This window comes from Bombina bombina, chromosome 6 (genome assembly GCF_027579735.1).
Source record: "Bombina bombina isolate aBomBom1 chromosome 6, aBomBom1.pri, whole genome shotgun sequence".
In the NCBI taxonomy this organism is placed as follows: domain Eukaryota; kingdom Metazoa; phylum Chordata; class Amphibia; order Anura; family Bombinatoridae; genus Bombina; species Bombina bombina.
This window is the reverse complement of record NC_069504.1, coordinates 200,562,837-200,634,925: the sequence shown is the minus strand read 5'-3', so window position 1 is coordinate 200,634,925 and position 72,089 is coordinate 200,562,837.

Below are 72,089 nucleotides of genomic sequence, written 5' to 3'. Positions count from 1 at the left end.
TGGGGGGGGGTATTGTATGTTTTTTTTTACAGGCAAAAGAGCTGAAATTCTTGGGGCATGCCCCGCAAAGGGCCCTGTTCAGGGCTGGTAAGGTAAAAGAGCTTGTAATATTTGTATTTTAGAATAGGGTAGGGAATTTTTTATTTTGGGGGGCTTTGTTATTTTATTAGGGGGCTTAGAGTAGGTGTAATTAGTTTAAAATTGTTGTAATATTTTTATTATGTTTGTAAATATTTTATTATTTTCTGTAACTTAGTTCTTTTTTATTTTTTGTACTTTAGATAGTTTATTTAATTTTATTTATTTGTAGCAATTGTGTTTAATTAATTTATTGATAGTGTAGTGTTAGGTTAATTGTAGGTAATTGTAGGTAGTTTATTTAATTATTTTATTGATAGGGTAGTGTTAGGTTTAATTATATCTTAGGTTATGATTTATTTTACAGGTAAATTTGTTATTATTTTAACTAGGTAACTATTAAATAGTTCTTAACTATTTAATAGCTATTGTACCTGGTTAAAATAATTACAAAGTTGCCTGTAAAATAAATATTAATCCTAAAATAGCTATAATATAATTATAATTTATATTGTAGCTATATTAGGATTTATTTTACAGGTAAGTATTTAGCTTTAAATAGGAATCATTTATTTAATAAGAGTTAATTTATTTTGTTAGATAAAAATTATATTTAACTTAGGGGGGTGTTAGTGTTAGGGTTAGACTTAGCTTTAGGGGTTAATCCATTTATTAGAATAGCGGTGAGCTCCGGTCGGCAGATTAGGGGTTAATAATTGAAGGTAGGTGTCGGCGATGTTAGGGAGGGCAGATTAGGGGTTAATACTATTTATGATAGGGTTAGTGAGGCGGATTAGGGGTTAATAACTTTATTATAGTAGCGCTCAGGTCCGCTCGGCAGATTAGGGGTTAATAAGTGTAGGCAGGTGTCGGCGACGATGTGGGGGGCAGATTAGGGGTTAATAAATATAACATAGGGGTCGGCGATGTTAGGGCAGCAGATTAGGGGTACATAGGGATAACGTAGGTGGCGGCGGTTTACGGAGCGGCAGATTAGGGGTTAAAAGTGTAATGCAGGGGTCAGCGATAGCGGGGGCGGCAGATTAGGAGTTAATAAGTGTAAGGTTAGGGGTGTTTAGACTCGGGGTACATGTTAGGGTGTTAGGTGCAGACTTAGGAGGTGTTTCCCCATAGGAAACAATGGGGCTGCGTTAGGAGCTGAACGCTGCTTTTTTGCAGGTGTTAGGTTTTTTTTCAGCTCAAACAGCCCCATTGTTTCCTATGGGAGAATCGTGCACGAGCACGTTTTTGATGCCGGCCGCGTCCGTAAGCAACTCTGGTATCGAGAGTTGCATTTGCGGTAAAAATGCTCTACGCTCCTTTTTTGGAGCCTAACGCAGCATTTGTTTGAACTCTCGATACCAGAGTTAAATTTATGGTGCGGCCAGAAAAAAACCCGCGGAGCGTTAACAGCCCTTTTACCGCCGAACTCTAAATCTAGGCCATAGTGTTTTAAGTCGCGGCTGCTTATTAGATCTTACTAATAGTATATATTAGTCAACATACTATATTATCTAATACTGTATATATATTTTTTTTTTCTAACCAAATTCAATAATAGTGTAGCCACTTTTGAATGAAGTATCACCCTTCTTTTATTAGGTATAGGTAACAATGCTTACACGCATAATAGAGAGAACTTTTGATTGACCTAGTTATTAATAATAGTGTAGTCATTTGGGAATGGAGTATTATACTTCTGTAACTAGGTAATGATGTTATACATGTATATTGGAGAGTAATCTGTTAGACCGGGATATCTAAATGGCATGCGATCCTCTAACACCGGCAATCATTAGTGAGATGTCAAGATAGAATTAGAGACTTCACATCTAAATAAAGAGTCAAATAGGATGTATGGTAGTAATACATCGCCTTCCAATGGATAAGCTTTATACAGTGATTTGATGTAGGTTTGGGTGAGAATTTGATGTTTGGTTGCGGTTCGTTGTTATTCTATCTCAAAAGCTGAGGTTAAGATACATTTTCAATTACAGCAGTATGGATGGTAATGAATTTATCAAAGACATTGCAGAAATGTTTTTTCTGTATTATTTTCTTTTATGTATGCAAATGGGGAAACGTTCACCATAAGAACAAATCATGTTGTCATAGTAACCCTTTAACTACAACTAATTATCTGCACATGGAGTGGGAGGGTTTATGAGGGGAATGTATAGTTTAAAAGGCATTAGCTTCCATTAGTCCAACAGATGCCTGAGGAAACAGCCTGTTGGCTGAGAAACGTGTTGCAACTGTTTTTAACATTTGTTTTTATGCACTGGGGTATTACTGTTTTTATCCCTTGATTTTTTAACAATTGGACAATAAATTGTTATTTTTTATGGAAGCCTAAGCCTGTTTATTGGATACACTGGTTAACAACATCCTGCTGCACTATCAGTGTAGCTGGGTCACAGTGATTCCCCAGCTTGTCTCAATCAGCACATATGTGCTGCTTTCTTTGTGAGTATATTATTTTCACATTTGATTAATTGTGCCATTTATCTTGCAAAATTGCACTAGGAGGCGCTCTTTTTTTGTGAATCATTCTCGCAGATTTTTTATTTGGATACATTGGATTTCATCATCCTGCTACAGGATCAGTGTAGCTGGGTCACTGCGATTCCCTAGCTTTTCCCAATCAGCACATAGGTGCTGCTTCTTTTGTGAGTATTCAATCTTCACCTTTTTCTATCTGTGCCATTTATCTTGCAATATTGCACTAGGAGGCGCCCTCTCTTTTGTGATTTATCTTCACAGACCGTTTGTTGCTTTGTTTGGTGTAAGAGGAGCTGCCCACCAAGTTGGATCACCTAACCATCAATTACATTGGATATTTTAAACAGGATTTTACAGAAGATCTCAGGACTTAAATGAATATTGGCTTAAGCTACCTTGCCTAGGTCAAGGACTCAGTTAAGTTGCCATCTGTAAGAGTCATATGTTTGTATATTACTTGTCATTTGTTTTATACTAATTATTACTAATTTACTAATTTTTTTCTATAATAGCGCCCCCTATAGTTGGATACCTAGGTATCATCAACTGTTTTTTGTGAAATTCCCAATTGAACCTGGTAGCTATCGGACCATTTATTTGATAAATACGGACGCAAAGATCTACTCCAAAATCTGAGCGAATAGAATTAGCAAACATCTACCTCATCTTATACATGTAGATCAGGCAGGCTTTGTTCTGGTCGGGAGGCCAGGAACAATACAATCAGAACCCTTCATCTGATTGATTACACAATAACTTCAAATCTGGAGATGGTCCTAGTCTGAACCAACACGGAGAAAGCTTTTGACAGGATGAATTGGGTGTACCTGCAAGCTACTTTGAAAGGGTTCGGTTTGGTTTAAAAATGATAAACAGAATTCTCAATCTATACAATCACCCAACTGCTAAGATTAGGGTAAATGGTATGTTTTCAGAATCCCTCCATATATGTAATGAAACCCAACAGGGATGCCCACTTTCCCCTTCCCTTTTTGCTATAGCGATGGAGCCACTTGCAGCCCATATTAGACTAAATCATAATATCACAGGAGTCCCCATCAGACCTAACAATTATAAAGTAAGTCTATATGCAGATTATGTTTTGCTGACTATTACTGACCCTACCACATCTCTTTCAGCTGTGCTAGCTCAGTTTCAGCAGTTTGGAGACCCATCACACTTCCTGATCAATAATCAGAAATCTAATATCTTAAATTTTATTATCAACCCACAAAGGTTTGCTGAACTTGCCCAAGTTTGCCCAGATCAATTGAACAGCGACCAAATTAGATACCTGGGTGTGAATATTACCCCCAAAAATTCATTCCTTTTTAAAGCTAATTGCACCCCGCTTCTTCAGGATATCTTGAGAGGTTGTCAATCTTGGCAGCCCAAAACCTTCTCTTGGTGGGGTAAAATTCAAGTTGTAAAAATGTTTATTTTACCTTGTATACATTTGCAATCATTGTAGCAATGTTCTTAATTGCTAGGTTTTGGAAATCAACTTTAAAGGGATACTAAACCCACATTTTTTCGTTCATGATCCAGAAAGAGTAAGCAATTTTAAGCAACTTTCTGATTTACTCCTATTATCATTTTTTTGTTCTCTTGCTATCTTTATTTAAAAAGCAGGAATTTAAAATGTAGGAGCTGGCCCATTTTAGGTTCAGCACCATGGATAGTGCTTGCTTATTGGTGGCTGACATTTATCTACCAATAAACAAACATAACCCAGGTTCTGAAATAAAAATGAGCCAGCTCCTACAGTTTACATTCCTGCTTTTTAAATAAAGATAGCAAGAGAACAAATACAATTTGATAAAAGGAGAACATTAGAAACTTGCTTAAAATTGCATGCTCTATCTGAATCCTTAAATAAAACATGTGGATTTAGTATCCCTTTAACCCCCTCTAAACAATTATGGATGTCAAGAACAGATGAATTTTTACTTCTAGAAGGCTATGGATTTTATAGAAAACAAAAAAAAAACATGTTTCTCAACATTTATTGGGAACTATTTAAACATTCTCATAACTAAATCAGTCTGAGCATTAGGGGTCTCTGTCTACTCGTATTCACATACTTCATTTTTTTTTTTTGTCTTGATTCTCTCATTTTTCCTCCTTGAATGAACCATATAGGTAAAGGACCTAATATTCCTCACCAATCTGCATGACAAAAACAAAGATATGATAAGCAAACAGACCATGACAATCGATATTCTGTTTTTATATTTTGTCTAGCTGTATCATTGTTTATTTGTTGAAGGGAGGAAATAGGGAGGAAATAGCTAAACTTCAAGCTAAGGTAAGTAACATACCTGTTACCTCTACAAAGCTGCCTCAGAAAGAAGCCCCTCTACCCCAGAGATCAGCAAGGAGAGGCAGATGGATCACTGTAGGCTCTGGAAGAATTAGAACAGTAGACCAGAAGCATTGCCCACAACCTCTGCCATTGCAAAACTCCTATGCTGCTCTTGCCGAATACACTTGTGATGAGGAGATTGCTGTTTCTGAGCCCTCTGAAGCTGTAACAGGTAATTTAAATCTATTGGCACCTGATTCTCCAGGTAACATAACACAGGATAGAACTGCAGATGTGTTTTTGAGAAAAAGACTGTTAGTGGGTGACTCTATTTTGAGGAATGTGTATTTAGGTGAAAGTAAAGGAGAAACAAGGGAGGTTAGATGTCTTCCAGGAGCTACTGCTCACAGGGATAAGAATCGTATTTTGAGAATTGTTAAGGCAGCAGGAAAGGAAAGTGAGTTAGATGTGATTGTACATTTAGGAACAAATGATCTGGCTAGTAATCATGTTGCTGCTGTTCAGAAAGAGTTTTGTGACCTAGGTAATCATTTAGAGACTGTGGCATCAACTCTATCATTTTCTGCTATTTTACCTGTGTATGACCAGGAAGCAGGAAAGATGGAGCGGATAACAACATTTAATTCTTGGTTAGATAAGTGGTGCAGGGAACGAGGATTTGGTTTTATTGGCCATTATAGCTCTGTTTGGAAAGATACTAGGTTATTTAGGAGAGATGGCTTGCATTTGGATGCTAAAGGAACAGAGTATCTGGGAGAGGAGTTCAAATACTTTATTAGAAATCATTTAAACTAATAAAGGGGGGTAGCATTAATATATCCACCTGCCCCCCACAGCATGCCAAAACTGTTAGTCCAAGTAACAATTCTAGAAATTCTAGTAGAAAAATTCTTCATGCCATGAGCACAAATGCTCGCAGCTTAGGAAATAAATTACCTGAACTCATTTCAATAATGACTAGGGACAACTTGGATTTAGTAGCTATAACAGAAACATGGTACAATGATTTGCATGACTGGGACATAGTCATACCTGGATACAGGTTATTTAAAAAGAACAGAGTAGGAAAGAAAGGTGGAGGAGTTGCTTTGTATGTAAATGAAAATATAAAGGTTACTGAAATTGTATGAACAAATGATGAGGTGGAAAGTATTTGGGTGACTTTGGAAATTGGAGATAAAAATGTTTTTAGAATAGGGGTTGTATATAGGCCTCCATTGCAGGATGAAAAACTGGACAATCTGTTATTAGATGAAATAACCAAAATGACCATGAAGGGTAAGGTTATAGTACTGGGGGACTTTAATTTGCCAGATATAGACTGGAAGATTCCTTCTGCTAGATCGGCTAGAAGCAGGTATATTCTTGAATCTCTGCTAGGGGAATCACTTGAACAATTAGTCAAGGAACCAACTCGTAAGGAAGCTATATTAGATCTAATACTTACAAACAGTGATACAGTTTCAGATGTGTCTGTAGGTGAGAACTTAGGATCCAGTGATCATCAATCTGTTTGGTTTAGTATTCATGTTCAGGAACTGTCCACCCAGACAAAAACAAAAGTTTTAGACTTTAGGACGGCAGATTTTTCATTAATGGGAGAATACCTAAAAAACTATTTAAAGGGGAAAACTCTTATTACAGGGGTTCAAGAACAGTGGGAATTTGTGAAAGGTGCCATTTTAGATGCAACCGCAAACTGTATTAGACATGTCTGTAAAAGTAAAAGAAAGCGGAAACCAATTTGGTTTTCCAAAGAAGTAGCACATGCTGTAAAGACAAAAAAGATAGCTTATAAAAATTACAGACACACACAAGCAGATGATGATATGAAAATATGGAGACTCCAACAAAAAAAGACTAAGCAGTTAATTAGGAAGGTTAAAGCTCATGCAGAAGAGAAGATAGCACAGTCAGTAAAACATGGGGACAAAACATTCTTTAGATATATCAGTGAAAGAAGAAAAAATAAGGTAGGAATAGTAAAATTGAAATCAGTTGATGGTAGAATAATAGAAGGAGATAAGCAGATTGCAGACTGTCTCAATGATTACTTCTGTTCTGTTTTCACTAAAGATTGTGAAGATACAATGTCTACATTAAGGGATGCTACGCAAAATAGAAACAAGCTTAACAGTAATCTTTTTACAGAGGATGAGGTTTTGTTAGCATTATCAAAAATAAATGTTACAAAGGCAGTGGGTCCTGATAATATTCATCCAAGGGTTTTAAAAGAACTTCGATCAGTGCTAACTGTCCCATTAACTGATCTGTTTAATCAGTCACTATTAACAGGAGCTGTCCCAGATGATTGGAGAATAGCAAATGTAATACCCCTTCATAAAAAGGGCAGTAGAGAAGAATCTGGCAACTACAGGCCAGTTAGTTTAACTTCAGTAGTAGGGAAATTAATGGAAAACCTCTTAAAAGAAAGAATTATGACTTACATAAAGACAAACAATTTAGAGGACCAAAATCAGCATGGTTTTACTTCAGGGAGATCATGTCAGACTAATCTAATTGACTTCTTTGATTATGTAACAAAAGTATTAGACAAGGGAGGAGCAGTTGATGTAGCATATCTAGATTTCAGCAAAGCATTTGACACCGTCCCACACAATAAACTTATTCACAAACTATATCTCCTTGGTCTAGATTCAAAAATTGTGAACTGGGTGAAATGCTGGCTTAAGGACAGAAAACAAAGTGTCTTAGTAAATGGAGTTCATTCAGCACAGGGGGCTGTTACTAGTGGTGTTCCTCAGGGGTCAGTTCTGGGGCCTGTTTTGTTTAACATATTTATCTGTGATATCAGCAAAGGGCTACAGGGGAAAGTATGTCTCTTTGCAGATGATACAAAAATTTGCAACAGAGTGGATGTTCCAGGGGGGGTAGACAAAATGAGAAGTGATATACAACAATTGGAGGATTGGACAAACGACTGGGATCTAAAGTTTAACACAGCAAAGTGTAAAATAATGCATTTAGGGAAGAAAAATCCAAATGTTAATTACAGACTCAATGACACTTTACTGACTGTTACAGACGAGGAACAGGACTTGGGAATTACTATTTCAGATGATTTAAAACTTAGTAAACAATGTAGTAATGCAGCGAGTAAGGCTAGCAGAATGCTTGGATGTATTGGTAGAGGTATTTGCAGCAGAAATAGTAAAGTTCTTATGCCACTTTATAGATCATTAGTTAGGCCTCATCTTAAGTATTGTGTGCAGTTCTGGAGACCATATCTTCAGAAGGATATTAACAAACTTGAATCTGTGCAAAGGAGGGCTACCAAAATGGTACATGGTCTAAAAAATAAAACTTACCAGGATAGGCTCAATGACCTAAATATGTATAGCTTAGAGGAGAGAAGGGAAAGAGGTGATATGATAGCAACTGTCAAGTACATTAAAGGGTTTAGTAAAACTGAGGCTGTGGGTATTTTACATAAAATGGAAAATTCAAGAACAAGGGGTCATGAGCTCAAGCTAAAGGGTAGTAGATTCAGGAGTAATTTGAGGAAGCACTTCTTTACAGAAAGAGTGATTGATTTATGGAATAAACTTCCTCAAGAGGTAGTAGCAACAAACACTGTGGAGGACTTTAAAAATGCATGGGATAAGCATAGGGCTATCCTACGAACTAGATAAGTTTATACTGTTAGGTAAGGTCGGGCAGACTTGCTGGGCCTATGGCTCTTATCTGCCGTCAATATCTATGTTTCTATGTTTCTAAATCTAATAAAAAGAATGTAAACTACACTGTGTGCAGAATTATTAGGCAAATGAGTATTTTGACCACATCATCCTCTTTATGCATGTTGTCTTACTCCAAGCTGTATAGGCTCGAAAGCATACTACCAATTAAGCATATTAGGTGATGTGCATCTCTGTAATGAGAAGGGGTGTGGTCTAATGACATCAACACCCTATATCAGGTGTGCATAATTATTAGGCAACTTCCTTTCCTTTGGCAAAATAGGTCAAAAGAAGGATTTGACAGGCTCAGAAAAGTCAAAAATAGTGAGATATCTTGCAGAGGGATGCAGCACTCTTTCATTCAAAATAGTCAACAGGGTCGCAAGAAGCGTGTGGAAAAACCAAGGCGCAAAATAACTTCCCATGAACTGAGAAAAGTCAAGCGTGCAGCTGCCAAGATGCCACTTGCCACCAGTTTGGCCATATTTCAGAGCTGCAACATCACTGGAGTGCCCAAAAGCACAAGGTGTGCAATACTCAGAGACATGGCCAAGGTAAGAAAGGCTGAAAGACGACCACCACTGAACAAGACACACAAGCGGAAACATCAAGACTGGGCCAAGAAATATCTCAAGACTGATTTTTCTAAGGTTTTATGGACTGATGAAATGAGAGTGAGTCTTGATGGGCCAGATGGATGGGCCCATAGCTGGATTGGTAAAGGGCAGAGAGCTCCAGTCCGACTCAGACGCCAGCAAGGTGGAGGTGGAGTACTGGTTTGGGCTGGTATCATCAAAGATGAGCTTGTGGGGCCTTTTCAGGTTGAGGATGGAGTCAAGCTCAACTCCCAGTCCTACTGCCAGTTTCTGGAAGACACCTTCTTCAAGCAGTGGTACAGGAAGAAGTCTGCATCCTTCAAGAAAAACATGATTTTCATGCAGGAAAATGCTCCATCACACGCGTCCAAGTACTCCACAGCGTGGCTGGCAAGAAAGGGTATAAAAGAAGAAAATCTAATGACATGGACTCCTTGTTCACCTGATCTGAACCCCATTGAGAACCTGTGGTCCATCATCAAATGTGAGATTTACAAGGAGGGAAAACAGTACACCTCTCTGAACAGTGTCTGGGAGGCTGTGGTTGCTGCTGCATGCAATGTTGATGGTGAACAGATCAAAACACTGACAGAATCCATGGATCGCAGGCTTTTGAGTGTCCTTGCAAAGAAAGGTGGCTATATTGGTCACTGATTTGTTTTTGTTTTGTTTTTGAATGTCAGAAATGTATATTTGTGAATGTTGAGATGTTATATTGGTTTCACTGGTAAAAATAAATAATTGAAATGGGTATATATTTGTTTTTTGTTAAGTTGCCTTATAATTATGCACAGTAATAGTCACCTGCACACACAAATATCCCCCTAAAATAACTATAACTAAAAACAAACTAAAAACTACTTCCAAAACTATTCAGCTTTGATATTAATGAGTTTTTTGGGTTCATTGAGAACATGGTTGTTGTTCAATAATAAAATTAATCCTCAAAAATACATCTTGCCTAATAATTCTGCACTCCCTGTAAAATAAAAATGTATAATCACTCATTTTGCATGAAAACAAGTAAGCTGTTTGCTATTTCTTTTTATGTTTACTTCGATTTAACTTTGATTTTACTATGATAGCACTGTTTTATATCCCTATAAGCATAATCACACTCTTATTTTAAGGCTGTTGAAATAAAAAAAAAAAAAAAAAATGATAATGTGATTTAAATGCATAGCTCTTGTAACTGGTTGGAACAGACTGAAATATGTTTTTTTTTTCTAATATTTACAAGCTTAAAGGAACAGTCAACACCAGAATTTTTGTTGTTTAAAAAGAAGGATAATACCTTTATTACCCATTCCCCAGTTTTGCATAACTAACACAGTTCTAATAATACATATTTTACCTCTGTAATTACCTTGTATCTAAGCCTCTGCAGACTGCCTCCTTATTTCAGTTCTTTTGACAGACTTGCATTTTAGCCAATCAGTGCTCACTCCTCGGTAAATTCACGTGCATGAGCTCAATGTTATCTATATGAAACACATGAAGTAACGCCCTCTAGTGGTGAAAACACATTCTGATTAGAGGCAGCTTTCAAGGTCTAAGAAATTAGCATAAAAACCTTCTAGGTTTATCTTTCAACTAATAATACAAAAGAACAAAGCAAAATTGGTGATAAAAGTAAATTGGAAAGTTGTTTAAAATTACATGCTCTATCTGAATCATGAAAGTTATTTTTGGACTTGACTGTCAATAATACTAAAACAAATGTTATTACTTTACAGAATCAAAGCTCATATGGGATAATTATTTAAATAGTTTTATGACAGTTCAAATAAAATATTTCAAGAAAGATGTAAGTTTAAAAGTAAATTAGTTGCCTTTCAAAAAGACTTGCAACATATTATTTGCCAACCAAATTACATTCTTATTTTTTTTATCATAACCTAATATATTGTGTGTGCATATATATACAGTATATATATATATATATATATATATATATATATATATATATATATATATATATATATATATATCTGTGTGTGTTTATTTCATTTTTTGCTGAAAAGCAAACTATTTTCAAAGGTTGTTTAGTTGTTTTTTTAGATGAAAAATCAACTAGAGGCTATTATAAATTTGGTAAATAATCTTAATATGGGCATGAAAAAAACATTAAATATATCAATACTGTAATAAAATAACATGACCTTGTCATTAGCAGTGCCTTATTAACTCATTTTATTTACATCTGAAAATCAATAAGCAGTTAGTAACTGCTCTGAGATATCATGTCAGGTACCACCTCTTGTCTAACCCCAGTCAGAAACATTACATGAAAAGTTCTTTTCACCATTGGTTCAATGTTTTCCTTAGATTTCCTATTCCGTAGTAATACGGCAACTTAGTAACACAGTACATTTAAAATTCACAGATCTTCTTTAAGCCAATAATTAAAATAAAACTGACAGTAATAAATTTAACAAACCTACCCAGCATTATGGGAGACTACATCTCCCATAATGCTTTTTCAGCCATAATGCTGGCAACGAATCAAGGGAGATGTAGTCCATAACATCTGGAGGGCCGCTAATTGCCCTCTCCTGCACTTGAGCATTATCTGTGCTAGCAGTAAGCTTTCTGAGCTTGTCAGGTTGCACTCATATCTTTTTATAATGCGTACAGGACTGGTGATAGGATTTTAGGCTAAACAGGTGAATATATATTTTGCTGCCCCTGCCAAACAAATTACATAACAGTGCAGCTTCTTCACAAAATGTTGTAAGAATGTGATAAAACAGACACAGATAACTATTTTATCAATTATTTTAAAATTATATACATCCCATTACCCCCCAAAAAATCATTGTCTGTTAAAAAGTTGAGTGTATAATGGAGCACATACCTATATGTACACAATAACACAGACATGCATACACAAATATAAAGAGCATGTATATAAATCTACATATAAGGAAGCATATACTACAAAATGCTACTATAATACAATAGCTGAAGATACTAGGTAGAAATTTACTATGTGCCTATTTTCCCCAGGCAAGGGGGAAACTACAGAGAAGGACAAGGAAAACAAGACCCAAAAAGACACTGTGGCAGAGAATGGGACATAAATAGTCAATGGATCGCACAGATGTGAACAGGAACATAAATGGATATACATAGGAAAGGGACATGGGGACAACCATGATAGGGTGGGGTCTGAAGGACACAAGGACTGGCACAGAGATATAGACAGGAACAGAAATGGAGAGAGAGAAACAGGAACAGGGAAGAAAGACAGAGGGGCAGAATATAGAAAAAAAGACACATATATAAGCAAAAATAAAGGAACATTTAGCTAGTCATGAAGACATCAAGCTATTTAAAATTGTACATGAATGTGAAAACAGCATGTGGGAGACAAATGACCCGTCACAGGAACACACAGATACACAGGTATGCATGTAAGCACAGACTGCTAGGAAGGGTAGGTTTCAATAAACAAAATGGCAGCAGAGTTTAACTGTAACTTCTGGAGGGAGCTGCTATATTATACATTCTAACAGTCATAATGTTTCATTTTACAAACACACAGTGCTCCCTGTTTGTTATATTGCTATCCATGTGATTAATCACAAGTTAAGAAAATGTTCTGTATGTTAAAAACATGCAGAGCCCTGCCATTACCCAGTTGGTTTTGCTTCAGAGAGCTATATGGAGAGCCCAAGCCCGCTGCAACATAAGTAAAGAAATGTCATCTTCTGCGTTGTGCCCAATAAAGTGAATCTCAAAACATCAAATACATGTCTGACTTCTCCATTATTCTTGCCATATGTAAAGTAACTTACTTTAGACCTGGTACCTGAATGTTCTCTACTCACATCCTATTGCCTGTGAGATGCACCCTCTGTCAGCGACCTGCAGTCATTGTATATTGCAATGTTTTTGTTATGCAATCCTTATTGTGGCTTGCCCCTGGGCTGTGCTTAAACTTTGTACTCATACAGCCCAGCCCCATCACACACACTGCCCCCAGTCAAGTTTATGTTTTTGATTGTCATCACAGCTTCACTTAAAGGGACAATCTAGTCAAAATTAAACTTTCATCATTCAGACAGGGCATGCAATTGTAAACAACTTTCCAATTTATTTTTCTCAACAAATTTGCTTTGTTCCCTATTTGCTTTGTTCCCTTGGTGGTATTTCTGAAAAGCTAAACCTAGGTAGCCTCAAACTGATTTCTAAACTGCTGAAAACTAGCTCAGAACATTTTTAAAGTTTTTCACAGTTAGACAGTATTAGTTCATGTGTGTCATATAGATAACATTGTGCTCACTCCCGTTGAGTTATTTAGGAGTATGCACTGGTTGTCTAAACTGCCTGCCTGTCAAAAGCACTGAGAAAGGGGGGCAGTCTGCAGAGGCTTAGATACAAGGTAATCACATAGGTAAAAAGTATATAAATGTCTTGGTTATGCAAAACTGGGGAATGGGTAATAAAGGGATTATTTCTATTTTTAAACAATACATATTCTGGTGTAGACTGTCCCTTTAAACATGAAGCCGCTGGATTTAACCCATTTTATACCTCCACACTTATACAGTACTTGTCCACCTAACTCACCCCTCCCCTACTGAAACAAGTGGATTGCACCCTTTGCAGGATCCAGCCTTATCTACACGTCCTGGGCTGAGCTTACATCCTGATTCTCATAGAATAAGATAAACCCCACTCACATATGCAGCCGATGGGATTAGCCTTCTCTCTGCATTCATATTCCTGCACTCTTTATTCATGTGCCAGCCCAGCACCACTCACTGGCCTCTGCACTCTGCCCACCCCTAGACCCACGCTCTCCCCTCCTACCTCTTTAGTGTGCACTTCAGTACCGGTCCGGGGTGGGCGCACTCATGTGTCTCCTTCACTTAGAGATGAGTCTCATTCAAGCGGGGCCAGGCATAATGCTTACAATTTCCCTCTCAGAAAGCAGCGAGTGATATGCATAAAGTGTTTTTATGCATATATTATTATTATTATCAGGCATTTGGAGAGCGCCAGCAGGTTCCTCAGCACTATAAACATAGGCTACATACAAGAGATGTATGATTGCAAATACATAGATACACATATAAATACATAAATATATATATGTACACATATATATAGTATATAGTAAAGATCCGTTTTGGAGCAACAATGCCCCTTCTTCAGACCAACCAAATCAAGTAAAAAAACAAACAAAATATACCTTCATAAGCCCCACCCTCAACACAAAATTGCACCAAAAATGTTTGCCATGGTGATGGTGTATATTCAAAAAATCATCAGTAGCATAATGTGCAACATGTGACTTATATAAATATATAAAAAAATTGAAAATAATAAAACTGACAGTAATAAGCAATGTGCTCATATAGTTCATTACACTGACTGCTACATACAGCAGGCCTAAGGCTCATTTGAGCCAAAGCTCTCTGATTCTAAGTGGCTCTGTTAAAAGTGGCAGAGTTATTCAGTGGGTCAATATCCACAACGTTTCTAATCCTACTTCATCTCATCTCTCTACAGGTATGTCTTCCTGCTTCTGCCTCCCTGACTTCTTTTAAACACCCCTTTAATTTCTGCTAGAATCCTCTGGTAACCATTTCCTCTGTCTCCATTTGTCTACCTGTATGTCTTCCTGGTTCTGCCTCCCTGACTGCTTTTAAATGCCCCTTTAATTTCTGCTAGAATCCTCTGGTATGTCTTCCTTCTTGTCTATTTTGCATGCATACTGCCACCCCCAACGCCCTCTAATTTGCAAGTGTGTAACTCCTGGCTAGCTAGACTGCTTAAAACATCTGCACACTGGAGTTAGAAACTGCAGGCCCACTAACAGGTAAACTAAATAACTATACTCTCTGTCTGCCCTTTTCCTAAACTCACTGCATGTCCCTATAACAACAATCCCCATACTATCCATATCTCAACCTCCCTTCTCTCATCCCCTATGCTATGCTCTCATGAACTACTCTGTTTCCTTAGAAACCCTTCCCCCTCTAACTCTCCTGTATCTAGTCATACGCGCTCCCACAAATCTCACTTTCACCTTCTGTCACTGTCACTGCTACTACTGCTTGCTGCTGGTGAAGGTGATGTCTCTTCTAACCCTGCCCCTGCAGCAATCACCACACTTTTACACTTTCGCTCTGTCTCCCACTGCAAAAATTCTAGGTCACGCAATACCAACAATCTTATCTCCATTATCCCACAATGCCTATTCCCTCCCTTTTTTTTGTCCTCTGGAATGCTTGCTCTGTCTGTAACAAACTTACAACTGTTCACAACCTGTTTGTTTTCAACCTTTTAGCAATCACGGAAACCTGGCTATCTTCCTCTGACACTGCTTCCATTGCTGCTCTCACCCACGGTGGTTTCCACTTTAGCCACACACCTAGGCCAGGTGAGAGACATGGTGGTGGTGTTGGCATCTTACTCTCCCCCTCCTGCTCCTATCAGTACTTATCTCCATTTCCATCTCTCTCCTTTTCTTCCTTTGAAGTCCACTGCATTTGCCTGTTCTCCCCTCTCTCTCTCTCTCTCTCTCTCTCTCTCTCTCTCTCTCAGAGTGGCAGTTATCTATCGCCCCCCTGGACCAACCACCCAATTCCTTGACAACTTTGCTGCCTGGCATCCTTACTTTCTCTATACAAAATACACCTACTCTAATTCTGGGGGACTTCAACATCCCCATTGATAACCCATCTGCCCCTTCTGCCTCTAAACTTATTTTGCTTATTAACTCCTTCGGCCTCTCACAATCCACCCTTTTCCCTACCCACCATGATTGACACTCTATTGATCTGGTATTCTCTTATCTCTGCTCTCTCTCTGAGGTTGCCTGTCACCCAATTACCATCTCGGACCACTATCTGCTCACCTTTAATCTTAATATACAGGCTAAACCTACTTCCCTCCCTCACCCCCGCACCTGTAGAAATCTGCACACTGATCCTCCCCAACTCTCCAACCTTTTTCAAATATGCCTCCCCCACACTTCCACAATATCCTGCCCTTACCTTGCTATAACTCACTATAACAATACCCTCTCCTCTGCACTTGACACTCTCGCTCTGCCCCAACTTCTTAAAGCCCCATGTCGTCAGCTCCAGCCCTGGCACTCCCAGCAAACACGTCACCTGCAAAAATGCTTCCACACTGCTGAATGTGCCTGGAGAAAATCCCGCTCTGAATCTGATTTCATGCCCTATAAGTTCATTCTTCACTCTTACACCTTTGTCCTTCACCTAGCTAAACAAACCTACTACGCCTATATCCATGCACTCCTCGAACCCTAAAAGACTTTTCTCCATTTTCAAATCTCTCCTCTACTCACCTGCACAACCTGCATCATCTGAATTTAGTGCTCAAGACCTGGCTGACTATGTTTTCAATAAAACACTTACCATCCGAAGAAACATCCTAACACAAGCCTGCAATCTTCCAACTTCGCTCCCAGTCACCCCCTCTGTCCCTCTCTGCACCCTCCTCCCAACTACTGAGAGTGAAGTGGCTTCCCTATTGTCTTCATATGGGTATCGGAGGGAGCGCTTAAAGCTTAATAGGAAGTATAAGAGAAAGGCATATAACTATGATGATTAAAAAATACTTTAGTTAAAATTTAATACAACCAATAGCAATTTAAACAGTTAAAAGTAGCATGGATCCATGGTACATACAAATATACAGAGTTAGATATACTAAAAACAAAAAACAAATGACGTCTCACTGTAGCAGTGTATAGATCTGAAACAATTTCAGCAAAAGGTGGCAGTAGCGGTAAACAGTGAACAACAAGTGCAATGTGGTGCAATGTAAATGTCTATGCCACGAATAGGTACCTATATATCCAAAAACTCCAAAACGTTGGTCCAAATGTGAATCCAAAATGAAAAAACTGTGAATCCAAAAGAAAGTGTGTGATAGTGAGTCTCAAAAATGTCTCTCAAATCAAGTCTCTAAAATGATCCAATCCTCAAATAAACGGGTGTTCAAAATTCAAAAAATATGTAGCAATCAAATAGTGACAAATGTCGTGGTGAAAGGTTTCAAAAAGGATATATATTCTGTGTATCCAAACAAAAAATGTATCCAGTGGAAAAAATGTGAAAATCAACCTAAAATGGTGTCAATGGCTAAAATCCAATAGGACCAATATAAAAGTTCTTGACCTGTAAAAGAAAACAAACAAACAATGGTGCAATAAGTTTTTACACTTATCTAACAATAGGAAATAAGCTTACCAGTATGTCTGTCTACGCGTTTCGGCCTATATCAAGGCCTTTCTCAAGACAAGAGAAGTTAGTCTTGAGAAAGGCCTTGATATAGGCCGAAACGCGTAGACAGACATACTGGTAAGCTTATTTCCTATTGTTATTTTTTGTTTTTAGTATATCTAACTCTGTATATTTGTATGTACCATGGATCCATGCTACTTTTAACTGCTTAAATTGCTATTGGTTGTATTAAATTTTAACTAAAGTATTTTTTAATCATCATAGTTATATGCCTTTCTCTTATACTTCCTATTAAGCTTTAAGCGCTCCCTCCGATACCCATATTTTCACTTCTCCAAGCCCGCTAGGGGACTTTTTAGGAGGAGAGCTTTAGGACTCTATAGCACTCAGTTTACCACACCCCACTCATTCCCTATTGTCTTCCTCACACCTCACTACCTGCCCACTTGACCCTATTCCTTCACATCTAATACCTTCTCTGTCTCCCAACCTCACTCCAGCTCTTACACATATATTCAACCTATCGCTTTCTACCGGCTCATTCCCTGTCTCCTTCAAACATGCAAAGGTCACCCCATCCTCACAAAAACCTCCATTGACCCTAACTCTCCTGCAAACTACCGCCCCATATCATTGCTCCTGCTAGCTTCAAAAATACTTGAAAAACTAGCTTTTGATCGCCTAACCCACTTCCTCAAACTCATTGCTCGATCCCCTGCAATCTGACTTCCGTCCCCAACACTCAACTGAGACTGCCCTCACCATGGTTACTAATGATCTACTTTCTTCTAAAAACAAAGGCTACTACTCTATACTCATCTTACTTGACCTCTCTGCTGCCATTGACACTGTTGACCATCCCCTTCTCCTACAGACTCACTGCTCTCTTGGGCTCTATGACACTGACCTCTCCTGGATTCACTCTTATCTCTCTAACAGATCCTTCTCCATCTCTTTTGCTGGTGACTCCTCCTCTCCATTGCCTCTGTCTGTTGGAGTACATCAAGGCTCTGTCCTGGGTCCTCTACTCTTCTCTTTTTACACTTCTTCACTGGGTAAACTCATCAACAGCTATGGCTTCAACTATCACCTCTATGCGGATGACACCCAGATCTAGCTTTCTACCCCTGAAATCTCTCCTTCTGTCAATTCTCACATCAGTGACTGCTTAGCTGGCATTTCCTCCTGGGTGGCCTCTCACCACCTAAAAATAAACATGTCCAAGATAGAACTACTTCTAATCCCCCCCCCCCCCTCTAACTCTACTCCAGGTTCTACTTTTTCCATCACTGTTGGCAGCACCACTATCTCCCCATCACCGAGTCCCATGCCTCAGAGTCACACTTGACTCAAATTTGTCCTTCATTCCCCAAATCCAATTGCTCTCTTTATCCTGCCTCAACCACCTACGCAATATCTCCAAAATTGGTCCATTTCTGAGTGCTGAAACTACTAAACAGCTCATCCACTCCCTGGTAATTTCCCGACTTGACTACTGTAATAACTTACTATCTGGCTTCCCTCTCTCCCGCCTCTCTCCCCTTCAATCCATCCTAAATGCATCTGCAAGGCTAATCCACCTATCTCAACGCTCTGTTTCTGCTGCACCTCTCTGCGAGTCCCTTCACTGGCTCCCCATTCACAGCAGAATTAAATTCAAAATTCTCACCCTGACCTACAAAGCCCTCACCAATGCTGCCCCACCCTACCTGTCCTCACTCATCAACAAATATACTTTAGCCCACCCCCTAATATCCAACAATGACCTGCTACTTGTGTCCTCTACCATCACCTCCTCTCATGCTAGACTACAGGACTTCTCTTGTGTGGCACCAACCCTCTTGAATGCACTTCCTTGAGCTGTCAGACTTTCCCCTAACCTCTCCTCCTTTAAACGTTCCCTAAAGACCTTTTTGTTCAGGAAAGCTTATCACACGACTCAATAACAAATTAACTTCACTTATTCAACAGTTGCCCTCATCTATCTCCTCACTAAGATCATTCTCACCTTTGCAGTCCCCACCTCCTGTTTCCCATCCTCCCATCCATCTAGATTGTAAGTTCCCACGGGAATAGGGCCCTCAATTGCCATTTATCTGTAAAATTTTGTCTCTTATGGCATTGTTTCTCCGTTGTACTTTTAATCCTTGTAGCCATGGGCAGCGCTGTGGAATCTGTTGGTGCTTTATAAATAAAGAAGAATAATAATATAGCAAAAACATGTGCATTATAAAACACCTAAAACGTATCCTTTAAAAAGATATGCATTATCTAGATTTAAAACACAGTACTGTGTAGCATATATATATATTGTATGTAAATATTCATGTTCATAATGTCAGATAATAGATTACAAATCACCACAGACAGGACCATACCCCATGAAAGTAAAATAGATATACAGTTGCAATTATCAAACATCATAATCAAGTAAACAAACATATAATGACCATTGGAAAGTGCAGCAAACACAGAACCATAGCAGTATCATCAATTCAGGGCTAAAAATGGAAAAGTATTGCAAGTATTTTCTTACCTACATAGCTTAGAAATGAGTGCACCAAAACCCAGCATAGCAGCAGCAAGCAGCAGAGAGTCATTCACTCACCACTGTGTCAACAAACATAAAGTAATAATGCTGACTTTTACCATATTGCACCTGTGTATTGTGCAGAGTGAAATATAAATCTACAATATCTCACCAACTCCAGAGAGTAGGACTGCTTATATAACACATAAAGAGGACTAGTGAAGAAAAAAAAAAAAAAAGGACAGAAACAGAACAAAAATACAGTCAGGTTGCAAAGAACAAAATTCTGTACAATTAAACCAATATATAATCCAGCATATAACCGCAGTGCTAAGGGATGTGCTATCCCCAAAAAATAGGATCAATAGGAGTTTGACTTTTTATCTGCATCTTGATCACTGTACAAAGTATGTCATGTTGCATATCCCCATATACCCTAATATTTATTTGTTCCACATAATCTGCGTTAATCACTGTATCTGGGAACCAAGTTCCTAAAATAAGGCTCATAATATTGCCTATCCTATCATGCCCCAGTTCTCTAAACCATATGAATAAACAGGTCACTTTACATGAACCTATGTAAATAAGCTCATTATAGTATACAGTATAATTGATCTAAAGCATGGGGGTATACAGCCCTACAAGTACTGAAATAGATCCCGGGACCTCATTCTAGTATAATAACGTAACATTTGTATCATTCTAAGAGCACATCATAGGAAACAGTGCCAGTCATTATTTATATTCAAACCATTTGGAGCTACCATATTGAGCTCATGGCCTCTAGTTATCAAGCTCCGTAAGGAGCTTGATGGCCTCTGTTTCTGGCGAGTCTTCAGACTCGCAAGAAACAGCAGTTATGAAGCAGCAGTCACAAAGACCGCTGCTCCATAACCTGCCCTCCTGCTCTAAGCAGGCGGGCAGTCATTGCCGGAAATCAACCCGATCAAGTTCGATTGGGTTGATTGACACCCCCTGCTGGCGGCCTATTGGCTGCGAGTCTGCAGGGGGCGGCGTTGCACCAGCAGCTCTTGTGAGCAGCTGGTGCAATGCCGAATACGGCAAGCGTATTGCTCGCCGTATTTAGCGATGTCTGTCAGACCTGATCCGCTCTGTCGGCTCAGGTCCGACAGACATTGATAACTATAGGCCCATAGATCCATCTGGATTCACATTGTAGCAACATTCTAGCCCTGTTACCCCCTCTCCTAAGTGGGGGGACATTGTCAATTAGTCAGAATTAGTGATGTCGCGAACCAAAAACGGCAAACGCAAACTTCCGCAACTATTCGCGAACGGGCGAACTGGGCGAACCACCATAGACTTCAATAGGCAGACAAATTTTAAACCCCACAGGGACTCTTTCTGGCCACAATAGTGATGGAAAAGTTGTTTCAAGGGTACTAACACCTGGACTGTGGCATGCCAGAGGGGTATCCATGGCAACACTCCCATGGAAAATTACATAGTTGATGCAGAGTCTGGTTTTAAGCCATAAAGGGCATAAATCACCTAACATTCCTAAATTGTTTGGAATAACGTGCTTTAAAACATCAGGTATGATGTTGTATCGATCAGGTAGTGTAAGGGTTACGCCCGCTTTACAGTGACAGACCAAACTCCCCGTTTAAAGGGACAGTCTACACCAGAATTTTTATTATTTTAAAAGATAGATAACCCCTTTATGAACCATTTCCCAGTTTTGCATAACTAACACATTTTTAATAATATACATTTAAACTCTGTGATTATCTTGTATCTAAGCCTCTGCAAACTGCCCCTTTTTTCAGTTCTTTTGACAGACTTGCAGTCTAGCCAATCAGTGCCTGCTCCCAGATAACTTCTCATGCACAAGCACAGTGTTATCTATATGAAATACGTGAACTAACACCCTCTAGTGGTGAAAAACTGTTAAAATGCAATCTGAAAGAGGTGGGCTTCAAGGTCTAAGAAATTAGCATATGAACCTCCTAGGTTAAGCTTTCAACTAAGAATACCAAGAGAACAAAGCAAAATTGGTGATAAAAGTAAATTGGAAAATTGTTTAAAATTACATGCTCTATCTGAATCATGAAAGTTTATTTTGGCCTAGACTGTCCCTTTAACATACCGCAAACAACCGCAAACAGTCCATTTGCACAACCGCAAACTCCCCATTTGCACAAGGTTGGATACCAAGCTAGCCATGTCCCGTTCCTTGTCCTCACTGATGTCATTGAAGGTCTCTTCCTCCACCCAGCCACGTACAACACCAAGGGTCCCCGAAAGGTGACAACAAGCCACCTGTGACGCCTGCTGTGTTTGGTCTTCCACCTCCTCAAAGCCACCTTCCTCCTCTGACTCCTCTTCTTCAGACTCCTCTCTCTGCGTTGTCTCTCTCTGCGTTATTATAAGGTGTGTTAAGCAGTACTATTCCTATCAGTTTAATCCCTGTTACGTCCCCTATCAGGGGACGTGTATATGGCATGGATTTTAGGAACTGGGAGATGGAAAAAGATGTTTGGTCGGTCCTCCTACTTCAAATTTGGGGCACTGCGCGTGCAATCCACTGTGCCACCAGATATGAGAGGTGTGTTAAGTAGTACTATTCTTATCAGTTTAATCCCTGTTACGTCCCCTATCAGGAGACATGTATATGGCATGGATTTTAGGAACCGGAAGATGGAAAAAAATGCTTGGTCGGTCCTCCTACTTCAAATTTGGGGTACTGCGTGTGCAATCTAATGTGCCACCAGATAGGAGTGGTGTGTTAAGTAGTTCTATTCTTATCAGTTTAATCCCTGTTATGTCCCCTATCAGGGGACGTGTATATGGCATCGATTTTAGGAACTGGGAGATAGAAAAAGATGATTAGTCGGTCCTCCTACTTCAAATTTGGGGCACTGCGTGTGCAATCTAATATGCCACCAGATAGGAGTGGTGTGTTAAGTAGTACTATTCTTATCAGTTTAATTCCTGTTATGTCCCCTTTCAAGGGACGTGTATATGGCATCGGTTTTAGGAACCAGGAGATAGAAAAAGATGCTTTGTTGGTCCTCCTACTTCAAATTTGGGGCACTGCGCGTGCAATTTAATGTGCCACCGGATAGGAGTGGTGTGTTAATTAGTACTATTCCTATCAGTTTAATCCCTGTTATGTGCCTTTTTTTGGTTTGGTTTGGTTTTTGAAGCCACAGTGCAGCACCAGAGGCCAGAAAAATTAGGTATGTACACATGCCTGAAAAATTAGGTATTACCAGCAGCCAGAAAAATTGATGTTTGTTTCCCAGGCAGAAAGTGCCCTAAAACATTGCGGCTTGAACCCTAGTTGGTGGCAGATAAGTCACGCAAGTCATCCGGCATTCAGAGATAAAATACATCAGCGTGTGGACCATTCTTAGCCCAAGGCAGCTCATCTCATCAGGCCTTTTTTAGTCGAATGTATCGCCCACTGTCAGTCCCTTCGGGATCCATCCTTCATTCATCTTAATAAAGGTGAGGTAATCTAGACTTTTTTGACCTAGGCGACTTCTCTAATCAGTGACAATACCTCCTTGCTGCACTGAAGGTCCTTTCTGACAGGACACTTGAAGCGGGGCAGGCCAGAAGTTCTATCGCAAATTGGGATAGCTTAGGCCACAGGTCAAGCCTGCACACCCAGTAGTCAAGGGGTTCATCGCTCCTCAGAGTGTCGATATCTGCAGTTAAGGCGAGGTAGTCTGCTACCTGATGGTCGTTCTCTGAGGGTGGACCACGAAGGGCTGTGGTGATTAGTAGGACTTAAAAAGCTCTGCATGTCCTCCATCAACAACACGTCTGTACAGCGTCCTGTCCTTGCCGGCGTGGTCGTGGGAGGAGGAGGATTACTTTCACCTCTTCTCCTGTTAGAATCCCGTTGTGCTGTGGCATCACCCTTATACACTGTGTAAAGCATACATTTTAATTTATTTTGGAACTGCTGCATCCTTTCCGACTTGCGGTAATTCAGTAACATTTCAGGCACTTTATGCTTATACCGGTGGTCTAGTAGCATGGATACCCAGTACAGGTCGTTCTCTTTTAGCCTTTTTATAAGAGGGTCCCTCAACAGGCACGACAGCATGAAAGACCCCATTTTCACAAGGTTGGATGCTGAGCTACTCATGTCCCGTTCCTCATTCTCAGTGATCTCACTGAAGGTATGTTCTTCCCCCCAGCCACGTACAACACCATGGGTACCAGATAGGTGAAAATGAGCACCCTGGGATGCCTGTTGTGGTTGGTCTTCCTCCTCCTCCTCAAAACCATATTCCTCGTCTGACTCCTCTTCCTCACATTCCTCTTCCAGCGTTGTCGCAGGTCCAGAAAGCGATGCTGATAAGGCTGTTTCTGGTGGTGATGGTGACCACAACTCTTCCTCTTCACGCTCATCTACGGCCTGATCCAGCACTCTTCGCAGGGCACGCTTCAGGAAGAAAACAAATGGTATGATGTCGCTGATGGTGCCTTTGGTGCGACTGACTAGGTTTGTCACCTCCTCAAAAGGACGCATGAGCCTACAGGCATTGCGCATGAGCGTCCAGTAACGTGGCAAAAAAATTCCCAGCTCCACAGAGGCTGTCCTAGCACCCCGGTCATACAAATAGTCGCTAACGGCTTTTTCTTGTTGGATCAGGCGGTCGAACATTAGGAGTGTTGAATTCCAACGTGTCGGGCTGTCGCAAATCAAGCGCCTCACTGGCATGTTGTTTCGCCGCTGGATATCTGAAAAGTGCGCCATGGCTGTGTAGGAACGCCTGAAATGGCCACACACCTTCCTGGCCTGCTGCAGGACATCCTGTAAGCCTGGGTACTTATGCACAAAGCGTTGTATAATCAGATTACACACATGTGCCATGCACGGCACATGTGTAAACTTGCCCAAATTCAATGCCAACACCAAATTTCTTCCATTGTCACTAACCACTTTGCCGATCTCCAGTTGGTGCAGAGTCAGCCACTGATCCATCTGTGCGTTCAGGGCGGACAGGAGTGCTGGTCCAGTGTGAGTCTCTGCTTTCAGACAAGTCAACCCCAAGACGGCGTGACACTGCCGTATCCGGGATGTGGAATAGTACCTGGGGAGCAGGAGGGGTGCCGTTGATGTGGAGCAAGATGCAGCAGCAGAAGAGGACTGAGCCGAGGAGCTTATGGAAGAGGATGGAGTAGGAAGAGTAGAGTAGGTGGCAGCAGGCCTGCCTGCAAGTCATGGCTGTGTTACCAACTCCTCTGCAGAGCCACGCATTCCATGCTTGGCAGCCGTCACCAGGTTTACCCAATGCACAGTGTAGGTGATATACCTTTGCAGACCAGGTATCAGTGGTCAGATAGACCCCTGCCCCAACACTGTGTGCCAGACATGCCATTACTTCCTTTTGCACAATCGAGTACAGGTTGGGGAATGCCTTTTGTGCAAAGAAATTTTGGCTGGGTACCTTCCACTGCGGTGTCCCAATAGCTACAAATTTTTTGAACGCCTTAGACTCCACCAGCTTGTATGGTAAAAGATGGCGGGCTAAGAGTTCAGTCAAGCCAGCTGTCAGATACCAGGCAAGGGGGTGACTTTGTGACATTGGCTACTTACGCTCAAACATGTCCTTGACAGACACCTGACTGTGGGCAGATGAGCAGGAACTGCTCAAGGCGAGACACGGAGTGGTGGATGATTGAGAGGGGGCAAGGATGACAGCAGTGGTTGATGTGGCTGAAGATGCTGGACCAGGAGGAGGATGGCAGCTTTGAGTTTGTGTGCTGCTTGTACTCATGTGTTGATCCCATAGGCGTTTGTGATGTGCGATCATGTGCCTTCGCAAAGCAGTTGTACCTAGGTGTGTGTTGGACTTCTCACGACTCAGTTTCTTTTGGCACAGGTTGCAAATGGCATCTTTGTTGTCAGAGGCAGACACACAAAAAAAAATGCCACACTGCTGAGCTCTGCGATGACGGCATTCTGGTGGTGGCAAAAGCATGCGTTGATTGGCGTGCTGTCTGGCTGACCCCGGGTGCCGATGCATGCTGTTTGACTGTGCCACTAGCTCCTTACGACGACCTCCCCCTCCTTCCAACTTGTCTCCTCCTCCTCTCTGTCTCCCAATCTGAACTTTCCCCCTCTTCTTCTTCTCTTCTAGCGGGCACCCACGTGACATCCATAGACGCATCATCATTATCAACCGCTTCACTTGTATCTGACAACTCAACAAAGGAAGCAGCAGCGGGTACAACATCATCATCATCATCACACCGTACATCCATGTGTGTAATGCTGCCTGACTGAGACATATCCCTATTATCTACATCCTCTGCCAATAATGGTTGCGCATCACTATCACTCATTTCTTCCAACTGATGTGTAAATAACTCCTCTGACAGATCAAGTGAAGCGGCTATGGTGCTAGTGTTGGTGGTGGCAGCAGGCGGGCGAGTGGTAACTTGAGAGGTGCCCGAAGCTAAGCTGGAGGAGGTTGGTGCATCAAGGTTCTGAGCGGAAGCTGTAGAAGATTGGATGTCCTGTGTTAGCCAGTCAACTATGTCCTCAGAACTGTTCGAGCTCGGGGTACGTGGCCTCTGAACACTGGGCATTATTCTAGGGCCAAAGGGAATCACAGCATCATGAACATGACGGCCCCTGTGGGGTGGCCTGCCTCTGCCTGTAATTTTTTTTTTTTGATTAGTGGTACTATGAGTGCAAGCTACTGTGACAACAGATATGAGTGGCACTGTGCACTGGCAGAAGTTGGCAGAGTAGACGCTGTAGGCCTGACACACACGCTTGCAGATAACTAACTGCTATTCAATCTATTACAGTCAAAATTGTATTTTTTTTTAAATGTACATTACTGTTACACCATATATGAGTTGCACTGGTGTGACACTGTGCCCTGGCAGGCACTGAAATGCACACTTGTGAAGGAAACTGACTGCTATTATTTCACAGTCAAAAAAGTGTTTTTTTTTTTTAAATCTACACTACTGTTACACCAGATATGAGTTGCACTGGGGTGACACTGTGCCCTGGCAGGCAGGCACTGAAACGCACACGTGTGAAGGAAACTGACTGCTATTATTTCACAGTCAAAAAAGTGTTGTTGTTTTTTTAAATCTACACTACTGTTACACCAGATATGAGTTGCACTGGGGTGACACTGTGCCCTGGCAGGCACTGAAACACACATGTGCAAAGGAAACTGACTGCTATTATTTCACAGTCAAAAAAGTGTTGTTTTTTTTTTAAATGTACACTAATGTTACACCAGATATGAGTTGCACTGGGGTGACACTGTGCCCTGGCAGGCAGGCAGGCACTGAAATGCACAGTGTGAAAGAAACTGACTGCTATTATTTAACACAGTCAAAAAAGTGTTTTTTTTTTTTAAATCTACACTACTGTTACACCAGATATGAGTTGCACTGAGGTGACACTGTGCCCTGGCAGACAGGCACTGAAATGCACACGTGTGAAGGAAACTGACTGCTATTATTTAACACAGTCAAAAAAGTGTTGTTTTTTTAAAATCTACACTACTGTTACACCAGATATGAGTTGCACTGGGATGAGACTGTGCCCTGGCAGGCAGGCACTGAAACGCACACATGTGAAGGGAACTGACTGCTATTATTTCACAGTCATAAAAGTGTTGTTTTTTTTTTAAATCTACACTACTGTTACACCAGATATGAGTTGCACTGGGGTGACACTGTGCCCTGGCAGGCACTGAAACGCACACGTGCGAAGGAAACTGACTGCTATTATTTCACAGTCAAAAAAGTGTTGTTTTTTTTAAATGTACACTACTGTTACACCAGATATAAGTTGCACTGGGGTGACACTGTGCCCTGGCAGGCAGGCACTGAAATGCACACATGTGAAATAAACTGACTGCTATTATTTAACACAGTCAAAAAAGTGTTGTTTTTTTTTTAAATCTACACTACTGTTACACCAGATATGAGTTGCACTGGGGTGACACTGTGCCCTGGCAGGCAGGCACTGAAACGCACACGTGTGAAGGAAACTGACTGCTATTATTTAACACAGTCAAAAAAGTGTTGTTTTTTTAACTCTACACTACTGTTACACCACATATAAGTTGCACTGGGGTGACACTGTGCCCTGGCAGGCAGGCACTGAAACGCACACATGTGAAGGAAACTGACTGCTATTATTTAACACATTCAAAAAAGTGTTGCTTTTTTAAATCTACACTACTGTTACACCAGATATGACTTACACTGGGGTGACACTGTGCCCTAGCAGGCAGGCACTGAAACGCACACGTGTGAAGGAAACTGACTGCTATTATTTAACACAGTCAAAAAAGTGTTGTTTTTTTAAATCTACACTACTGTTACACCAGATATGAGTTGCACTGGGGTGACACTGTGCCCTGGCAGGCAGGCACTGAAATGCACACGTGTGAAGGACACTGACTGCTATTATTTTTTAAAAAAACGTTTAAATCATTTTGCTAGTGTAATCTTATTTCATTTTCTATCAGGCCTGCGTGTTCCTGGCTTACACAGCATACTGTGGTTAATTGCTGTCCTAGCAGCAGCCAGCCACCACTTATATCTGCTTAACATTATTTTAAATTTTTCAAAAAAAAGTTTAAATCATTTTGCTAGTGTAATCTAATTTCATTTTCTATCAGGCCTGTGTGTATCTGGCTTACACAGCATACTGTGGTTAATTTCTGCCCTACCTAGCAGCCACGACTCATATCTGCTTAACATTATTTTAAATTTAAAAAAAAATGTTTAAATCATTTTGCTAGTGTAATCTAATTTCATTTTCTATTAGGCCTGTGTGTTCCTGGCTTACACAGCATACTGTGGTTAATTGCTGTCCTAGCAGCAGCCAGCCACCACTTATATCTGCTTAACATTATTTTAAATTTTTCAAAAAAAAGTTTAAATCATTTTGCTAGTGTAATCTAATTTCATTTTCTATCAGGCCTGTGTATATCTGGCTTACACAGCATACTCTGGTTAATTGCTGCCCTACCTAGCAGCCACGACTCATATCTGCTTAACATTATTTTAAATTAAAAAAAAAAATGTTTAAATCATTTTGCTAGTGTAATCTAATTTCATTTTCTATCAGGCCTGTGTGTTTCTGGCTTACACAGCATACTGTGGTTAATTGCTGTCCTAGCAGCAACGACTCATATCTGCTTAACATTATTTTAAATTTAAAAAAAAATCTTTTAAATCATTTTGCTAGTGTAATCTAATTTCATTTTCTATCAGGCCTGTGTGTTTCTGGCTTACACAGCATACTGTGGTTAATTGCTGTCCTAGCAGCAGCCAGCGACCACTCATATCTGCTTAACATTATTTGAAATTTAAAAAAAAAACTTTTAAATCATTTTGCTAGTGTAATCTAATTTCATGTTCTATCAGGCCTGTGTGTTTCTGGCTTACACAGCATACTGTGTTTAATTGTTGCCCTAGCAGCCATGACTCATATCTGCTTAACATTATTTTAAATTTAAAAAAAATCCTTTGAAATCATTTTGCTAGTGTAATCTAATTTCATTTTCCATCAGGCCTGTGTGTTTCTGGCCCACGTCATATAGTGTGATTAATAGCTCTTTTTTTTCACCACTTATATCTGATGTAACATTAGTGTAAAAATTGTTTTTATTTTTTTTACGTCAGTCTGCTATTGTTATATAATTTTAGTTGCCAGGCCAGCCTGGCTGCCATTAGTGCCAGCCTGTGTGTCAGGCTGCCAGCATATACTGTGCCTACTTCCATCCTCAGTGCCAGTCCACCACTCCTATCTGGTGTAACATTAGTTTAAATTTTGTAAAAGAAAAACTTTTACATCAGTCTTCTAGTGTTATTTAATTTTAGTTTACAGGCCAGCCTGCCACCACTAGTGCCAACCTGTGTGTCAGCCTGCCAGCACATACTGTGCCTAGTTCTATCCTGAGTGCCATCACTCCTATCTGTTGTAACATTATTGTAACTTTTTTAAAAACAAACTGTTACATCAGTCTGCTATTGTTATTTAATTGCAGTTGCCTGTCTGCCAGCGTGCGTGCCAGGCCCACTTTCCAACTAGTGCCACAAATCATATTTGTTATAACAGTAGTGTAAATATTTTAAATAAAAACTTTTTTTGACTGTGAATCATCAGTCTGCTAGTGCAATTGAATTGCAGATGCCTGCCTGTCAGCGTGTGTGCCAGGCCCACTTGCCAACTAGTGCCACCAATCATATTTGTTATAACAGTAGTGTAAATATTAAAAAAATATATATTTTTTGACTGTGAAAGATCAGTCTGCTAGTGTAATCTAATTGCAGTTGCCTGCCTGCCAGCGTGTTTGCCAGGCCCACTTGCTGCCAACTAATGCCACCAATCATATTTGTGGTAACAGTATTGAAAATATTTTAAATCAAAACTTTTTTGACAGAGAATCATCAGTCTGCTACTAGTGCCATTGAATTGCAGTTGCCTACCTGCCAGAGTGTGTGCCAGGCCCACTTACCAACTAGTTACACCAATCATATTTGTTCTAACAGTATTGTAAATATTTAAAATAAAAAAATCTTAGATTGTGAATCATCAGTCTGCTAGTGCAATTGAATTGCAGTTTCCTGCCTGCCAGCGTGTGTGCCAGGCCCACTAGCCAACTAGTGCCACCAATCATATTTGTTGAAACAGTATTGAAAATATTTTAAATAAAAACTTTTTTGACTGTGAATCATCAGTCTGCTAGTGTTACTAGTGCCATTGAATTGCAGTTGCCTGCCTGCCAGCGTGTGTGCCAAGCCCACTTGCCAACTAGTTACACCAATCATATTTATTCTAACAGTATTGTAAATATTTAAAATAAAAAATTCTTAGACTGTGATTCATCAGTCTGCTAGTGCAATTGAATTGCAGTTTCCTGCCTGCCAGCGTGTGTGCCAGGCCCACTAGCAAACTAGTGCCACCAATCATATTTGTTGTAACAGTATTGAAAATATTTTAAATCAAAACTTTTTTGACTGTGAATCATCAGTCTGCTAGTGCCATTGAATTGCAGTTGCCTGCCTGCCAGCGTGTGTGCCAGGCCCACTTTCCAACTAGTTACACCAATCATATTTGTTCTAACAGTATTGTAAATTTTTAAAATAAAAAATTTCTTGACTGTGAAACATCAGTCATCTAGTGTAATCTAATTGCAGTTGCCTTCCTCCCAGCGTGTGTGCCAGGCCCACTTGCCAAGCCAACTAGTGCCACCAATCATATTTGTTCTAACAGGTTTGAAAATATTTAAACTAAAAACTTTTTTAACTGTGAATCATCAGTCTGCTAGTGCCATTGAATTGCATTTGCCTGCCTGCCAGCGTGTGTGCCAGGCCAACTTGCCGTTTCCAACTAGTGCCACCAATCATATTTGTTCTAACAGTATTGTCAATTGTTTTTTTAAAAAAAAATTTGGACTGTGTGTCAGGCTGCCAGCACATACTGTGCCTAGTTCTATCCTGAGTGCCATCACTCCTATCTATTGTAACATTATTGTCACTTTTTTAAAAAACAAACTGTTACATCAGTCTGCTATTGTTATTTAATTGCAGTTGCCTGTCTGCCAGCGTGTGTGCCAGGCCCACTTTCCAACTAGTGCCACAAATCATATTTGTTATAACAGTAGTGTAAATATTTTAAATAAAAAAATTTTTGACTGTGAATCATCAGTCTGCTAGTGCAATTGAATTGCAGATGCCTGCCTCTCAGCGTGTGTGCCAGGCTCACTTGCCAACTAGTGCCACCAATCATATTTGTTATAACAGTAGTGTAAATATTAAAAAGAAAATATTTTTTGACTGTGAAAGATCAGTCTGCTAGTGTAATCTAATTGCAGTTGCCTTCCTCCCAGCATGTGTGCCAGCCAGTCCCACTTGCCAACTAGTGCCACCAATCATATTTGTACTTTTAATATTTAAAAAATAAACATTTTTGACTTTGAAACATCAGTCTTTTTTTTTGTTGTCAGGCTCACAGCGTATACTGTGCCTACTTGCCCAGTGCCACCACTCATAATTTGTTTAATAGTATTGTAAGTGTACATTTTAAAAAAAATGACAGGCAGAGGCAGGCCACCCTGCAGGTGCAGTCATGGTCGTGGTCCTGTGATTCCTTTAGACCCTACAAATATGCACATTGTTCAGACGCCAGGTGCCAGGGGGGACGCGAAAAGTTCTGAGGAGGACCTAGTTGAATGGCTAACACAGGACACCCATACTTCTACAGCTTCCGCTCCTAGTCCTCCTAACCTTGTCACACCATCCACGTCCAGCTGTGCTTTGGGCACCTCTCAAGTGACCAGTGACACTCGCCCGCCTGTCACCACCACCAACACTAGCACCACAGACGCTTCACTTGATCTGTCAGAGGAGTTATTGACACGATGTAGATAACAGTGATATGTCTCAGTCAGGCAGCATTACAGACATGGAGGTACGGTGTGATGATAATGATGATGATGTTGTACCCGCTGCTGTTTCCTTTGTTGATGTGTCAGATACAAGTGAAGCGGTTGATGATGATGTGTCGTTGGATGTCACGTGGGTGCCTGCTAGAAGAGAAGAAGAAGAGGCAGAAAGTTCAGATGGGGAGACAGAGAGGAGGAGGAGGAGACAAGTTGGAAGCAGGGGGAGGTCGTCTCAAGGAGCTAGTGGCACAGTCAGACAGCATGCATCGGCACCCAGGGTCAGCCAGACAGCACGCCGACCCCAATCAACGCATGCTGTTGCCACCACCAGAATGCCATCATTGCAGAGCTCAGCAGTGTGGCATTTTTTTTTGTGTGTCTGCCTCTGACAACAGTGATGCCATTTGCAAACTGTGCCAAAAGAAACTGAGTCATGGGAAGTCCAACACCCACCTAGGTACAACTGCTTTGCGAAGGCACATGGTCTCACATCACAAATGCCGATGGGAAGAACACATGAGTAGAAGCAGCACACAAACTCAAAGCCGCCCTCCTCCTCCTGCTCCAGCATCTTCAGCCATGTCAACCACTGCTGTCCTCCTTGCCCCCTCTCAACCATCCTCCACTGAGTCTCTCTTATGTAGCAGTTCCTGGTCATCTGCCCACAGTCAGGTGTCTGTCAAGGACATGTTTGAGCGTAAGAAGCCAATTTCTCAAAGTCACCCTTTTGCCCGGCGTCTGACAGCTGGCTTGTCTGAACTGTTAGCCTGCCAGCTTTTACCATACAAGCTGGTGGAGTCTGATGCTTTAAAAAAATTTGTATCTATTGGGACACCGCAGTGGAAGGTACCTGGCAGAAATTTCTTTTCACAAAAGGCAATCCCAAACCTGTACTCTATTGTGCGAAAGGAAGTAATGGCATGTCTGGCACACAGCGTTGGGGCAAGGGTCCATATGACCACTGATAGCTGGTCTGCAAAGCATGGTCAGGGCAGGTATATCACCTACACTGCGCATTGGGTAAACCTGCTGACGTCTGACTAGCATGGAATTCGTGGCTCTGCAGAGGAGTTGGTGACACTGCCATGACTTGCAGGCAGGCCTGCTGCTAACTCCTCTACTCCTCCTACTCCATCCTCTTCTATAACCTCTTCCTCGGCTGAGTCCTCTTCTGCTTCTGCCTCTTGCTCCACATCAACAGCACCCCCCAGCTCCCCAGATACTATTCAACATCCCGGATACGGCAGTGTCACGCCGTCTTGGGGTTGACTTGCCTGAAAGAGGAGAGTCACACCGCACCAGCACTCCTGACCGCCCTGAACGCACAGGTGGATAAGTGGCTGACTCCGCACCAACTGGACATGTGTGTAATCTGATTGTACAATGCTTTGTGCATAAGTACCCAGGCTTACAGGATGTCCTGAAGCAGGCCAGGAAGGTGTGTGGCCATTTCAGGCATTCCTACACGGCCATGGTGCACTTGTCTGTTATCCAGCGTCGAAACAACCTGCCAGTGAGGCGCTTGATTTGTGACAGCCCGACACGGCGGAATTCAACACTCCTAATGTTCGGCCACCTGCTCCAACAAGAATAAGCTGTTAATGAGTATTTGTATGACAGGGGTGCTAGGACAGCCTCTGGGGAGCTGGGGATTTTTTTTGCCAAATTACTGGACTCTCATGCGCAATGCCTGTAGGCTCATGCGTCCTTTTGAGGAGGTGACAAATCTTGTCAGTCGCACCGAAGGCACCATCAGCGACATCATACCATTTGTTTTCTTCCTGGAGCGTGCTGGATCAGGCCGTAGATGAGCGTGAAGAGGAAGAGTTGTGGTGTCCATCACCACCAGAAACAGCCTTATCAGCATCGCTTGCTAGACCTGCCGCAATGCAGGAAGAGGATTGTGAAGAAGAGGAGTCAGAGGAGGAATGTGGCTTTGAGGAGGACGAGGAGGAAGAGGGAGACCAAGCACAACAGGCATTCCAGGGTGCTCGTTGTTGTCACCTATCTGGTACCCGTGGTGTTGTACATGGCTGGGAGGAAGAAGATACCCTCAGTGACATCAGTGAGGATGAGGAACAGGACATGATTAGCTCGGCATCCAACCTTGTGCAAATGGGGTCTTTCATGCTGTTTTGCCTGTTGAGGGACCCTCGTATAAAAAAGCTGAAGGAGAACGACCTGTACTGGATGTCCACGCTACTAGCCCTCCGGTATAAGCATAAAGTGCCTGAAATGTTAACAAATTCCCGCAAGTCGGAAAGGATGGAGCATTTCAAAAATAAATTAAAAACTATGCTTTACACAGCGTATAAGGGTGATGTCACAGCACAACGGGAATCTAACAGGGGAAGAGATGAAAGTAATCCTCCTCCTCCCACGACCACAGCGGCAAGGACAGGACGCTTTCCTGATGTCTTGTTGATGGAGGACATGCGGACCTTTTTAACTCCTATGCATCGCCAGAGGCTTTCGGGATCCAGCCTCAGAGAAAGACTCAACCTACAGGTAGCAGACTAGCAGACCTAGCATTAACTGTGGATCTCGACACTCTGAGGAGCGATGGACCCCTTGACTACTGGGTGTGCAGGCTTGACCTGTAACCTGAGCTATTCCAATTTGCAATTGGACTTCTGGCCTGCCCTGCTTCAAGTGTCCTGTCCGAAAGGACCTTCAGTGCAGCAGGAGGTTTTGTCACTGAGAAGAAAAGTTGCCTAGGTCAAAAAAGTCTTGACTATCTCACCTTTATTAAAATGAATGAGGGATGGATCCTGAAGGGACTGACATTTGGCGATACATTTGATTAAAAAAGGCCTGATGATGAGATGAGCTGCCTTGGGCTACAAATGGTACACATGCTGGCTTTTTTTTCTTATAATGCAGGATGACTTGCGTGACTTATCCTCTAACAACTAGTGTTCAAGCCACAAGGTTTTAGGGCACTTTCTAACTGTTTTACAAACATCAATTTTTCTGGCCGCTGCAACAATACCGAATTTTTAAGGCATTTGTACATGCATAATTTTTCTGGCCTCTGCTGCTGCACTGTGGCTACAAAACTCAAAGCAAAAAAAAGGCACATAACAGTGATGAAACTGTTAAGAATAGTACTACTTAACACACCACTCATATCTGGTGGCACAGTACATTGCACGCGCAGTGCCCCAAATTTTAAGTAGGAGGACCGAGCAAGCATCTTTTTCCATCTCTTGGTTCCGAAAAATTATCTCCGGGTTCCATCGATGCCATACCTGTACTCTATTGTGCAAAAGGATGGCATATGTGGTGTTTCATGCTGTTGTGCCTGTTGAGGGCCTTGGCCCATCGTATAAAAAGGATGAAGGAGAACGACCTGTACTGGGTGTCCAAGCACATTTTTTGTTCAATATTCCCGGTTCCTCTAAATTATCTGCAAGTTCCTCAAATCAATGCCATACCTGTACTCTATTGTTCAAAAAGATGGCATATGTGCTCTTTCCTGCTGTTGTTTCTGTTGAGGGTCCTGGGCTCTGACCTGGAGGGCTGGGGACCCACTCCAGGGCTATCGGACACCTTCTATTGATAATTGGGCACTGTTAGAAAGCCCCTAAGTAGTTGGAGAAGAGACCTAGATAACAGGCTGGGAGGCCACTTAATACTTGGACTGAGTACTCTAACTTGGTTGTGGCCATAGTGGTCCCTTATCTCCGGAGGGTCGGGGCTCCACTCAGGAGAACTAGCTACCTCTTCCACTGTCCATATCAGCCTCCAGCTCACTCCATATCACACTGCATACACCTAGCAAGACATTTCCTTACCGGGAGGTTGAAGTGTGTTTTGGCGCCCTGAAGACCCTGCTTGAAGTGCGCTGCCGACAGTGTTTGCTGAGTAGGGGACCTGGCCCCAGCTGAATCCGACGAACTCTCAACTCTACACAGGTGGTGTCCGGGCTGCCCTGCTGCATGGCTTCTCAGTGAAGGCGCGAACAGCCGCCATCTTGGGCCTTGGTAACCCCTCCGCAAACAGCTCCGATCCTGCTGAGGCACTTTCCAGACAACAGTTATCTGCCGCTGCAGCCGGGCCGTCATTGATCTCCTGGTGTATACCCCGAGTTTTGGGCAGCACAGTAGTCTGAAAGGGACTACCTGGATGTGCCGACAGTTTTCTCTGACCCCTAGGAACCGCTGAGTGGGCCTCAACCACGTGGAAACACAGGTACTGATACACCACTATACTGTGTTCACAACTATTTTTCCTGTAACTGGCCATATAACTGAACCCCCTGGGGCACAATCTTTTCATCACTGGGTCCGCTGGATCTCCCCCCCCCTCACTGGGATACTTCTAAGGCGCATAGCTATACTGCTGGGGACCTATATTGTTTTCTCTTAGGGGCCTAAGGCTGAACTTTCCGGTCCCTGTGGAGGTGCCTTATTGGGGGGGGGGTGGTGTCAGGATCTATTTACTAGCCCCCATCTGTCCGGATCACAGTCCACCAGGGACTCTACCCTTCAACTCCTGGGGGGCTCTGCTGGGGACTCTGACTGCTGCGGCAGCTTTCATAGGCTTTACCACAGCCCTTTGAGGCCACGCTGCCTAACCATTTCTACAAGCCCCCAACACTGGGAACTTATAATTCCTGGAGAAAAAAATAAAAAAAATAAAAAAAGGATCCTTACAAAATAACCCATTTTGGCTGCTGCATCAGCATATGTGTCTCTGTGGTTAACTACCCGGAGTGGAGTGTTTTCCTTTACTGGGGGCATGCATTTTATTTTAGTCTCTGCCTGATAACGCTTATTTTTTCCTTGCAGGTCCCTCTGTATAATACCATCCATAGTTGCTCTTTATACAAACACTGTTTTAGGGACTTCTCTATGTGGGTGCAACTTTGAACTGGTTAACCTGCTATACTTTCAATTTCAGGATTTATACCTATACCTAACCTGCTGCATTCTATATTTTAGGCTCTGTGTCCATGTTACATTAGTGAAGGTATATTTGACCTAACCTGAGGTACGCTTGCACACATACCATAAACTTCCTCCTTAGGCACTAGGTGTGTCCTCTCCTCCCTTTCCCGCCAGGCTATCGCTGGCGGGTCATATCCCTGTTCCTTTCCCCGCATCGTCATATGGTGACGACTTCCCCAGGAGAGGGCCACATAAAGGTGTAACAATAGAGGTGGTCCCAACCTAGATACTATTACTCTAGGACCCTATTTATGCTACTTATATTAATGTAATTCTGTGCTGTTTAACCTGCTGCATTTCATGTAGGCTCTAGATCTATGCTATCTTGTTGTAGGTGTTATTGAGTTAAACTGAGAAACATTTGCATATATAACATAACTTTCCTTTCAGGTACTAGGCGCGCCCTCTCTTCCCTTTCCCGTCAGGCTTTTGCTGGCGGGTCATATCCCTCTCCCTTTTCCCCGCATCGTCCTAAGGTGACAACTCCCCAGAGAGAGGGCAGCACAAGGGTTTTATAACCAAGGTGGTTTAACCTTAAGTTAAGAATTAAATAAAGTCACAGCCTTTTGGCCTCTTGCAGACACAGGTCCCCCCCCCCTTATGGGGGACCAATACTCAGTGTGCATAGCCCTGTGTACCCTAAGTGAGTCAGTTTGCAATATGTCAGTGTGAGAAAGGCCCTATGCCCCCCCCCCCGCTCACATACTCTAAGAAGATAACATCTAAACATTAAGCATTACAGTGACTATACCAGCGGTGAAAGTCCCAGCCAATATGTCGCAACAAGCTAAGAAAAAACAAAAAGGCAACTTTGGGCCTAAGAAAACCGTGATGGATCATTTCCACCCACGCGGACAAAGGGATCCTGTCGGATCGGAAGACGAACATTCTATTGCTTCAGACATGCTAGATGACCACATGGAGAGCAGGCTCTCTTCCTCCAACACTCCAGGCAGAAGCAAGGGGGACGCTCCGACCTTACCGCTAGAGTCCATTCAGGGCATGTTTGAAAACCAGAACCAGACCCTCACTAGATGGTTTGACAAACTGGAGAGATCGTTTGAGGATCTGAGACGTGATATTACCTCTATCAGCGAGAGAACTGATACCATCGAATGGAAACAGGAGGATCTTATGGTGGACCATGCTAACTGGGTGGGCCAGATGCAAAGCCTGACAGATCAAGTGTCTTCCTTGGAGGCGAAAGTGGCAGATCTGGAAGATAGATCCAGGCGAAATAATGTGAGACTTAGAGGAATTCCTGAGTCGGTTCTTCCGCAAGATCTGGAGGAATATGCTCACCGCCTCTTCCAGTCCATTCTTGGGCCTGCCGCTGGAGATGCAAATAGAATAGACCGAATTCATCGGACGGCGAGACCTAGAAATCTCCCTCCTGGTAAACCTAGAGACACTATAGCCCGCCTACACTACTACTCATACAAAGATAAACTGATGAGAGCAATGCTGCGTTCACCACAACTTAATGGACAATTCAGAGAGGTCTCGCTGTTCCCAGACTTGTCCTCCTACACCTTGGCTCAAAGGAGAAGCTTTGCAGAGGTCACCAAAGTCCTAAGAAGAAATCAAGTTCGATATAGGTGGGGATTCCCAACCAAACAAATAGTCACTAAAGCTCAACATATCATTCTGACTCCTCAACAAGGGCAGGAGCTCATTAGGACGTGGCAGCTGCCGCGGCAAGATGTGTCCCCGTCGGCCTCCCCGAGGAGGCCCCCTATGGACCATAACGGGCCCGGCCGCCCACGCAGGAGCCCAGAACTGAGGGCAAAAGCCCAGGAATGGAACCCAGGAAGCCCATAGCCCTGAGACTGACTCACTGCTTTTATAGGCCTGCCTACCTTCATCCCCCTATTAGAATCTTACCTAGACAAGATTACTTGCACACCCTAGAGGTTATAGGGGTTTCAGAGCTACATAGGGCCTGCAGCCTATTCTTTCTGCCTTATTTACTATATATCATAAGGTCCACACATGATTAACGATTTTAGGTTCAGAATATTTCCTTGTTTCATAAGTAAAGATGGTTAGTTTGACAAATTGAATTACAAGGTTGATGTTACTTAGGGCCTATAGAGGTTATATTAGGTCACTGTTTCCTATATATGTTTATACTTCTGTTGATGTTGTCTTACTACACTTACATCCCAAGTTACAGATTTAGGGGGGGGCTGTGGGTCTGGTGCTGGCTCCGCCCCCTTTCATTTCATCTCATTTCATCTCATTTAACTACATCTCATCTCATCCCATCCCATCTCCTCCCGTTTCAACTTCACCATCTCATCTCATCTACTCTTGTCCCATTTTACTCCACTGCACTTATTCCACTACATGCCACTTCTCCTCACCCCATTACTTTCAAACTCGCCAAAACAAAAATTCTAGGTGGCTGGGGGACTCTAGAGCCCTCGGCTTATATCCGGTGGAGTTGGAAGCTCCCTGCCAGCCCTTTCCACTCATTCAAAATCCTCTTGTGTTTATCATACCCTCTAAACCTATAGGCTCCAGAGCTCACTATAGATAGGGATAAAATCTACATACACCGGCTGCCTAATCCCTTACTCACCTATTTATTTACTCCCCATTATCTTACATTTTACCTCACCCCATTATTCATTAGCAGATAAGCTATTCTTACCCCGAGATCAAGGGACTTTAGACCCACCCATATACCTTTGGTAGTGGGAGCTATATTCCATTATCCTAAGGCAACAGGGGCTTCCTCTTAAGTCCACACTCTCTCTAATCTTTTATCTTTCCCCCCATCCCCCCCTTCTCTTTTTTTTTTTTTTTTTCTCTCCACCTCCCTGTCGAGACCTGACCATGAAGGTATGCACCCTAAATACCAAGGGTCTGAACTCCCCAACTAAGAGGAGTCTGGCGCTCAAATTCTTGCTTAGACATAGGGTTGATGTGGCTTTCCTCCAAGAGACCCATTGGACTGAGGACGCTGTAGAGAGATTCAAACCAAAGAGATTCCCAGTTATTGTTTCATCCACATTCCACAAAAAAAGCTAGGGGGGTGTCGATATTGATAGGGGATCAGGTAGCCTATGAGCCTATCTATACGGCAAGCGACCCGGCAGGGCGGTATGTGATATGTGTGTGCCGTTTAAACAGTGTGTTATACACGCTAGTTGCGACCTACTTACCCAACACTAACCAGGTTAGCTTTCTGAGGAAATTGCTCCTCCAAGTAGCCAAGATAAAGCAGGGTCATACCCTCCTGGCGGGAGACTTTAATATGCTTTCGGACCCTGAGAAAGATAGAAGGGGACATGCCAACATAGGCAATGACAGAAACAGAGATTTTCTCTCCCAAAAATTTAGGGAACTGACAGCGCAGCATGATTTCCACGACGTATGGAGGGCTCTCCATCCGGACGCTTGCGACCATACCTTCTATTCTGCTCCACACTCCTCCTTCTCCAGGATAGATTATGTTTTCTGCAACCCGTGGGCAGTAGGTCAGGTGCGTGGCTCTGCTATAGTGCCTTGCATGTGGTCTGACCATGATGCAGTGATGGTCACTCTTGATAGGACTGGAGCGCATGAAGGGCCAAGGAGATGGCGTTTGCCTGAACATCTGTTCCAGAATATTTTCCTGCCCGAATGGTCCAGGGAAATCACTGAGTTCCTTGAGAACAATATCAATGGGGAAACTCCGATGTCCATGGTCTGGCTAGCTCTGAAAGCATACATGAGAGGGATACTCATAAAAAGAGAATCCCAGAATAGAAGAAAGAAAACTGAAACATTGGCACAACTCTATGGTAAGCTGGCCCTAGAGAGGAAACAGGCTGGGGAGAGTGCCTCCCCCTCTGATATTGAGCAGGTCCAGAAGAATCTCAGATTCCTGAAAATGAAATTCTATCATAGTGGCAATAAAGCGGACCGCCTCTTAGCGAACAGTGTCAAGGATTTATCTCTTCTCACACTGTGCCTTTAAGAATGTGAACTCACTACCCCTATTTAAGGCTCCTCCCAACAGAACTCATTGCTTGGTAATTTGTTGCTCAGTGTCAAGCTGCTTCAGAAGAGACCTAGCCGTTTATACAACTTTGTATTTTCAACTTATTGCTCACCCTGAGTTTCTGCCTACTCGAATCAACCTGCAGATTCTCTTTTGTCCCTTAAGTTTTGCTCCGTTTGTTCTCTGAGAGATTTCTCAGTCTCTCTCCTGTATTGAGGTTGTTCCCTGCAGCGTGTGACGTCACGCCCGTCATTCTCCCGCCGCGGTTCTCAGCCAGGCTCTCTGTGATACCACTGGGACTTGTTGCTGTCTGGTAACTGTATTGCTCTGTGCTAACATCATCTCCAATAATACTGGTCTGTATATATTGCATTCTATGAACTGTGTGTATTGCTGCAACCTCATTACACTTACGCTTGCTATATATATTATTTGTGAAACTTTCACTTGCTGGATAATCATATACGCTTCAGATATCAAATATGCACTAAACCTCTTACTGCTACTTACCAAATTGCAAACATATAACTGTGACAAAGATTATTACAACTACCATTATTCATTATCGGACTGCCTAAGCATATTTCAAACTTAACAACAATTAACCTCTATTGTGCTTGAAGTGAACTGTTTTGCTTTAACTTAAACTGTATCTGTTTCATCAGTTAAACACAGCTTATATTACTCTGATTGAACAACTCTGGAAATTACTACTATTCATTTTCAAAGTATGGTTTACATTTATCAAAGTTCTGTGTGAATTTCAGTGTGTTTGCTAAAGCCTGCTGCATAAACTATTTTCACTGTTAGACTGTTTGAATTAAGGCACCTGCACTAATTAACTCTTTCACTACTGCTGAAGTCACATTCCTATAAGACTTACTCTCTTATCTGCTACAAGCAGTTATTGTTGCGTGAAGGTTCCGTTTTCACTCAGCTACCCTGCTGTAGTGACCCTCAGATCAATGAGCATATCAGGGTTCCCTTAAGTTAAATCTGTGGGAATCCGAGGTAAGGTGTGAGACTGAGTGGTCCTGCATAAAGCAGTAAGCTGTAATTGTAGTGTTCTCTAAAACAACTAAACATATCCTAACATATTACCAAGCCTTAAAAAAGGAATACTACTAACAGCTAAAATCATGGATGTAAGTGAACTGTCCAGGAGAGTTGGATCTTTAGCTCAGAGTATGGATCACATGATTCAAGGCTTAAGGGATATACAACTAGAGAATCAGAGTATAAAATTTTTTATTAATGATCATCTTGCTAACAAAACTCCTAATGTTGAGTCAACTCCAGAACCCATTGTTAGTCCACCTGAAAAGTTCTCTGGGGATAGAGCTATGTTTAGGGATTTCAGGAATTCCTGCACTCTGCTTTTTACTTTGAAACCTAAGTCATACCCAACTGACAGTATTAGAGTTCTAACTGTAATTTCATTTCTCAGAGGTGAGGCCAGGTCTTGGGCCAATGCTTTTTATGAAAAAAATGATCCTATCCTAAATTCCCTAGAAGATTTTTTTTCTGCTATGTCTCTCTTATATGAAGATCACAATAGAAAAAATACTGCTGAAACTGCCATTAGGTCTCTAAGGCAGGGCAAAAGAATGGTAGAAGACTACATTACTGAATTTAAAAGATGGGCTCCTGACACCCTGTGGAATATTCCTGCTCTACGCAATCAGTTCCGTCTGGGACTCAATGATGCAGTTAAGGATGAGTTGGCAAGGGGTGTGATTCCAGAGGATTTGGATGAATTGATGACTCTCTCTATTGGCATAGATTGTCGACTTAGGGAAAGGAAGTCAGAGAGATCTTATTCAGAGACTACCCCCAGAAGAAACCCCAATTATCATCACTCAACTCCTTCCACAGCATTCACTAGATCCATAGAAGAACCCATGGATGTTGCAGTTATTAGGGGACCCTTGAGACCTGAGGAGAAAGCTAGGCGTAAGCTACTAGACTTATGTCTATACTGTGCTGAAAAGAACCATGCAGTTAAGGACTGTCCCTCTCTGATTCGACAAAAGAAGGGTAAGACTTCATTCAATAACCATACAGTTAATTTGGTTGACAGCATAAAATCTCATCTATCTATTTATGTCTCCTTACAGTGGTCCCATCAGAAGATAAATGTTCAGGCCATAATTGACTCTGGGGCTTCTGGGAATTTTGCTGATAACACTTCTGTTGTTAATAATCACATCCCACTAATAAAGAAGAGTGTTGCATTAGCTATTCGTCTAGTTGACGGTTCATTCTTTAGCTCTGGTCCCATAACTCACCACACTATCCCACTCAAAGTGGTTACCCCTTCAGGACACACAGAGCTTATTTGTTTTGATGTTCTTCCATCTTCTGTTTATCCACTAATCCTTGGACTGAATTGGTTAATAAAGCATAATCCCACTATATTGTGGTCCACAGCATCAGTAGTTTTTGATTCAAACCACTGTAAACAATCCTGTTTTGGGGTACACACACTTTGTCATATCACTGAACATACGTTACCAGAATGTTATAGTGATTTTGCTGATGTTTTTGACAAAAAGGAGGCTGAGTCTTTACCTCCACACAGAGACTATGACTGTCCTATTGATCTTATACCTGGAAGCTCCATACCATATGGACATATATATCCATTGTCACAGCCAGAATTAAATCATTTAAAAGAATATTTAGATGATAACCTGAAAAAAGGCTTTATTAGACCTTCCACCTCTTCTGCAGCTGCAGCAATGTTCTTTGTAAAAAACAAGGATGGCAGTCTTACACCCATCATCGATTATAGACAGTTGAACAAATGCACAAAAAAGAACAGATACCCCCTGCCCCTCATACCTGAACTTATTGAACGTTTACAAGGTGCCACAGTTTTTACTAAACTTGACCTCAGAGGTGCTTACAATTTGATTAGGATGAGGGCAGGGGATGAATGGTTAACTGCATTTCGTACTAGATACGGTTTGTATGAATACACTGTAATGCCCTTTGGGTTGTGCAATGCCCCAGCGACTTTTCAATGTTTTATAAATGATGTCTTTCATGATTTATTAGATATTTGTATTGTCGTATACTTGGATGACATCTTGGTTTACTCAAATTCTCTACAGGCTCACATTGTACATGTCAAACAAGTATTGACACGTTTAAGGGCACACCATCTATATGCAAAGCTTGAAAAATGTATTTTTAATACAAACACCATATCATTCCTTGGTTATTGCATCTCACCAGCTGGAATTTCAATGGAGTCAAGCAAAGTAGAAGCTATCACTAATTGGCCTATTCCACGTAATAAAAAAGATGTTCAAAGATTCCTTGGCTTTGCGAACTTTTATAGAAAGTTCATTAAAGATTTTTCTCTTATTGTCAGACCTCTCACTACGCTAACACGTAAGCAAGTTAAGTTTGTATGGAATCAAGATGCTGATCATTCCTTTAATACTCTAAAAACTAAATTTGTTTCAGCCCCTATTTTACAATTTCCAGATCCCACATGTCAATTTACGCTAGAAGTCGATGCTTCTGAGTTTGCTGTGGGGGCTGTTTTATCTCAAAGACGTTCTGAAAAAGAACCTTTGCATCCTGTCTCCTACTATTCTAGAACTATGAGTTCAGCAGAGATTAATTATGGAATCGGTGATAAGGAACTTCTTGCAATCAAATCAGCTTTGGAGTTTTGGCGACACCTCCTAGAGGGTGCAACATATCCAATCACCATCTATACTGATCACCGAAATTTAGAATATTTAAAATCAAACAAGACCCTTACTGCTCGCCAGGTTCGATGGAGTTTGTTCTTTTCTCGTTTTGATTACGTCATTACTTATAGACCAGGATCCAAAAATATGAAAGCTGATGCTCTTTCTAGAAAAGACCCTCGTCCTACTGATGTGGTTTCTCCTTCATCTATCATACCTCCGGATAGAATTATTTGTTTAACAACTGAGTTTAAAACCATCTTACAAGAACATTTGAAGGATGATTCATCTTTGGGTCATTTGGATGTACTAAAACATTCAGACAACTTATACTACCATGGCACTCTATTATATATACCTCCTTCTCTCAGGAATGAGATACCTCTGCTCACGACTCTTTATTGGCTGGTCATCCTGGAGTTCATAGAACTGCTCATTTGATTAAAAGGAATTACTGGTGGCCAAAGATGAATGATACTATTAAACAGTATATTGATTCCTGTATGGTATGTACAACTAAGAAACATCAGCATAAGAGTCCCTATGGTTACCTTCTCTCTTTACCAGTACAAGACAGACCTTGGGCAGCGATTGCTATGGATTTTATTGTTGATCTACCTCCATCAGCTTATTATAACACCATATTAGTAGTAGTGGACTTATTCTCTAAAATGGCACATTTCCTACCACATAGAGGATTGCCTACATCTTCAGAAACTGCTTCACTTTTTTTGAATCATATTGTAAAACTACATGGTCTGCCTGAAACAATTACCACAGATAGAGGTACGCAATTCACCTCAAGGTTTTGGAATCAACTGTGCTCCTCTCTTAACATTACTAAACGTTTGAGTACCGCTTATCATCCACAAACGAATGGTCAAACTGAAAGAACAAATCAAACATTAGAGCAGTACCTTCGTTGCTACTGCACTCAACAACAAGATAACTGGCATTCTCTACTTGCTACTGCAGAATTTGCCCATAATAATGCCGTAAATTCATCAACTAAAATGACACCATTTTACATCAACTACGGATTTCATCCTTCATACTACCCAAATCGGATCAACAATTCCGACATGCCTATAGTTAATGATCTTGTTAACACCATTGCCACCAATTTCACAACATTGAAATAAGTTTTACTAGAGGCTCAGGCTGTTCAGAAACACCATTACGATCTACGTAGATCCAAGCCCCCAGCTTACAAGATTGGTGACAAAGTCTGGTTAAGCACTAGACATTTACGCTTACAAGTTCCATCCAAAAAACTCGCTTCTCTATATTTAGGGCCTTATCCAATACAAAAGGTCATCAATGTTAATGCTGTAACACTTAAACTACCAGACTCTCTAAAGATACATCCCACATTCCACGTTTCTCTTTTGAAACCGTACAGTACAATCAGAGACACGACTCAGAATGACCCGGTGGATCCTTCAGTCATTGATGGCATGGAATATGAGATTGAGTCTATCCTAGACTCTCGTTACCATCGTAATCAACTTCAATATCTTGTCAGTTGGAAAGGGTTTGGTCCTGAGGAGGACTCTTGGGAGCCTTCCAATAATGTCTCTGCACCACGTCTTGTTTCCTTGTTTCATCGTAGAAATCCTGATCGTCCTGGTCCTTGATCCGTGGAGCGGCTCCTTGGGGGGGTGTCCTGTCATGGATTTATCTCTTCTCACACTGTGCCTTTAAGAATGTGAACTCACTACCCCTATTTAAGGCTCCTCCCAACAGAACTCATTGCTTGGTAATTTGTTGCTCAGTGTCAAGCTGCTTCAGAATAGACCTAGCCGTTTATACAACTTTGTATTTTCAACTTATTGCTCACCCTGAGTTTCTGCCTACTCGAATCAACCTGCAGATTCTCTTTTGTGCCTGAAGTTTTGCTCCGTTTGTTCTCTGAGAGATTTCTCAGTCTCTCTCCTGTATTGAGGTTGTTCCCTGCAGCGTGTGACGTCACGCCCGTCATTCTCCCGCCGCGGTTCTCAGCCAGGCTCTCTGTGATACCGCTGGGACTTGTTGCTGTCTGGTAACTGTATTGCTCTGTGCTAACATCATCTCCAATAATACTGGTCTGTATATATTGCATTCTATGAACTGTGTGTATTGCTGCAACCTCATTACACTTACGCTTGCTATATATATTATTTGTGAAACTTTCACTTGCTGGATAATCATATACGCTTCAGATATCAAATATGCACTAAACCTCTTACTGCTACTTACCAAATTGCAAACATATAACTGTGACAAAGATTATTACAACTACCATTATTCATTATCGGACTGCCTAAGCATATTTCAAACTTAACAACAATTAACCTCTATTGTGCTTGAAGTGAACTGTTTTGCTTTAACTTAAACTGTATCTGTTTCATCAGTTAAACACAGCTTATATTACTCTGATTGAACAACTCTGGAAATTACTACTATTCATTATCAAAGTATGGTTTACATTTATCAAAGTTCTGTGTGAATTTCAGTGTGTTTGCTAAAGCCTGCTGCATAAACTATTTTCACTGCTAGACTGTTTGAATTAAGGAACCTGCACTAATTAACTCTTTCACTACTGCTGAAGTCACATTCCTATAAGACTTACTCTCTTATCTGCTACAAGCAGTTATTGTTGCGTGAAGGTTCCGTTTTCACTCAGCTACCCTGCTGTAGTGACCCTCAGATCAATGAGCATATCAGGGTTCCCTTAAGTTAAATCTGTGGGAATCCGAGGTAAGGTGTGAAACTGAGTGGTCCTGCATAAAGCAGTAAGCTGTAATTGTAGTGTTCTCTAAAACAACTAAACATATCCTAACAAACAGATTACGGCAGAAAACGCTAACTAACAGAATCGCCTTTATTCAGAAAGGGGCTGAAAGATGCTTCTCACCCAGAGATATTGGGGAAGCCTTCGTGGACTACTATCGGAGGCTATACCAAATCTCTTCTTCGGAGAGATACCAGAATCTTCCAAGAGAAGACATCGCTCGCTTCTTGGGAGGCCTTGGTTTGCCTGGGGTACCTGAGGAGGCGAGGGGGAGACTTTCAGCCCCAGTCACCATCACTGAGGTGAAACAAGTGATTAAGGGAATGAAGCTGAATAAGGCGCCGGGGCCGGATGGCTTCTCTTCTATCTTTTACAAAAGATTAAGCGTGGAGGTTGGCCCGGTTCTGGTTTCTGTTTTCAACTCGGCCTTTCAGGCTAGAGGTTTCCCTAAAGAATGCCTAGAGGCAGAAATTGTGACCATTCCCAAACCAGGTAAGGATCCTAGTCGCTGTGAGAGTTATAGACCCATCTCCTTAATAAACGAGGATGTTAAAATATACTCAAAAATCTTAGCAAACCACCTGAGCAGGGAACTCCCGTCCCTAATACACTTAGATCAGGTGGGATTCGTGCAAGGCAGGCAAGGCTCGGACAATACACGTCGTTTGATAAACATATTTGCAGAAGCCAAATCCTTGGGGCTCCCACTAGTTGCCCTGTCGCTAGATGAAGAAAAGGCATTTGACAGGGTACGGTGGGAGTATATGGAGGAGGTTATGGGGGCCTTCGGGCTTCCGGCGCAGTTCATAGAAGCAGTAATGGCTTTATATTCCAACCCGTCGGCTAGAATTAGGGGCAAGGGGTTCTGTTCAGAGCCTTTTGAGATTAAAAACGGGACTAGACAGGGGTGCCCGCTTTCCCCCCTTCTTTTTGTCCTCTCCATTGAGCCCATGGCAGCCATGATTAGTCAAAACAATATGATTAAGGGCTTTTTAATCCATGATTCCTTACAAAAGCTTGCATTATTTGCAGACGATCTCACCTTATTTGTGTCGGAGCCTGAGGTGTCCCTCCCGGCGGTTTTTGATGGGTTAAGGCAGTTCGGAGAGATGTCTTATTATAAACTCAATTTTACAAATACTGAGGCTTTGGCCCTAAATCTCCTTCCGACACAACTTTCCCAGCTAAAGGAAGCCTATCCATTTAACTGGTCGACCACCCAGATAAAACATCTGGGGATCATCCTCTCTCCTTATCCGAAAACGGTGATTCAGTCTAACTTCGACCCGCTATTGAGAGAATTTGAAAGCCTTACCACAAAGTGGGCTAAATATGAGATCTCATGGATTGGAAGAATCCAATCAGTCAAAATGACTTTGCTGCCCAAGGCCACATACCTGTTCAGATGTATCCCATTGAGGGTCCCGAATTATATTCTAAAGCGCCTCCAATCCATAATAAGTAGATTTATCTGGCAGGGTAAACCCCCGAGGGTTGCAATGCAACAACTACAAAAACCTGTCCTACATGGTGGTCTTGCAGTAAATATTATGAAGCAGCTATGCTGTCACATATCACAGCTTGGGGAGTCCCGCCAGAAGAAACTAGATGGGGACAACTGGAACAGGCCGTGCTTCCTTCAGGACTGCTCCTGGAGGATCTTATCTGGGTCACTAGGCACTCAGACGCTCTTATAGGAGTGGACAACCCTATTATTGAGGCCTGTATTAGAGTTTGGAGAGACCTTCATGGCCTCCCACAGATTGCTCCCCACCCCTCGCCTGTGCATTCAATAAGAGCACTGTTGCTTTGTCTCCCTGACACACACCTCCAGATGTGGACTGCTTGGGGGGTGAAGCAGATTCGTGATCTTTACTCACCCCGTGGATTGGCTCTGCAACCTCTTGACTTGCCAAATATAGTTATCCCTAAGAAATACCACTTTGAGTATTTTAGATTCATTTCCTTGCTGATAGCTTGGAAATTCCCAAAATCGAACCCCAGGGAGCTGACTCAATGGGAGAGAAGGTGGCTGGTGGGTAAACCTCTCCGAAAAGCCATGACGATCCATTACCAGCTGCTTCTGGACTCGAGTGGCTTTGTGAAGCAGTTTCGGGTTCTGGAGTTGCAAAGAGAACTAGGGCAGGTTTATCCCGAAGTGGACTGGCAGACAGCTATCAGACACACAAAAAGGGTGATCCATTGTGTTACGCTCTTTGAGCTATTTGTAAAGTTGATGTTGCGCTGGCATAGGGTCCCGGAGCAATTACATAAGATGTTCCCACATAGGCCGGATTTGTGCTGGAGAGGGTGTGGAGGTAGAGCATCTGCATGTCTGGTGGAGTTGTGTGGAGGTTCAGGGAGTGTGGAGGAAGGTGGGGAAAATATTAGGCCAATTTGGTTTGCTTTGCAATCTCACACCAGATACGGCACTTTTTCACCTAGGACTAGGTAAATTGAACAAGCCAGAAAAAATCCTGTGTATTATTATTCTCCTGGCCACAAAAATGGCAATTGCTAGATGCTGGCTCGGATCCTCCCAAGTCACGTTTAACATGGTCAGGGAGATCGTCACATACATACGTTCTATGGAAAAATATTCTTTGAGCTGTAGAGGCAACTTGGGTCTACATGGTCAGGTCTGTATACCCTGGGAAGCCTGGGAAAAGAGTAATATGTGAGTGGGCAGACTTTACTCTCACAGGAACGCATTTACAGATAGGATTAAACGAGACCTTTGTCTCTCTAGGCAGGTCCCCACTAGGCCCTCCCGCTTTCCCTTTTTTTTTTATTTCTCTCTCTTCTCCTTCTCTTTCCCCCCCTCCCCTCTTCTCCTTAGTTCCCATATTTACTTCCCTATCCTGTTGCCTCGCAGAAAAGTTCTTCTTTCAATTACTACCATTTCATCATAGGTACCTGGAGTAAGCCTACCCCCATGTCTACACCATCAGCCGGTGTATTGGAGATAACCTGAGGATTGAATCCAATTGGGGCAATGCCTATTCCCACCTTTATTTAACCATCTGTGTTTGTTATGTTATTTAGTTAAAGGATCAGATGAATACTTCAAGGACATGCACAAGCCTGCACAGGGTTTTATTTTGGTCAATGTAGCTAGGCTTGCACCCTACCAGATGTTTGGAGTTGTTTTATTTGTCCTAGATCCATGCACTTATGTAAAAATGAGGTAATGCTCATGGCTTGAAGGTATACATTTGGATTAAGTTAAGTCCGGTTTCTACAGCTGTAAAGACATGCTTGTTCAATTCACCTTGTAAAATTTAAATGTATGTCAAATGGGCATGTTGCCATGTTATTTCTTTGTGAAGTTTTCGTTCTTGTTTGCCATTTTACCTCAATAAAAATCATTAAAAAAAAAAAAAAAAAGGCTGAAGGAGAACGACGTGTACTGGATGTGTCCAATCATTTTTTTTGTTCAATTTCCCGGTTCCTAAAAATTATCTCCGGGTTTCTAAAATCAATGCCGTACCTATACTCTATTGTTCAAAAGGATGGCATATGTCCTCTTTCCTGCTGTTGTTTCTGCTGAGGGTCCTGGACCCTCTTATAAAAAGGCTGAAGGAGAACGACGTGTACTGGGTGTCCAATCATTTTTTTGTTCAATTTCCCGGGTCCTAAAAATTATCTCCGGGTTTCTAAAATCAATGCCATACCTGTACTCTATTGTTCAAAAGGATGGCATATGTGCTCTTTCCTGCTGTTGTTTCTGTTGAGGGTCCTGGACCCTCTTATAAAAAGGCTGAAGGAGAACGACGTGTACTGGGTGTCCAATCATTTATTTATTCAATTTCCCGGTTCCTAAAAATTATCTCCGGGTTTCTAAAATCAATGCCATACCTGTAATCTATTGTTCAAAAGGATGGCATATGTGCTCTTTCCTGCTGTTGTGTCTGTTGAGGGTCCGAGACCCTCGTATAAAAAGGCTGAAGAAGAACGAAGTGTACTGGGTGTCCAATCATGTTTCTTTTTAAATTTCCCGGTTCCAAAAAATTATCTCCGGGTTCCTAAAATCCATGCTATACCTGTACTCTATTGTTCAAAAGGATGGCATAAGTGGTGTTTCCTGCTGTTGTTTCTGTTGAGGGTCCTGGACCCTTGTCTAAAAAGACTGAATGAGAACGAAGTGTACTGGTTGTCCAAGCATCTTTTTCCATCTCCCGGTTCCTAAAAATTATTTCCGGGTTCCTAAAATGGATGCCATACCTGTAATGGATTGTTCAAAAGGATGGCATATGTGGTGTTTCATGCTGTTGTTTCTGTTGAGGGTCCGGGACCCTCTTATAAAAAGGATGAAGGAGAACGAAGTGTACTGGGTGTTCAATCATGTTTCTTTTTAAATTTCCCGGTTCCTAAAAATTATCTCTGTGTTCCTAAAATCGATGCCATACCTGTACTCTATTGTTCAAAAGGATGGCATAGGTGGTGTTTCCTGCTGTTGTGTCTGTGGAGGGTCCTGGACCCTCGTCTACAAACACGGAAGGAGAACGACCTGTACTGGCACGTTTTTTGTTCAATATTCCCAGTTCCTCTAAATTATCTCCGGGTTCCTCAAATCAATGCCATACCTATACTCTATTGTGCAAAAGGATGGCATATGTGGTGTTTCATGCTGTTGTGGCTGTTGAGGGTCATGAGCCATCGTATAAAACCGCTGAAGGAGAACCACCTGTACTGTCTTGCTGCTCCATTTAGGCAGGCCAGCTCTTTGCATACATGCCCACAGACTCTGTAACAGATGCCTCTTTTAGGGAGAGGTGCAGCCATACTGCAGGGTCAGAACCTCTGTCTGCAACTGGTATACTTGATTGTGCAAAAGGAAGTAACCTTACCATGGTTCCCTGACCGCACGTTGTTATATTTTGGTGAGGGTAATCATGCAGGGATGAAAGTGCTAAGAATAGTACTACTTTACACAACTAAGTTAGCCATGGGTCCCAGTCAAGACTGCATGTCTTGTTGTTTTTTTTGGTGCGGCTAATCATGCAGTCCATATAGACCTCCCACTATTAGAGGTTGTAACAGGTATTAAACTAATAAGAACAGTACTACCGAAATAAACCTACTTAACATGGTTCCAAGAGTGCATGTTTTATTGTTGTACTTTGTTAGGCTAATCATGATGGCCATGTAGACCTCCCCCGAGAGGTGGCAGTAACAGGGATGAAAGTGCTAATAATAGTACTACTTTACACAACCGAGTTAGCCATGGGTCACAGTCCAAGACCGCATGTCTTGTTGTTTTATTTGGTGCGGCTAATCATGCAGGCCATATAGACCTCCCACCATTAGGGGTTGTAACAGGTATTAAACTAATAAGAACAGTACTACCGAAATAAACCTACTTAACATGGATTCAAGAGCCCAGGTTTTATTGTTGTACTTTGTTAGGCTAATAATGATGGCCATGATGTAGACCTCCCCTGAGAGGTGGCAGTAACAGGGATGAAAGTGCTAAGAATAGTACTACTTTACACAATCGAGTTAGTCATGGGTCCCAGTCCAAGACTGCATGTCTTGTTGTTTTATTTGGTGCGGCTAATGATGCAGGCCATATAGACCTCCCACCATTAGGGGTTGTAACAGGTATTAAACTAATAAGAACAGTACTACTGAAATAAACCTAGTTAACATGGTTCCAAGAGCGCAGGTTTTATTGTTGTACTTTGTTAGGCTAATCATGATGGCCATGTAGACCTCCCCCGAGAGGTGGCAGTAACAGGGATGAAAGTGCTAAGAATAGTACTACTTTACACAACCTAGTTAGCCACGGGTCCCAGTCCAAGACCGCATGTCTTGTTGTTTTATTTGGTCCGGCTAATCATGCAGGCCATATAGACTTCCCACCATTAGGGGTTGTAACAGGTATAAAACTTATAAGAACAGTACTACTTAACACCTCCTAGTTACCATGGGTCCCAGACCGCATGTCTTGTGGTTATATTTGGTGAGGGTAATCAGGCAGGCCGTATAGACCTCCCCCGATAGGGGGAGTTACAGGGATTAAAGTGCTAAGAATAGTACAACTTAACACAACCTAGTTTACATGGGTCCCAGACCGCATGTCTTGTTGTTATATTTTGTCAGGATAATCAGGCAGGCCATATAGACCTCCCCCGATAGGGGGAGTCACAGGGATTAAAGTGCAAAGAATAGTACTACTTAACACTACCTAGTTACCATGGGTCCCAGACTTCATGTTTAATTATTATACTTTGTCAGGGTAATTATATATCTAACAAATCTATCTATTTATCTTCTATCAATTCTATCTAACTATCAATATATGTATCTCTATCTATCCTATCTATCTTGTGTCCGGACTGTTTTGAGACAGCCACTTGTGTTTTTGACAAATTTGAAGTAGGAGGACAGACCAATCACAGGGATTAAACTGCTAAGAATAGTAATACTTAAGAAAACCTAGTTATACCAGTACCGCCATGGGTCCCAGACCACATGTTTTGTTGTTATACTTTGTCAGGGTAATCATGCAGGCCATATAGACCTCCCCCAATAGGGGGAGTAACAGGGATTAAAGTGCTAAGAATAGTACAACTTAACACAACCTAGTTAACATTAACAGTGGTTCCCAGACCACATGTCTTGTTGTTATATTTTGTCAGGATAATCAGGCAGGCCATATAGACCTCCCCCGATAGGGTGAGTAACAGATATTAAAATTCTAAGAACAGTACTACTTAACACAACCTTACCATGGGTCCCAGAGAGTATATTTTATTATTATATTTTGTAAGGGTAATCATGCAGGCCATATAGACCTCCCCCGATAGGGTGAGTAACAGGTATTAAAATGCTAAGAACAGTACTACTTAACACAACCATACCATGGGTCCCAGGGCGCATGTTTTATTATTATATTTTGTAAGGATAATCATGCAGGCCATATAGACCTATTCCGATAGGGTGAGTAACAGGTATTAAAATGCTAAAAACAGTACTACTTAACAGAACCTTACCATGGGTCCCAGAGCGCATGTTTTATTATTATATTTTGTAAGGGTAATCATGCAGGCCATATAGACCTCCCCCGATAGGTTGAGTAACAGGTATTAAAATGCTAAGAACAGTACTACTTAACACAACCTTTCAATGGGTCCCAGAACGCATGTTTTATTATTATATTTTGTCAGGGTAATCATGCAGGCCATATACACCTCCCCTGATAGGGGGAGTAACAGGGATTAAAGTGCTAAGAATAGTACTACTTAACACAACCTAGTTACCATGGGTCCCAGACCGCATGTCTTATTATTATATTTTGTCAGGGTAATCATGCAGGCCATATACACCTCCCCCGATAGGGGGAGTAACAGGGATTAAATTGCTAAGAATAGTCGCTACTTAACACAACCTAGTTACCATGGGTCCCAGACTTCATGTTTAATTATTATACTTTGGCAGGGTAATTATATATCTAACAAATCAATCTATTTATCTTCTATCGATTCTATCTACCTATCAATCTATGTATATCTATCTATCAAATCTATCTCGTGTCCGGACTGTTTTGAGACAGCCACTTGTGTTTTTGACAAATTTGAAGTAGGAGGACAGACCAATCACAGGGATTAAACTGCTAAGAATAGTACTACTTAAGAAAACCTAGTTATACCATTACTACCATGGGTCCCAGACCGCATGTTTGGTTGTTATACTTTGTCAGGGTAATCATGCAGGCCATATAGACCTCCCCCTATAGGGGGAGTTACAGGGATGAAAGTGCTAAGAATAGTACAACTTAACACAACCTAGTTACCATGGGTCCCAGACCGCATGTCTTATTGTTATATTTTGGTAGGGTAATCATGCAGGCCATATAGACCTCCCCTGATTGGGGGAGTTACAGGGATGAAAGTGCTCAGAATAGTACTACTTAACACAACCTAGTTACCATGGGTCCCAGACCACATGTTTTGTTGTTATACTTTGTCAGGTTTATCATGCAGGCCATATAGACTTCCCTTGATAGGGGGAGTAACAGGGATTAAAGTGCTAAGAATAGTACTACTTAACACAACCTAGTTACCATGGGTCCCAGACCGCGTGTCTTTTTGTTATACTTTGTCAGGGTAATCATGCAGGCCATATAGACCTCCCCTGATAGGGGGAGTAACAGGGATTAAAGTGCTAACAATAGTACTACTTAACACAACCTAGTTACCATGGATCCCAGACCGCATGTTTTATTATTATACTTTTTCAGGGTAATTATATATCTATCAAATCTATCTATTTATCTTCTATCGATTCTATCTAGCTATCAATCTATGTATATCTATCTATCAAATCTATCTATCTCATGTCCGGACTGTTTTGAGACAGCCACTTGTGTTTTTGACAAATTTGAAGTAAGAGGACAGACCAATCATCTTCTTCCATCTCCCTGTTCCAGAAATGCAGGCCATATAGACCTCCCCCGATAGGGGGAGTAACAGGTAGTAGTAAACTGCTAAGAATAGTACTACTTAACACACCACGGGTCCCAGACCGCATGTCTTATTGTTATACTCTGTCAGGGAAATTATATATCTTTCAAATCTATCTATTTATCTATCAAATCTATCTAAATATCAATCGTATCTATCAAATGTATATTGCATCTATTGATCGATGTAATTCGTATCTATAAAATGTATATTGCATCTTTTGATCGATGTAATTCGTATCTATCAATGTATATTGCATCCTTTGATCAATAATATTTGTATCTATCAAATGGATATTGCATCTATTGATCTATGTAATTCGTATCTATCAATGTATATTGCATCCTTTGATCAATAATATTTGTATCTATAAAATGGATATTGCATCTATTGATCTATGTAATTCGTATCTATCAAATGTATATTGCATCTATTGATCTATGTAATTTGTATCGATCATATGTATATTGCATCTATTGAGCTATGTAATCTATGTATCTATTGTAGGGTTACTTCTTTTGTTTCTTAGCTCTGCTCTGGCTGATAAGGGTGCAGCACACGTTTTCTTCAGGGCCCTAGGGTGACCACTGAAATCACACACACATGCAACTGAGTGTTTTCACAAGATTCCCATTTATTGAAAAACACACAAAAACTTTATAGGGAATTATACGTCATACATGAGGTCACAGGAAATATATAAAAAACGTAGTAAACTTCACATCTGCATAAGGGGCCCACAGGAAATAAGAATGTTGTTATAGCACATAACAGAATATGCCCATATAAGCATATTGTTGAGAGGATCCTATATTAGAACCATATGTTATAACTTATACAAAAGAAACGTGTGGAATGTTGCTATGGGATACTGTGTGCTACATTATAAACATTTGATACAAGATTTAAGGTTACCCTCAATATGCTTAATATGTGAGATTCAAATTACCCATATAACATAATATATATAATACACATATATATACATACACACATATATACCCATCATTCCCCTCTTTGATCACATCGTGATCACATAACCTGTAATGTTCCTACAATATAAACTATCTGGGTCTACCTCTAATTAAATTTTGCAGTTGAACTTTTTCTGCATCTTGTATCATACCTGATATTTTCTTTCGTAAAGTACAAGACATGTAACAGTTAAACAATGTTAATAATAGTAAACAAATAGGTGTAAAGTGTCCAGCATCTTCAGGTGAGTAATAACATGCCGTTATTAATACTATTGGGATATACACAAAGATCAATATCCCCATTAGGAAAAGGAAGATCTTGCAGGAATGTCTTGGATCCATGATTAAGATCGTCATCCTGGTCTTTGTGAGGAGCGATCGATACCTTATCACCCACTTCTGCTTTGTGAGGGGTGACCGATAGCTTGTCACCCGCTTCTCCTCTCTTTGGAGACAGTTTCACTCGTGAAGCGTGTATCCAGATGTCCTTGTCGTCAGTCATGTAGCGAAGTAGGGAAAGAAGTGGCGCTAAGGACCCCTTATATGCCAAGTACGAAAAGGATCCCTCATACAAAGATCCAGGGGTTAGTGAGGACAGATTCGGCAAGGTAGTACTGGCGCTTGGAAGCCTAAGGGTTAATGAGTATTGTTTTTGTAATAATTAATAAATCATAAATATTCTCAATATAAATAAGGACCTTTTAGATAGTTATATCAAGGAAAAAATGATTTCATAAAGTGATTATGAGTATTGATTAGATCAATATAAAGTACATTAATATATTCTCAGAGGACCCTTTTTAGGTTTGGTAAAGGAGACAATAAATATAAGTTGTACTGAGATAATTCAATATAGCTATAAGCTCATGTGTATTAATCAGTTGTGTGGATCGGTATAACACTTATATGTTAAATTCTTAGATGACTAAAGCTCCCTATCACTTGAGACTAGCTCGATATAAGCAGGTTACAAAAGTGTAGGAGAATAGGATTAATCTCAAACGTATACCAATCTATATAACAGACTGAAAGTGATTGATAAATAACATTTATTATACAAAAAATCTACACAAACACTTATGAAATATACATATACAGTTGTTTATAAAATGGAAATGGGGTAAAACTAAAATTGGACGTCCAATAGTTCAAAAAATAGAGTACTAAAATTCAGATTAGAAATCACATATAAATAACCTGCTGAGATGCAGTGTAGGCATAGAGTATGTAGATAAGAAGTTTTTAAGCGGTACCTTAAAAGTTTAATGCCTCTCTCTACTTCTAGAGAGAGGATATTAATGTGCCACAGTGTTGATACGAATGGATCCGGTTCTCATTAAATTGTACTTGGAATATCACGCTGTCACTGTACTGGTACTTTGCAAATTTAAAGTCTCTGAAACTTTTCCTGGGCCCAGGTAGTCTTCCGGCGTCGAGGTGTTACTGCTTCGCCTTTGTTGTGTTCCGGCGTTGCAGATCTGATCCGCCTGTTGTATGTAGCAGAGGGCGGTTTTTAGTGGTGAGCCCCTGTCTTCTTCTTGTGACGTAAGTCCTAACGTCAAGCTTTTTAGTTGTTGGCCCTTTTTGCCTGGTAGCAAGTTTTTATAGGCTGTGTCCAACTGTAGGATGGGCTGGTTTCCACTGGTTATATCCCTCTTTATGATCAATCCGGGTTGAGGGTCTGTAAATCCGTAAGGTGCACTGTATTATTTCACAGCTGCTCGTCAGTTGTTGGTATTAAGTAGAAAATTTAGCAATTCAGTTCAACATGTTTCACCCCTCACTCTGGGCTTTTTCAAGAATGAATTGCTAGGCTAGTTTGCTACTTTAAATAGGGTGGAGGTACATGTTCATAGGTTAATTGTTAAGGTGGGTGTTACCTTGTCTATTCAGGTCTTAAGGTGGTATAATCCTTAAAAGTTAATTCTTTTAAGGTGGTATCCGGTTTTTTGTTAAAGGTATAATTCATAGTCCATCAATAAAACTTCATTAAAACTTAATTAAAGTGTCTTCTTATATAAAAGTATTAGCTTCATGCCACTTAATTCGCTATGTTATTTTTCTGTACCGTAATATATCCTGCAGCATAATGCGGTTATCCTTAGATTGTGTATACAACAATACCACAGTAAGTCCCACGTCACCTCTCTCAATACTGCAGCTATCCTGAGACTGTCTGTCTTAGTGGTTTCCCATTGCTCATCTGCAGTCCCAGATTCTCTCTCCTTTATCACATTAGTGTTTCTTCCATGAACAGCATAAGTCCAGATAACAACTCCTGACCAAGAACACAGCAGCAGAAGTAAAACAGAAATATCTGTCCTATTTATTTGAGTCTTCTGCCCTTCTTCTTCTTCATCTCTCACCATGAAGGATTATACCACCTTAAGACCTGAATAGACAAGGTAACACCCACCTTAACAATTAACCTATGAACATGTACCTCCACCCTATTTAAAGCAGCAAACTAGCCTAGCAATTCATTCTTGAAAAAGCCCAGAGTGAGGGGTGAAACATGTTGAACTGAATTGCTAAATTTTCTACTTAATACCAACAACTGACGAGCAGCTGTGAAACAGTGCACCTTACGGATTTACAGACCCTCAACCCGGATTGATCATAAAGAGGGATATAACATTGATCATAAAGAGGGATATAACCAGTGGAAACCAGCCCATCCTAAAGTTGGACACAGCCTATAAAAACTTGCTACCAGGCAAAAAGGGCCAACAACTAAAAAGCTTGACGTTAGGACTTACGTCACAAGAAGAAGACAGGGGCTCACCACTAAAAACCGCCCTCTGCTACATACAACAGGCGGATCAGATCTGCAACGCCGGAACACAACAAAGGCGAAGCAGTAACACCTCAACGCCGGAAGACTACCTGGGCCCAAGAAAAGTTTCAGAGACTTTGAATTCGCAAAGTACCAGTACAGTGACAGCGTGATATTCCAAGTACAATTTAATGAGAACCGGATCCATTCGTATCAACACTGTGGCACATTAATATCCTCTCTCTAGAAGTAGAGAGAGGCATTAAACTTTTAAGGTACCGCTTAAAAACTTCTTATCTACATACTCTATGCCTACACTGCATCTCAGCAGGTTATTTATATGTGATTTCTAATCTGAATTTTAGTACTCTATTTTTTGAACTATTGGACGTCCAATTTTAGTTTTACCCCATTTCCATTTTATAAACAACTGTATATGTATATTTCATAAGTGTTTGTGTAGATTTTTTGTATAATAAATGTTATTTATCAATCACTTACAGTCTGTTATATAGATTGGTATACGTTTGAGATTAATCCTATTCTCCTACACTTTTGTAACCTGCTTATATCGAGCTAGTCTCAAGTGATAGAGAGCTTTAGTCATCTAAGAATTTAACATATAAGTGTTATACCGATCCACACAACTGGTTAATAATACACATGAGCTTATAGCTATATTGAATTATCTCAGTACAACTTATATTTATTGTCTCCTTTACCAAACTAAAAAGGGTCCTCTGAGAATATATTAATGTACTTTATATTGATCTAATCAATACTCATAATCACTTTATGAAATCATTTATTTCCTTGATATAACTATCTAAAAGGTCCTTATTTATATTGAGAATATTTATGATTTATTAATTATTACTAAAACAATACTCATTAACCCTTAGGCTTCCAAGCGCCAGTACTACCTTGCCGAACTTGTCGTCAGTCAGTACGGCAGTCCTAGTTACAGCGATCACAGTGAATGGCTTGCTGAACGGGAAACCTCCTTTCTTTGCTTTATTCAGCTGGCGAATGCAGACCAGATCTCCAGGCTTGAAAGGATGGGTTGGTTCCTGTGAGGGAAAAGGTAAACAGGAAGACACATCACCATAGATGCCATTCAATTTATCAATCAATTGTTTTACATATTGTTCCTTAATACAATCTAAATCACCATTTTTAATGATAAGTGGGCCTTTTACCCATGGAGGTGGGAATGGTCTACCCATTAGGACCTCAAATGGACACAACCTGGTTGTCCGATTTGGGGTCATTCTAATTTCTGCTAAAGTCGCAGGTAAATAGTTTTGCCATTTAACCCATGTACCTGCTGTTGCCTTTAAAAGTTTTTCCTTGATATTGCGATTCAATTTTTCTACAATCCCTGAGCTTTGAGGATGGTAGGGAATGTGAAAGTTCCAATTAATCTGTAACCATTCTACTAACTCATGTGTGATATTACTAATGAACGCTGGACCGTTATCAGAATTAATCTGAAGCGGACAACCAAATCTGGGAATTATTTCAGTGGCTAAAATTTTAGCGACTGTTTTTGCATCTTCCCTCAGGGTAACAAAAGCTTCTGGCCACTTAGAAAATTGGTCAACTATTACAAGCAGATATAATTGTTTAGTTCCAGTTTTTGGAATATGTGTAAAATCAATTTGTAGATGTGTGAATGGGGCTGTAGGTGAGGGTAAGTGGTCATGCTGGGCTTTATTGGGGATGGTTGCATTGGTCTGTAAGCAATATACACATCTATTAATATATGCCTTGCAATGATCACCTATACCTCTAATGTAGAAAGATTGCTTCAACAAGTTAGTTGTTGGTTTTATACCTAGGTGTCCAACACCATGGGCTTGTGCTATAAAGAGTGGTGCACTGCTTTCCGGTATGCCCACCTTCCCCTCTTTAGAAAACAAACCATTCTCATCTAAAGTTAACCCATTAGTAGTCCAGAAAGATATGTCACTAGTAGTGGCATGTCCCTGGAGTTCAAGAAGCATATGGTCTGTAGGACATGAAGGTGGGGCTAAAACAGCATACATACGGATGGTGTATCCGGGTGTATGAGAAACATAAGCAGCCTCTTTAGCAATTTTATTTGCAAGCACATTACCCAGGGAAATATGGTCAGACTTGTATGTATGTGCACGGCAATGTATGATCGTTATGTCCTTTGGGAGTTGTATGGCCTCTAAAAGGTCATTAATCAGGTCTGTATGAGAGATGGTCTTGCCATCTGCTGAAACAAAACCATGTTGTTTCCATATCATACCAAAATCATGCAAAACCCCAAAAGCATAGCGAGAGTCAGTGTAAATGTTAACAGATTTATTTTCAAACAATTTACATGCTTTTGTGTGTGCTATTAATTCTGCAGCTTTTACAGAAGGATAAGGAATGGGGCCTGCATCTAGAACAATGTCTGGTAGTTGCACAACGGCATAACCTGTCTTATAAATACCGTCACAAGAACCATCAACAAACACATTATCAGCATGGTCAAAAGGTTTATCCATCAAGTCAGGTCTTGGTGTGGTAATGTGGTGTATTACCTCTATACAATCATGGTCTGTTGGAAAGTCTGGTGATCCTGTAAGTAAGGCACTAAGTATTTGAGTTGGCCCTGAGGATACACTACTATATTTAATAGTCAGATTTGTATTATTCAGTAATATACATTAATAACCAGAAAGTCTTTGAGAAGTCATGTGTTGGGTAGTGACATTTTTTACAAGATATAAAACTTGGTGACTAGTGTGTAGTACTATTGGATGGCCTAATGTGATTGTTTCAACCATCTCTACAGCCATGGTGCAAGCCGCCAATGCTCGGAGACACGCCGGCATCCCTTGTACCGGTATTGGGACTACTTTGGAAAAGAAAGCTACGGGACGCATATTGCCTCCACCATGCTCTTGGGCACAGACAGCAGCCATGGCTTTACAATTGTCCCTCGCATACAAGTGAAATGGTTTACAATAATCAGGTAGTCCTAAAGCAGGGGCACTAATAATGCTAGTCTTCAGAGCTATGTAGGATTTAGTCATGTCTGTGGTCCATTGTATATGTTCAGGTCTTATCCCTTTTGTGGCTTGCCTTAGAATGGAATCATGATGGGAGCACTCAGGAATCCATTGTCTGCAATAATTAATCATACCTAGAAAGGTGAGCATGTCCTTTCTAGTAACTGGCTTTGGGATCTGTTGAATCGCTTGGATTCATTTGGGACTAATGGACCGGTGGCCTTGGGAAAGCACAAAACCAAGGTAATCCACCTTTGTCACTCCTACTTGTAGCTTATGTTTTGCTATTTTATGACCTTCAGCAGCAAGGTGTTTTAACAGACGTATTTTATCTACTGTATTTGCCTCCTGGTTAGGACTACACAACAGTAGGTCATCGACGTACTGAAGGAGGATGGAACTTTGGCTGGGTGTCCATGACCGCAAGTTACGTTGGAGCACCAGTGAGTAGACTGCAGGTGAGGCCACATAGCCTTGAGGGAGGCGTGTCCAGGTAAGCTGACGCCCATAATAATAAAAAGCCATAAGTAGCTGTGTCTCAGGGTCCAATCGGACTGAAAAAAATGCATTAGCTAAATCAATGACTGTAAATATACAGGCGTCATGTGGAATGGCTGTGAGTAAGGTTGTAACATTTGGGAGTATTGGGGCAATTGGGATTACTATTTCATTAATTGCTCTTAGGTCTTTTACTAACCTATATTCATTGTCTTTCTTTGTGATCGGAATTATGGGGGTATTATAGGGAGAAACTACTGGACGCAGGATTCCTTATTTAAGGAATTCCTCTATCATGGGTCTTATCCCTTCTTTCTTTTCTCTAGACAATGGATATTGTTTAATAAACACTGGAGTAGTATTAGGTTTTAATCTGGCTTTATATGGGGTACACTGAACTAAACCAACGTCAAGTTTTGAAGATGCCCATACAGAGGATGGGACATCTGTCAATATGTAATTATAAAAACACAGGTTAGTGGACCCTAGACTTACGTCTAAACCACCCTGTCTAGTGACAGCTACTTTCACTCCAAGGGGACCCATAAGATCACAACCCAAAAGGTTAAGGGGACACCCAGTTATAATACGAAATGGGTGCAAAAGTTGTTGGCCAGTACAGGGTACCCTAACTTCAAGTGGCGGTGTGATGCGAGTCTGAGTCAGCACTCCATTAATCCCTAAAGAAGGTTCAGATTTTCCAGTAATGCCATCATACATATCTGAGCATAAGGCAGAGCATGTAGCTCCTGTGTCTACTAGAAATGGTAGGGGTTCTCCCTCCACTTCTAGGACTAAGTATGGCTGCTCATGATAACTTGTTGACACCACTGGGAAAATTCTAGGCACCCCTATGGCCATTGTATGTTGTGTTTGGGTGCCTCCATGGGTGCAGGGGCTATGTAAGGCTGTCTGTTATACTGTCGGGGATTGTAAGGGGGGCCAGAATTATTAGGGGGTTTTGGGCATTCATTTTTCCAATATCCCTGTTCCCCACAGTTAAAACAATGTGTTCTGTTTGAAGTATAATTCCTTCTAGCTCTTCTTCTAGCTCTCCCTCTACCTCTCACATACATTCTATTACTCCCTGTATTATCCCTTTCCCTGGCCTGGAATGGATCACAATGTTGTAAACTCTGCTTTTGATAAAAAGCAGCGTTTTTTCCCTCTAATTTCCTGATGTCAAAACAACCTGCCCCTTCTTTTTCATGAATTCTTTTCAAGAATTCTGCTGGAGTCAACTTCGGCCAATCAGAGACAAGTTGTTTCACCCACAAAGAAAGCTGAGGTTGCATATTACTAATGCAAGTCTGGACCTTCAGAGAGCCCATTGCATCTCCTGAATCCATTCCAGCCTCTTCCTTCCAGCATTTATAAAAACGCTTAACAAATTCTACTACTGTTTCCTTTGTATTCTGTTTGCACACTAGTGCAATTGACATACTTTGTTTATCCTTCCATATTCTATGCATTTCTATACTTAATTCTGTCCACATTTCATCAAGTCCCTCACGTGTGTTTAGGGCATAGTTTATTGTTGGATCTCGACTCAATTTACTAATACTCTTTACATTACCCCACTCCCAACCTGATTCAGGGTCATAGTCTAGAAGTGCATCAATGATAATTCTTATGTCTGTCTGCGTCATGTTTTGTCCTTGTAACATTCTTTTTAAATACATAATACAAGCTGATGGATGTTGACGGGGGTTTGGGGCTCCCTTGGTAATTTCCCTTAATTCACCCGGGGACAAAGGTTTAATAATTAATTGGTCTCCCACAGTGAGAAATGGCATACTAGCTTCTGATACTGCTGCCTCCTCCTCCTCTACTTCTTCATTCCCTCTTTTATATTGTGGGGTTATTGTAGGGGGGTAGGAAGGTGTTACTGGTTCAACCTTAATCGGGGGTTTGGGCATAATTGGGGGTTTAGTGACCTGGTATCGGGGAGTTACAGAAAGTCCTGGAAAGGTCCATTCCTGGGGTACCTGAGCAGAGGCAATAGCAATAGTCTCTAGATCTATGTCACTAGGGGATGGGAGGCTAGGATATAGTCTGTTAAATGATGGCAAAGGTAGGTGAGGGGCATTATATGGGGCAGGGGGGGGGGGTGAATATGCTCTCTGTCTTTGCTTCTCATTTTTACCCTTCTTTTTATTCCCATCTATATCAATATAATGCCAGTATGGAGCAACAGTCAGCCAATTTTCCCCACCCTTTTTCATATAATTCATATAACCACCCTGGGTCACCTTTATACCATGGAAATGCCTCTTCATCACCTAGACACAACCCTTTTACCATATTCATATGAAATTTATCATTATCCCCCTCTCTGGGGAATGGATCAGAGCTTCTCATAGCTTCTGTCCAATCTGCCATATTCTGAACCCAAGGAATAATATACATAAACCCATCGGGCGACACCCTTCCCACATAATCTTTACATGTTTCTCCTGGCTTAGGTGATGGAAATTGTTTAGACTGGGATTTGCTCATTCTCAACTCCTAACTTATCCTTTAAAACTTTTACAACAAAATACAATACAACACAAAAAATAAATAAATAAATAAATAATACAAAATAATAAAAAATAAAAAAATACAATACCTTTACCTTTAAGAGCAATTAATTATTGAATCTTTTTGCAAAAACCACATTAACTAGAATGGTTGTACTCCGTTACCAGTTATTGTGCTTAATGCTTAAGTTTACAACAAGAGAAAGAAAAACAATATTACTATGCTGATTCTTTCAGTAGTTTCTGGCATTAATTATCTCTAGGTCAAAGGTCACCCTTCACCAGAAAAAATGTTAGCAACAGTTTACTTTCTTAATACTTTATACAATAAGCAGTATTTTACTTCCGTAACACTTTATACAATAAACAGTATTTTGCCATACAGCATATTTAAAAAGCAAGCAGCATAAGAATTCATATAAACAATGCAGTATTTATCTTATAACTTTAAAGCAATGTTAGCCATACAGCATATTTCAAAAGCAAGCAGCAAGAAAATGTGTGGTTTAACCATTCAGCCAGAGATTATATAATCTGATTTCTACCAAAGAAATCTATTATTCTCCTTTTTATTTAGTCTACCAAAGACTTAATTATTATTAATTAAAATGTACCAAAGATTTAATTAGAATCTACCAAAGATTCATATATATATTTTACCTGATTTCTACCTAAGAAATCTACTATTCCTCTTTTTAGTTTACCAAAGTCAATAGTTAGAATCTACCAAAGATTCACATATATATTTCCCAACTATTCCTATGTAAAATGAAACTTAAGGGGTCTCGTGGTAAGAGAAAAAAGGTAAGAATAAAAAGGACTCTTTGTTCAACTCACCTTCCGAGATTTCCCTGTTTCATCCCACTTGTCTGACACCAGTTTGTAGGGTTACTTCTTTTGTTTCTTAGCTCTGCTCTGGCTGATAAGGGTGCAGCAAACATTTTCTTCAGGGCCCTGGGGTGACCACTGAAATCACACACACATGCAACTGAGTGTTTTCACAAGATTCCCATTTATTGAAAAACACAAAGACTTTATAGGGATTTATACGTCATACATGAGGTCACAGGAAATATATAAAAAACGTAGTTAACTTCACATCTGCATAAGGGGCCCACAGGAAATAAGAATGTTGTTATAGCATATAACAGAATATGCCCATATAAGCATATTGTTGAGAGGATCCTATATTAGAACCATATGTTACAACTTATACAAAAGAAACTTGTGGAATGTTGCTATGGGATACTGTGTGCTACATTATAAACATTTGATACAAGATTTAAGGTTACCCTCAATATGCTTAATATGTGAGAATCAAATTACCCATATAACATAATATATATAATATATATATACACATATTTGTTTGCGGTTGTTTGCGGTGCGTTACACTTGGAGTTTGGTCTGTCACTGTGAAGCGGGCATAACCCTTACACTACCTGATCGATACAACATCATAACTGATGTTTTAAAGCACCTTATTGCAAACAATTTATTAATGTTAGGTGATTTAGGCCCTTTATGGGTTAAAAGCAGACTCTGCATCAACTATGTAATTTTCCATGGGAGTTTTGCCATGGATCCTCCTCCAGCATGCCACAGTCCAGGTGTTAGTACCCTTGAAACAACTTTTCCATCACTGTTGTGGCCAGAAAGAGTCCTTGTGGTTTTTTTTTTTTTAAGTTTTCAAAACAAGCTTTATTAAAGAGATTTTGTGAACAACATAATCATAAATTACATTTTCTTGAACATGAGAGTGAAAGTCATAACGTTTATAATGAAATGCCCCTTACAGGACTTTATTGAGTCTCTGAGGTTGTTCAGGATTTATGTTTTAACAAGATAGTCTTTTCCTCTTTATCCATAACATAGTTTGAGGTGTGTTTTCATCTTGAGCTCGTTTTGTCCGGCTGATTAGATGGTTATGTTATAACATTCTAAATAATAATTAATAATTAAATTTCAACTTTGGTACTGAACATCAGGGTTTGCTTTACATACTTATAATAGTAACTCGGCTTTCTATTACATCTCACCGAGTTTAAGTGAAATCCTAATGTTGTGGCCTTACTAGTCATTACGTAAGGCAGCGGAAGTGGAGTAAAGGATGTTAGTATAGTTCAGTAAGAGAAGAAGGGGTTACTGAGAAGGAGGGAAAAGAGAGGGGAGGCGAGGAGAAAAAAAAAAAAAAAGGGGGGGGGGAAAGGGATGGAGGGGGAGGAGGAGGAGAGGGATAGGGGCAGGGGTGTGGGCGTAGTGTAGGTTCCTTGGGGGGAGGGTTTGTGAGTGTGAGGATGTTGCTAAACCCGGTCTATTTGTCTAGTGTGTTTGGGATGTCATTACTTAATAAATCCCTTTGTCCTCCCAAATCAATGTCATCATCTCATGTGTGCATAGTTTTCCGGTTTTGAGATAGCGGTATCATTCCAGCCTGAGCAGATCAGTCACTCTTTGTTTCCATTCTTGTAGGGTCGGGCCCTGTGTCTTTTTCCAATGTGCGGGTATGAGGCCTTTTGCGCTGTTAAGCATCAGCAGGAGAAGAAGGTATTTATCCTCCTCCACTATTTTGGGCAACTCATGGTATATTAGGTACGTGGGCTTTGGTGGAATTATAATCTTTAGTTTTCTACTTATTTCCCCAAACACTTCCTCCCAGTATGGGCTGATGTGTGGACATGTCCACCAGATATGTAGAAGTGTTCCCTCTTCCCCACAACCCCTCCAGCATCTCCCGTCAATGTGTGGGTAGATTTTATGTAGTCTTTGGGGTGTCATGTACCATCTACTCAATAGTTTGTAATGAGTTTCTTGAATTCTCATGGATATTGAGGCCTTTTTAGCTTTGACAAAGATCTTACTCCATTCCTTGGAGTCGATATCTTGTGCCAGGTCTTTTTGCCAAGCAGCTGTGTAGGTCGGTAAGGTAGGCGTTTCCCCTGTCAGTAACATTTTGTATAGTTGCGAGATTAAGTGTGTCGGAGTCTGGGACATTGTGCATAGTGTTTCGTAGAGGGTTTTCTGTCTGGTCAGGGCAGCTTTGTTTTTGTGTGTTGTGATAAAGTGTTGCACCTGGGCTACTCTGAACCAGGATGTGAAGATTTCCGGGGCCCATTCTGATAACGCTGTTTGTGTTTTAAGCTTTCCTTGTTGTAGTATATTGGTTACTGTGGAATCTGCTAGGGTATGGAAGTCGCCTACTATGTGAGTCCTATGCTCCAGACCCAGATCTGGGTTTTCTCTTATTGGAGCATTCGGAGAATGTGGTGTGGAGATATGCGGGTTATGGAGGAGTGTCCTATCCCATGCCTCAAACACCTCTTTTATCAAAGGGTACCGTGCAATATCAGGTGGCCTATTCCTAATTGAAATCCACGCAAGGGCTCCAACATTTCCTCGCCCCAGAATGTCATTATCAATTTGAACCCAGGCTTTGTTGCGTAGGTTTTGACTCCATTCCACTATTCTCTGCAGTGAAATGGCTCTCTGGTATTCTTTCAAAAGGGGTACTCCCAGTCCCCCCCATCCCTGGGCAAATATGTGGTATGTTTCCTAATTCTAGGTTTGATACCATTCCAGATATAGGCTTCTATTGCTTTCTGGATTTGTTGGATGAACTGTGAGGTTGGGGAAATAGGGATTGTCTGCATCACGTACAGTATCCTTGGCAAGATATTCATCTTGACCACCCCAATGCGCCCCATCCAGGAGATGGTCTTATTTTTCCAATTTGTTAAATCTTTTACAATCTCGTCCCTAATGCTTTTGTAATTTATCTCTACTGTATCTTTTATATTAGGAGTGATTTTTATCCCCAGGTATTTTATGGCATGGTGTGCCAGCTTGATCGGGCAGCTTTGTCGCATTGCCTCAATGACATCTGATCATTCATTGATAATCAACATTTCTGACTTTTGTGGGTTAAGTAGGAATTTTGATACATTTCCGAACACCGACAGTTCAGACATGGCCTCATGTAATGAGTCTGGAGTGTTTGAGAGTCCTTGTGGGTTTTAAAGTTCGCCTGCCTATTGAAGTCAATGGCGGTTGGCCAGTTCACGAACAGTAGCGGAAGTTTGAGTCTGCCGTTCGCGAACCGAAATTTTTAAGTTTGCGACATCACTACGTACTGTACCCCACAAACACAGCCAATTAGATATACAACATAGGTGGATTCGCATGACAATCTTTTGGTGATTTTAAACTGTTCTCCTGTCTGATTAGAGGAGAAAGTATTAGTTCCACTTTTCACTAACCTACACATGTTGCATTTAGATTTCAGACATTTGAATTCCCCATGTTTAGGTAAAAAATTGCCCAAAAAGGTCCTAGTAAGGCCCAAATTGTGATGATGACCACTAATCTTATCTCTAACTATTTTACTCGGGGCTAGTTTATTCTTCAGTGTCGGGCCCTCCTATATACTATCCACGGTTTGGAGGTAATATAGTTCTCGAGAAAAGGATCATCGCATATGATTGGCCAGTGTTTCACGAAATTGGCTACTATAGCCTGTTATAAATAGTGGTGTTTTAAGTACACCAATGGGTTGTTGTTTGTTATTAGTCTTTTTATTTTTATCTTGTAATAGATATTTATTTCTGTCATCATATAAAGCTCTGAGGTATCCTTTTTGCACTAAATCTAAGGGATAACCTTTTTCTAAAAATCTATCTTTTAATATAAGGGACTGTTTGTTGTAACATTCTACCGTACTGCAGTTGCGTCTAATTCGTCTGAATTGCCCATATTTCACATTCCTTTTCCAACTATAGTAGTGATTACTATTATAGTTAAGGAAACTATTACAGTCTATCTTTTTAAAAAAGGTTTCTGACATTATCCACCATATATTTTGGTCAGTTTTTGTAATTCCCAAATTCAATTTATTAAGTAAATCAGTAGAATCTTTAATGAATGAGGGTAGGGTAACCACATATTTTAGTAGAAAAGAATCTACATAGGCTGAGAGGGGGTCAGTGAGGCTATCGATGCCAGCCACTATAGGTCGTCCAGGGGGATTAGATGTATCTTTGTGTATCTTGGGAAGATGGTAATAAAAAGCTACACATGGATTTTTAGGATGCAAATAATCATTTTCTTTCTTAGTCAAAATTCCTTCATCAAAACCTTCTAACAAAAGGGAGAATAGCTGTTTGAGAAATATAAGGGTAGAATCTCTTGGAAAAACCCTATAGTAACTGGCATCATTAAGAATTCTATCGGCCTCCAGAATGTAATCTTTAATGTTCTGAATCACGATGCCCCTACCCTTGTCCGCATGGCGGATCACTAAATCTTTGTTAGTACTCAAGGAATTAAGAGCATGGCGTTCGCCAGGACTTAAGTTGTTTTTATATCTAGGGTTTTTTTGGGCAATTTTTCAAGATCCTTTAGAACCATTGACTGATATATACTTACTTGTGAATTTTTTGTCCTTGGAGGATTAAAATTTGATTTCGGTTTGAAGTCTGTATGTAAATACTTCTCAGTCAATTGTTCCAAAAGTGTATCTGGTTTATACACAATAAGACCGTCATTAAGACGTTCATTCATAGCATCTACAATAATAGGCCTATTGGCTGTGTTTTTAAGTCGTTTTTCAGCAAAGTATTTTTGCAAAGATAGCTTTCCAGTGAAATTATTCACGTCCACAAATAATTGGAACATGTTAGAACTGTTGGATGGGCAAAAAGATAACCCTTTCCCTAATGCTCTGGTCTCATCATTAGATAGCACATGGTCTGACAGATTAAAAATTCCCTTTCTATACTTCAGTAGTTTGTTTAGTTTTCAGTAGTAGTAATAGTTTAGTTTTCAGTAGTAATGTCAGGGTGCCAGGAATCAGACTGAGACGAGAAGTGCAAAAATAATCACGTCTTTATTAATAGCAAAAAATAATAAAAAGTCCACAAGTCGGGGGGGGGCGGAGCCAACTGCCTAAGAGGAAAGACGTGCTCTAACAGAGCTCCTGATGCTTGTTTTCTAGAACTTCGATTTTTGAAGCCTTAAA